At 42.0% G+C, this 72,089-nt stretch overlaps 1 protein-coding gene across 1 annotated transcript; it reads left to right on the top strand.

Annotated features, from left to right (window-relative positions):
* The first annotated feature begins 20,675 nt into the window (after positions 1 to 20,675).
* Positions 20,676 to 65,644, top strand: CRACD (capping protein inhibiting regulator of actin dynamics). The gene is made up of 13 exons (XM_032224457.1): positions 20,676 to 20,836; positions 23,961 to 24,096; positions 40,169 to 40,337; positions 43,243 to 43,307; positions 46,970 to 47,152; positions 49,510 to 50,097; positions 50,239 to 50,449; positions 50,531 to 50,809; positions 51,035 to 51,073; positions 51,209 to 53,557; positions 59,356 to 59,546; positions 62,369 to 62,537; positions 65,474 to 65,644. The coding sequence occupies exons 2-13, from the start codon at positions 23,977 to 23,979 to the stop codon at positions 65,632 to 65,634; spliced, it is 4,524 nt and encodes a 1,507-aa protein (XP_032080348.1). The 5' UTR covers positions 20,676 to 20,836; positions 23,961 to 23,976; the 3' UTR covers positions 65,635 to 65,644.
* Positions 65,645 to 72,089: the final 6,445 nt, after the last annotated feature.

The raw sequence follows: 72,089 nt of genomic DNA, 5'->3' as shown, positions 1-72,089 counted from the left end.
CCCTTACTAGTTCATAACTTGGCTGTCAGCATTCCAAGTATCATGTAGAATTAAATCAGAGTCCAAGGCAAAACAATCCTTAAAGTTCCAATTTAATAAAGCAGGCATCCTAGCATATTGCTGTGTAACCCCAATTCTGGAAATTACATCAGAATGCCACCCAGTTAAAAAATTCATGATCTTGTCCCCACACCCACAATCCATCACATGGTCCAATCTTCTTCTTTCACGCTGGTGTCTCCACCCAGCTGCTTCCGGTCAGGTGTAAAAGTGCGGAGACAAAAGATGACCTTGGCTTCTAGAAAAGAATGACAACAATACATTCCACAATCCTACTCCTGTCTATTTCCCCCTCCCATCAACTATACTAAAGAAACAGCATAATGAAATAAGAGAAAGTGTGGCAGGCCAAAATTCTAAAAGGAATATAATTGCAGGCTTGACACTGGTGTTGCCCAGGTATTTATTTATAGGGGGAAAATATCCGGACCAAACGTAATTTCTAATGATGGATTTTCCCACTTATCAGAGGGAGTCCCCTTGTGGAGTATTGTGAAGCTGTTACCATGGCAACTCCACTGCGCTGTACAGTAGAAGCCATTTTAAGGCACAATAGGCTGTATCTTAACAGAATACACATCCCGGGGGGTGTTAGGGGTGTCTTATCCCCACATTATTTTTTCCCCCCGAGAGTAAGTCATCTGTGTACCAAGTTTGGTTGAAATTGCTCGAGGCATTCCAGAACACACACACACACACACACACACACACACACACACACACACACACGGGGACAGACAGACAGACAGACAGACAGATGGACTTCAACTCCCAGGATTGCTGAGAGAGCCATGCTGATTCAGGAATTCTAGGAGTTGAGGTCCACAAGTCATAAAAAGGGCCCCCACCTCTGTTCTAGATCAATGTCTCTCAACCTTGGCATCTTTAAGATGGGTGGACTTCAACTTCAACCAAGGCTGTTCTGGGCAACTCTGGAAGTTGAAGTCCACCCATCTTAAAGATGCCAAGGTTGAAGAATACTGATCTCCATTTTCTTTTTGAGTGGCACACATATGTGGAGCACCCCTCTCTGCAGAAGTTAAAAGAAACTGGTCTCAGAGCATGCAAATGAGTTGCAAGCATCTTGCGGGAATGTCGGCCTTGCCATTTTTTATATTATGTAAGTTGTGGGCTGATAAAAGAACACCCATCCTCAGCTACCTTAATTTTGTAGCACGTCTCTTTGCTACTTTTTAAAACAATCTCTGGATAGATCATGGTCTGATTAAAAAGTGAAGGGGGAGACGGGTTATGGCTTGTATAAGCAATTAGCCCCCTCCTCCCATTTTCCCATCACACCCTGCCCATAATTTGAGCACATTTTTAACTGATATTTTTTTCCTGAACAAGAACAATATCTCCCAAGAAGCTTCTTTCTTTTTCAAAGGCATCTGTGGGTGGCTTTTTCTCTCCCATTCCCCCCCTCTCTTTTTTTTCTCCTCTTTCTAAACCCAAATATAGACCATGTATTTTCAACGAGATCCACCAGGCTCTGCCCACACGAACTTCATTTACTTTCAAATATTCCTTCCAGCAATTTGGAGATAAAATTTTCCATCCCTGATCTCATAGATTCAGTGATTCTTTTGAAGAGGGTCAAACGAAGAAATCCTTTTTCTGTCCCGGACTTTGCAATTTTCCAGAATGATCAATTTGCTTAAGAAACCTTGTAAGTAAAAAAAAAAAAAAAAAGCCTTATTCTTTGAATTGAGATCTCTGACTTGGAATTAGTATAATAATAATAGAGATTGGTGCTTGATTTTATTATCTCGAGCAAACAATGGATAAAAATATAATTTGCTGTGATTCTTATTTGTTCATCTTGGTTCCGGTTGGTTTTTAATTCTCTTCGGGTTTTTTTTTAAAGTATATGTCCAAATTAAACCTGTTTATAGATTCAATAAGATCAGTTTGTTTCCCATTTGTCAGTTGTTCGACCTTGCTTCCATTAAGAATAACTGCAGTTATTTGCACATTGATGATAGAATTTTGACACATCATTTCATTGGCAGTAAAACTGCAGCTGATGGACAACTGATATTTTCTGTTCTTTTCAATAATCCATTTGAATCTCCATGGCTGCAGCACATGGGTTGGAATCTCAACATTAGCAGTGATATTTGAAAGCTCTTCTACTAGCTGTTACTCAGCAACTAGAAGACCTATTTTGGAAATTTCTTGTGTCGGTGTTTTAAAATATGCCAGTTGTACCTTAATTCAAGTCTATTGTTTAATTCCGCTGTAAAGAGGCAATGTTATGTTTTTGCATCAATCCCTAACCATGGAACAGCAAACCCAAATGTTGTATGTAATTGTCGGACCCTACCTTTTTGTAACAATATTTGCATTACGCAGTATTGTTTTGCGACAGATAAAAGTTCTACAATGGTGGTACATGTTTAGCCAAAAGTAAGCCTTCTTACGTTTACTGAATCTTGTTTTTGAAGAAATAAAGGATTGCAGAAGAAGATACTTTCCAAATTGAGACAATGCTTCCATCATCATTCCCTATTTTGATTGTACTAATCCTTTGCCATTTTCTATTGCAATTATAATGCATCGATTGGATATTGAGATCCTACACTTGCAAAAGACAATAAATACCAAAGCACTTTTGCATCAAACCTTTTCTCAGAGAAATCCCAGGTGATATAAATGAATGGACATGGTGACCTCTTGAGCATGTGGTTCAACTTATTCTGGTGGACCATCTTAAAAGATGGAAGGTGTAATGTTAAGTTGCGTAAGTTGTTCATTTGTCAGTGTGCATGTTTGCTTAAGGAAGGAGATAGAGAAATCTACAAATAAACCATCACAAGGTGATCAAGGTATAGTAAGGCTTTGGAGGGGGATTCAGACAAACATGTTATAAATCCATACTGTTCATTGATCTAGACTTTGATTTCATTTTATTTTTAAAGTTGAGCAGCCATTCAGGTTATCCTTAGCTGTCCATAGGAGCCATGATCCTATATAGTCAGGTCTGCTTTTCTATTACATCTTCCTTTTATCAGGTATAAAAGGTTCCCTGATTGTGATGGTGCAAATAATAAATTCTTCAGGGGTGCCTATAAACCTTCACTACGAAACTATGTGATCAGACTTGATAAATTGACACTTAATGCTTGAAAATTAATCAGTAGTTAAAAAAGGCACTGTATTCTTTTGTTAGAGAAGATAAACTAAGTTTCTGTTACAGATTAAGATTATTGTACAGATTATTACAGATTATTGTAAATCTAACAACAATAAAATAGATGGGGTTAAGATCTTTAATCCCATCAGCACCCAGTTGCAACTGGCAGTTGAAATGGTTCTTTTCAGGTGGGGAGGGGGAGTAGAACTTCTTAGCATCAAAGAGTGTTAATTACTGTATAAGAAATACTAATGATCTGATGGTCATTTTGAAAAATCCTTTCTTAGCGAGCACCTAGAAGCCTAGAGGAACATATGTGCCAAATTTTAAAATCAACCATTAATTCACAAAATCCTTAATATCAATCAGTGGAAATAGGTAAAATGCATGCTGATTTGCAACGTTAAATCTTTCTTAGCCCTGTTACTTACGTCTAGTCTATCTGGACATATTTAGGTTTGAATCTTTTTTTCCCCCCAGAATTTTTTTTATTTTTTGTTCTCTTGTGTACCATTTTAAGTATACATTCACATAATTCTTCTTCTTCTTTACATTTGTCATTCTTGTACATTTATTCTTTCATTTAATAGGTTATAATATACAGTTTGGGTTGCTTTATTTACCATCCTTTCCTCCTGTTGTAACACCAACTTATTTTCCCTTTCTTTTCTCCCTCCCTCCCTTCTCTCCTTCTTTCCTTCCTCCTCTCCTTTCCTTTCCTTCTTCCCTTACCTCTCCCCTACTCCTACTCTTCCCCTTCCTACCCTCTCTCCTTCTCTTCCTCTCCCTTCCATCCACCTCTCCTTACTCTTTCTTCTTTCCTTTCATTCTCTCCTCCTCTCTCCCTTTCTTTTCTATTGTTTTAGGTGTCTCTTTCAGATCTTAGTTTATGTTTCCTTGGGATGGTATTTCAACAAACCCATGTTTAGGTTTGAAGCTGAGAATTTTGCATACAATTTGTGTTTTCATACTGGCCCCTCTTCTCTCCCACATCATTCCCTATTTAGAACATACAATAAAGGGGTAGGGAGGGACCTTGGATGTCTTCTAGTCAAACCCCTTGCACTTCCAAGATATCCTATACCATTCCAAAGAAATGGTTCTTCCGTCTTCTTGAAAAACCCCAGTGATAGAACTTCACAACTCCTGGAGGCAAGCCATTCCACTAATTAATATTTCTCACTCTCAGGAAATTTCTTCTTAGATCTAGGTTGGATCTCTCTTTAATGATCTTCCACCCGTTACATCTTGTTCTACCCTCAGATGCTTCGGTGAAGAAATTGATTCCCTCTTCTCTGCAGCAGCCCCTCAAAGACTGGAAGACTAATATCACGTCACCCTAATCCTTCTCTTCATTGGATTAGACATACCTAATTCTCTCAATTGTTCCTCATATGGTTTAGCCTCCAGTCCCCTAATCATCTTTGTGGCTCTTCTCTGCAGTCTTTCTAGGGTCTCAACATCTTTGCTGTATTGTGGTGACCAGAATTGGACACAGTATTCCATGTGTGGTCTCCCCAATTCAGTATAAAGCAGTACTCTCATTTCATATGCTCTTGAAACTATGCCTCTGTTGATGCAACTATTCCTCTGTTGATGCAACCCATGACTGCATTTGCTTGCTTATTGATTGATCAATTGCACAGCACTTGATTGGCAGATAACCCTGGCACATCGCAGTGCCTCTGATTTGCAATCCAGTTCTTTTTTGCTTGGTTCTCACTGAGTGCAGGTGACAGGTGGCTTCAGAACCTTGCTAGGACTGGCTGAATGAGTGTGAAACATGAGCAGGGAGACAGAAAGCACCCCTGGCAGGCAGGCAGGCAGGCAGTCTGTGTAAGGAGTGCAAGAGAAGCACTGCGTCATACATGTTTTATTAGACACGGAGTCACAATAGAGAGGAAAACTGGTTTCCTGGAGTGTAAGAACAGCAAGATCTGCTTCTTGCCTGGCAATCTGACTGTGCTGGCTTGCAACTTGTGCTGTGCAACTGACAGAATATGTTCAGTCACAAAATTCCTTTGTTGTTAGTTGAGAAGACGTTCGACACATCACGAAACCCATGGACAACGTTCCTCCAGGCCTTCCTGTCCTATACCATCCTCTGGCATCTATTTAAGTCACACCTACTGCTTCAGTGACTCCATCCAGCCACCTCATTCTCTGTCATCTCCTTCTTCTTTTGCCCTCAATCGTTCCCAGCATTAGGCTCTTCTCCAGGGAGTCCTTCCTTCTCATTAGGTGGCCGAAGTATTTGAGTTTCATCTTCAGGATCTGGCCTTCTAAAGAGCAGTCAGGGTTGATCTCCTCTAGGATTGACCGGTTTGATCGCCTTGCAGTCCAAGGGACTCGCTGGAGTCTTCTCCAGCATCAGAGTTCAAAGGCCTCAATTCTTTGACACTCAGCCTTTCTTATGGTCCAACCTTCACAGCCATCTATTGCAACTGGGAAAACATAGCCTTGACTTTACACACTTTTGTTGGCAGGGTGATGTCTCTGCTTTTTTCGTATGCTGTCTAGATTTGCCATAGCTTTCCTCCCCAGGATCAAGCGTCTTTTAATTTCTTGGCTACAGTCCACATCTGCGGTGATCTTGGAGCCCAGGGAAATAAAATCTGTCACTAAATCCCCAGCATTATTTTTAAAAGCTGTTTCCCCATCATATTAAAGCAAGTAACTCTAATCTATTTGCAAGTTCCATTCTGCTCTAGCATTGAAGTCAAAGTGTGGTTTTGCTCCTTTAAGGGTTGGTATCCTGTGGCCAGAAGGCTTATTACTGTTTACAAAAATTGACCAAAAGTCCTAATTCCAAGCAAATTTCGGCTGTGCCTAGTTTTATGATGGGGTCTTAAGCACTTGGTATCATTTCGAAGTCCAATGTTTTCTTTTCCTATCCCTCCTTACAGGGCTAATCCTGTAAGGAAGGCAGGAAGGAAACATTCTGGTGTTGTTTCTAGCCTAATCTTTATTGCCCTGCTTACAGAAACTGCCTCTTCGGTTAACCCTCATTACATTGTAACAGTTAAGGCGAAGCGCCCATTGACCTGAGTGACATTGAGTTGGCCACACCCACCCAGTCACAAGACCACCAAGCCACGCCTACCCAGCTGGTCATTAGGGCAGAGGACCGGTTGTTAAATTATTTGAATCCCACCACTGGATGGACGGTTGAGTCAACCTTGAGCCTGGTGCGATTCGATCTGCCAAATTGCAGGCAGCCAGCACTCAGCAGAAGTAGCCAGCAGTACTGCACTCTAAGCACTGTGCCATCACGGCTCTTGCAATTAAACATAAAAATGGGTACAATTAAAGTTGCACCCATTTTTATGTTTATGCCCCATCCATTTTTAAAAGTGTGATGCAAATAAAGATACAGAACTTTGCTTGCACCGTCGCAACTGCTTTTTGACCATGCCTTGTGTGACACTCTTTGCATCTGAAGCATTGTCAAGGCAAGGCATCCCTTCCATTTTGCATAGTCCTACTAATTATAATCCCCCTTCCAACATTGGAAGTTTTTAAGAAGAGAGTGGACAACCATTGGATGAAATGGTGTCAATTCGCAAAGCATCCCTGACCTGCTCTCGAGTTGCCATAGGCAAGAGGGATGGAGAGCTGGCGACGCAGCATGGCAGCCACAAACAGAAGCACATTCCATGCATATCTTTCTCAAGGCTGTCTCCCAGATTACCTGCAGCAGCTGGAGGGGCATGATCTCTACAGCCCGCGAAAGTGCTCCATTGGAGAATGTGATTTATGACACAATCTGGGGGGGAGGAGGGGGGAAATAGGGTCATAATTGGGTTGTAAATTACGTGGGCTCAGAGTTGGCCTCGCTTGGGTATGTGTCAACATGTTGCTCCTAATAAATAAGTGGATTTCTTTTGAAGCTTGGCTCAAGACTCATGGTTTAATTAGGGCCTCTGTTGAAACCCTGACAATAGGGTTTCCTGCCTAAGCAGGGGGTTGGACTAGAAGACCTCTAAGGTCCCTTCCAACTCTGTTATTCTCTTCTTTTCCAATATCAGTAGTTGTGTAGATTGTATATGACTTGTTCATATGTCTCCAAAAGGTTCCTAATCAATCCCCTCCCTCCAGTTTCTAGACTTTTGCTTTCAAAAATCTAGAGGAGCTTGCTTTCAAGGGCCAAACTATAAAATCTGCAAACTTTTAAGTATCTTAATGAAAGGCTGAGGAAAAAAATACTCGTGGATAGAATTTATTTATTCATTAGATTTATATCTTGCTGCTTATATGCCTGCCTAAGGTAGCAGTGCTCTTTAATGTTCTTCCTTCCCAGCAATAACCCTCAGACTCCATAGCTGATGGATCTCCTTATTGTTACTCCAATTAGGTGGACAAATGGTGTTTATTACACCATCTCCCTGATAAAGAAGTTTGTTCATTTGTTCACGGTGAACAGCTGTCATATTTTACAAGGAATATAATTTTGAATTTGTGATTTGTAAAAGAGGAATCTGTCTCTTAATTTTCCTCTTTCTGGATGGAAACATTCAGAGTATGTCCAGCTAAGTTTTAGTTTAAAAAAATTACCTGCTGGTTTAAACTGCTGCAGTTTGAAGCAATTGGTAGGTTGCTACATAAAATACACGTAGTCCTTGACTTATGACCATAACTGAACCCGATCCTAAGCAAGAGAGTTGTTAAGTGAATCTGTCCCATTTTTCGATCTTTCTTGCCACAGTTGTAAAGTGAGTCCCTGCAGTTGTTTAGTTAGTAACATAGTTCTGAAGGGAATTTGGCTTCTCCATTGACTTTTCTTGTCAAAAGATCCCAAATGCAACCGTCATAAATGCGAGCCCGTTGCCAAATGTCTGAATTTTGATCATAGGCTCATGGGCATGCTGCTAAAAACGCCAACATTTTTCAGTGATGTTGTAACTTTGAATCAGTGGTGGGTTTCAAAAATTGTTCGAACCTACTCTGTGGGTGTGGCCTCCTTTGTGGGAGTGGCTTGCCGGCCATCTGACCGGATATGAAGATGCCGACGACACTTGTCAGAACCACCTTAAATTACCTCACACACAGCACTGGCATGCATCAGAATAGGATGTAAACTTGTTTTTTAAAAGGCATCTTTGGTTTGCGTTAAAACAACTTCAACACACGCAATGTTCTGATTGTACCACAAACGCAGTAGTCATCCTTACCTTTCACAGAGGCACTGAGTTTTATAAATATGAGAATGATAGTGTAGAATAATCATATCCAAGGACCAGTGGTGGGTTTCAAAAATTTTTGGAACCTCTTCTGTAGGTGTGGCCTGCTTTCTGGGTCCACTGGTGGAACCTCTTCTAACCAATTCGGTAGATTTGATGAACCGGTTCTACCGAATAGGTGCGAACTGGTAGGAACCCACCTCTGCTTTGAATGGTCACTAAATGACCTGTTGTAAGTTGAGGACAACCTGTAGCAAAAAAAAGGGGGCTTTGACGGGAATTGAGAAAGCAAGACAGACAGATATCTTGTTGTTGATAAATAATTTTAATAAGGAAGTAATTAAAAATTGGTATATATATGAAGTGACTATTTAGAATACCTTGTTGAAAAATGGAGAAATAACATCTTTGTTTGAATGTATGATGTACAAGGACAATAATGAACATAAGCATACTCGATAGATGATCGAGGTGGGATTATACATAATTGAAAACAGTGATATACAAATATAAATAGGTGGTAAATCCTTTTTATATTGTAAAAATATTCAGAATGGGATAAGTGATTATATAAAAGTATATTGTTATTAAACAGACAATCCAGAATGTAAGGGAATTAAGTTTATTGAAGAGGAAAAAAATATTAATCGTAATTGAATATGGGTTGTACAATGAAAGTGAGGTATTTAGTTATATTAGATGGAAAATCTGTGATTGTAAATGTAATTGAGAATATGGATGCAAAAATACTGATAACCAAACCACATGCTGTATGTAATGGATGAGAATTTTTTTTATGTTGTTCTTTTATGTTTAAAAATAAAATAAAAAATTGGAAAAAACCCCACACTAAATAAATAAAATAAAAATAAAATAAAAATAAAAAACAGAAAACAAGACAGATGAAGGAAGAGAAGGATGTTCATCTATCTCTCACAAAGATGTGACTGTATGTCTGTAGATGGAGCAGTGGTGGGATTCAATTTTTTTTTACTACCGATTCTGTGGGTGTAGCTTGGTGGGCGTGGCAGGGGAAGGATACTGTAAAATCTCCATTCCCTCCCCACTCCCGGGGAAGGTTGCTGCAAAATCCCCATTTTCTCCCAATCAGCTGGGACTCGGGAGGGAGAGAATAGATGGGGGCGGGGCCAGCCAGAGGTGGTATTTACCGGTTCTCCAAACTCCTCAAAATTTCCGCTTCTGGTTCTCCAGAACTGGTCAGAACCTACTGAATACCACCTCTGATATGGAGGTCTCAGTTCAAACAGTAGACAGTTTAAACTGTCTACTGTTGACCTCACCCCAGAGGTGGGTTCCTACCAGTTCGCACCAGTTCGGTAGAACCGGTTTGTCAAATCTACCGAACCGGTTAGAAGAGGTTCCACCAGTGGACCCGGAAAGCAGGCCACACGTACAGAAGAGGTTCCAAAATTTTTTGAAACCCACCACTGCCTCACCCCATTCCTAAGAGGCCAGTAGAGGCGTGCATAAGCGCACCAGCATGCCTAACATCCCTGTCCTAATGTCCTCATTTATTTGTACCCATTTCCTGTGTTCTTATTCATGTTTATTCTTATTCCTGTTATCATGTACATGAGTTGCAAACTAAATAAATAAAAAAATAAAATAAAATAATGAGTTCTGAAGAGTCCCACCTCCTTTGTTTGGCTTCCTCTTTTTTAATCCTGCAAATATTAACCGAGTAGAGGTGTATAGTACAGGATTACATTATCAGCTTAGCTAAGCAGGTTACAATTATATGCAAAGCTAAAAATCCCAAATGCTGTTTTGATTTCAATTCCAAAAGCAACAGTGCCGGCAATATATTTGTCTGAAAACAGCCAAAATGTTGAATAATAACAAGTGAGATCCGCCATGTTTTTTCCGTTAAGTGGGAGGTTAAATTAAAAAAAATGAGAAACAAGCAGATAAACTGCTTTAATATTGATGGGACTCTTTCCTTTTCCTGTAAAACAAGACATGTGCAATGCATCAACAATTAACTCGTACTGTTATACCATTGGGGAAAGAAAGCATTGTGGAGACATTTTAGTAAGCTAGTTCATAGATAATGTGCAGCTTGCCTCTTATGCTACTATAGTTCAGAAATCAAAGCGAAGGTTTTGGCAACTGTTTTATAATAAACTAATGACATTTCCTTATTCGTGACTGGCTGGCTGCAAACTGCTTATCAATTTTTTTAAAGTTTTATGGAACCGGTTTTGCTTGAATTCCATCCCAAAAAATCCAACAGAGTGAAGAAGAAAATAAATAAATACAACAACGGAAGGAGGGAGAAAGCAGAAAGGGAAGAGGGAAAGGAGAAGTAGAAAGAAAGAAAGGGAAAAGGAGAAGAAGTAAGGGAGGAGTAGTAAGAGTAGGAGAGAGGGTAGGAAGGGGAAGAAGAGAGGAGGAGTGGGGGAGAGGGAGGGGAAGAAGGAAAGAGAAAGGAGAGGAGGAAAGAAGAAGGGAAAGAAGGGAGGTAGGGAGGACAGAAGAAGAAGTAGGGTTGTTGTAAAATAAGATGGATGTACAACAATGGTGGGATTCAACCAGTTTGCACCTATTTGGGAGAACAGGTTGTTAACTTTCTGAATAATTCGGAGAACCGATTGTTGGAAGAAATCTCCTTTTGTTTTTTTCCACTTTACAGGGCTAATCCTGTAAGGAAGGCAGGAAGGGAACATTCTGGTGTTGTTTCTAGCCTCATCTTTATTGCCCTGCTTATAGAAACTGCCTCTCCCGTTAACCCTTATTACATTGTAACAGCTAAGGCGAAGCGCCCATCGACCTGAGTGATGTTGAGTTGGCCATGCCCACATGGTCACATGACCACCGAGGCACATCTACCCAGCTGATCATTAGGGCAGAGAACCGGATGTTAAATTATTTGAATCCCAACACTGATGTAAGGGGTGGCGGGAAAGCGACCCTCATTATATTTTTTTAATTTTTAAAAGAATTGCTTATCAATTCTTGACGAGGCAACTGAACCTAGTTAAATTATTTTTGCAAATAATTTGATGCAATGATAAAAAGAATTTCTGATAGTGACAATAAAAAAAACCAGCTTTGTATGCCTTTAGAGATACTTATCTGATCGGTAACACAATCTCTAGTGAAGCTAATGAAAATGAGTCATTTGCCTTTTATGGAAACAGATAAACTGCTGCTTTTCCTTTCCGCCCTCTGCAGAGATGACAAATGGCTGGTAATACCTTTAAGAAGCATTTGGAAGATTGTTTTGTCTCCGGCATTTTTATTTTTAGATCTACAGAAAGATAGAGGTACACATAACTGCATGACACATACATCTCATGCATATATTATCCACAGCTTTAGTGGCAGAGATTTAATAATGACATTCCTTGCTGTATTAGAAAAATAGTTAAGTTGGTTTTAAGAAAAAAAATACAGGTCTGGAATATTAGCAGAAGGTTTTTAAATATACCTGTCCTCTTCACCAAATATATCTGAAATGTTATTTACAACGGACATGTTGTCAATTTTTATTGCAGTATATTGTGGAAAGGGATAGGGACACGATGGCTCAGTGGCTAAGACACTGAGCTTGTCGATCAGAAAGGTCGGCAGTTCTGCCGTTTGAATCCCTAATGCCGCGTAACGGAGTGAGCTCCCGTTACTTGTCCTAGCTTCTGCCAACCTAGCAGTTCGAAAGCATGTAAAAATGCAAGTAGAAAAATAGGTACCACCTTTGGTGGGAAGATAACAGTGTTCCATGCGCCTTTGGCATTGAGTCATGCCAGCCACATGACCATGGAGATGTCTTTGGACAGCGCTGGCTCTTCGGCTTTGAAATGGAGATGAGCACCACCCCTTAGAGTCAGGAACGACTAGCACATATGTGCGAGGGGTTCGGTACACCTCGGTACACCCACGTCACACCTATCCTCCATGAGCTGCACTGGTTACCGATTGATCTCCGGATACGCTTCAAGGTGCTAGTCGTCACTTATAAAGCCCTTCATGGTATTGGACCTGGGTACTTGAGAGACCGCCTGCTGCCAATTACCTCCCAAAGACCCATTAGATCACACAGGGCTGGCCTCCTCCGGGTTCCGTCTACCAGCCAATGCCATCTGGCTACTACCCGGGGGAGGGCCTTCTCTGTGGCAGCTCCGGCCCTTTGGAACGAACTCCCTGCAGAGATTCGGACCATCACCTCTCTCCTTCAGGCCTTCCGAAAAGCCGTTAAAACCTGGCTGTGTTGGCAGGCCTGGGGTTGATGAGTTCCCTTCCCCTCTCGATTTGTGTGGCTGTTGGTTATTTTTAAATGCTTGTATTGTAGTTTTTGTGTTTCCCTTTCCCTCCTTGGGTTTGTGCGCCGCCCTGAGTCCCGCTGGGAATAGGGCGGCATATAAATAAAACGAAACCTAAACCTAAACCAGTATGGAAGCATCTTTGCCAAGCCTTAGCAAACTCATATGGGCAACTCTGTACAAAGGGCTGACAATTTATCAGTGCTGTTTTGAATTTGCAGTAATTATTGTACCTATGACATCCTAAGTTTGCAATAGCTCAACAAAGCCAAAGCTAAGCTTCAGCTTTTCTTCACTTAGCGCTAAAAGGGGAAGCATATTATATAAATTTCTGGTTAATTGGTTTTAAATCTCAGCAAGTACCTTATTTTCCATTAGGCTGGCATATACTGTGTCTATTGATCTTACTCTTATCAAAACAAAGTGCAGATGCTCTAGCATGATTTTCCACAGTAATATGAAGATCAACAAAGATGGAAAGATTAATAGCTGGCATATATTTTGATTGTGCAGTAGACAACCCTAAGGCATTTTACAAGGTGTTCCAGGGGTGAAATCTTCCCAGTTCGGCCGAACCAGTAGGGACAATTGTCCTTGGTTCTGTGAACGGGGAGTAAAAAAAAAAAAGCTTCTGAAGATCGCGTGGCTCAGCTGTGAGGTGCGTGATCGTCAGAAGCTATTTTGAAAGCTTTTAAAAGCATTTTTTCCCTGCTGGTTCGCCCAAAACAGCAGGGAAAAATGCTTTAAAAAGCTAAAAAATTAGATGAAAGTGAAACAAAAAGTTGGCCATGCCCACCCAGTCACATGACCCCCCCCCCCAAAAAAAAGCCAGTGAGGGGGAAAATTAGATTTCAGCACTGAAAAGTTCCTACAAAATTCACCTCCATAGCTGTCACCTAGCATTATCCAGGACATTAATTGGCTATTAATTACTACATTTTTGATGGCGTACCTCTTGTGATACTTGCTGAAAAATACTCAGCCCAGTTCTTTCTGGGGACAATGTGTTTATAATGCTGTTAAGTAGTTTTAAGTAGTGCTCATAGTTATTTTGAGGGATCACTTTTTTGGATAGCAACTAACTTTACTTGTTTTTTTAGTTGTGAGAAGTTAGCCTTTTACCATTTAGAGCCGAACGATGGACCTGTATGACTGGTGGATTTCAGCTCCCAGAATTCCTGAGTCAGCCATGGTGGCTCAGGAATTCTGGGAGTTGAAGTCCACCAGTCATACAGGGGCCATCGTTGCCCACTTCTGATTGGTGAGGTTTTTCATTTCTGGCCTTAGCACAGTGGTGGGTTTCAAATTTTTTTAGAACCTCTTCTGTAGGTGTGGCCTGCTTTGTGGGAGTGGCTTGTCAGCCATGTGACGAGTGGGAGTGACTTGCTAGCCATGTTACTGGGTGGGAGTGATTTGCCAGTCATGTGACTGGGTGGGAGTGGCTTGCCAACCATGTGACTGGGTGGACGTGGCCAACTTCTAAAATGTGGTGAAACTCACTTAACAACGCTTTTGCTTAGCAACCAAAATGTTGGCTCAGAAACTCTGGCATTTGAAGCACGCAAGTCTTAAAGCTGTCAAGTTACAAGACACTTTTGCACCCCAAATCCTTAAGAAAAAAAAAAACCGTAGGGGTGTTCAAACTTAACAGCTTTAAGACTTGTGGACTTCAACTCCCAGAATTCCTCCTCTCGCACTTCTTCTTGATGATGCACAGACGGGCGGGGGGAGGAAGCTGGAACCGGTTCTAAACGGCACTGTAGATTTGTGGAACCTCTTCTATAGAAGAGGTTAGAACTGGTAGGAACCCACCCCTGGCTTAGCAGCATTACTGTTCCCAAAACTATTGCTTAAGAAGGCTCTGCCAGTACCGTTTGTCCTTTATTATAAAGGACAGTGCTTTATTTTAGAAAGCTGCCCTTTAACTTTATTTAAGAAAAAAAAACCCTCATTTTTGTCCTTTATTCTGGTCATTTAACATTAATCATACAAATGGTACCAGTTATTGCAGTCTTTCACACTCATGTGAAAATATGAAAATTGAATTGTCTTTTAAAAATAATTTTACATATCCTGTTTTATGTTTATACGCACTGCTTCCAGATATTTTTTATTTGAATATGCCTTTTTGCAAAGTTTTTCTTGGTTTTGCCCTCTCTTTTGTAAAGCAAAATCGAACACGGTTAAACTTGTAATTCTAATGAATCTCTTTTCAGATTTGTTCCTTTTTCAGATTTATCCTCTATTTTTCCTCAAGAAAACATGGTCACGATACTTATAACGCAGTGGTGGGGGTTCAAATTTTTTTTACTACCATTTCTGTGGCCGTGGTTTTGTGGATGTGGCGTGGCTTTGTTGGCGTGGCAGGAGAAGGATACTGCAAAATCTACATTCCCTCCCCACTCCACTAACCTACTTTCCAGCTCCGTTCTCCTGTTCAGGACAACAAAAGAAGATCAGCAGGAGAGGGGCCATCTTAGAGGTCTTCTAGTTCAACCCCTGCTCATGCAGGAGACCCTATACCAGGGGTGGGTTCCTGCCAGTTCTAACCTCTTCTATAGAAGAGGGTCCACAAATCTACAGTGCCGTTTAGAACCAGTTCCAGCTCCCTCCCCCTGCCCGTCCGCACATCATCAAGATGAAGAGCGAGAGGAGGAATTCTGGGAGTTGAAGTCCACAAGTCTTAAAGCTGTCAACTTTGAACACTCTTGGGGTTTTTTTCTCTAAAGGGTTAGGGGTGCAAGGGTCTTGTAATGTGACAGCTTTAAGACTTGCACCGATGCCAGAGTTCCTGAGCCAACATGACTGGAGGAGGAATTCTGGGAGTTGAAGTCCACAAGTCCACAAGCTGTCAAGTTTGAGCACCCCTGGGAGTTTTTTTTCTAAAGGGTTATGGGTGCGAGGGTTTTGTAACTTGACAGATTTAAGACTTGCGTGCTTCAAATGCCAGAGTTTCTGAGCCAACATTTTGGTTGCTAAGCAAGAACGTTGTTAAGTGAGTTTCACCACATTTTAGAAGTTGGCCATGCCCACCCAGTCACATGACTGCCAAGCCACTCCCACTCAGTCACGTGACTGCCAAGCCACTCCCACTCGGTCACATGGCTGGCAAGCCACTCCCACAAAGCAGGCCACACCTACAGAAGAGGTTCTAAATTTTTTTGAAACCCACCACTGCCCTATACCATTCCAGACAATGACTGTCCAATCTCTTCTTACAAACCTCCAGTAATGGAGCACTCAGAACTTCTGAAGGCAAATTGTTCCACTGGTTGATGATTCTCACTATCAGGAAATTTCTATTTAGTTTGAGGTTGGATCTCCGTTTCACAAGTTTTTGACCATTACTTCTTATCCTGCCCTCAGGTGTTTTGGAGAATAGGTTGACCCCCTTTTTTCTGTGCCAGCTCCTCAAATATTGGAAACCTGCTATCACGACTCGAGGTGAAAGGAATATATTTACCTGAAATAAGACTTTATAGATAGTAACCAGAACTTTGACTTGGGCTTGGGAGTTTACTGATAACCCTTGCAAAGATTTTTAGAAACACACTACCTTTAAATAACAGAATTTATATTTGTTATGTTTGAGCTCAAACTTGGTCCCAGATGGTCATGCAACCATCTGGGCTAACAACCTTGCTAATCATCAAATTATCAAGAAGGATGTGTGAACTAGTCTTTCTTCTGAGAGCTGGTCTCTCTCTGATCTCTTTTCCTGTCTAGCACAAATTATAATATGTAAAGTTACTGTAGTTTGAAAAGCTTTTTTAATAGTGAGATGAATCAAGGAGAGTCGTACGGACAAGAGGCTGTAATTAAGTCTTTATGTAACTTGAAATGTTAACCTGGAATTGTATAAAAGCTTGAAGATATTTACATTAGATACGTTAAGTCTTTTTTCCTTGTTTTTTTTAATTAAAATGTTTTTAGAATAAAAATTGGCATTTGCATTTTAGACTTTAAAATGATAAGAAAGAGATATGATTGAAAAATGGTCAGGAATAAAAGAGGAACAACTCATGTGGTTTAAAATATTTTTAGAGGGAAATATTTTAAAATATAAACAAATTGTAGTAGGATTGTATTTAAAATAAAACTATGAAAACTGGCAAACAAAGTTAAATGAAGGGTAAATATATAGAGATAACATTTGGTTTGCTTTGGCATTTACTAATTCTGTATATTAACAGAAATACAATTAGTATCCTAAGATTTCTGCTTTTCTGAGTATTGAATAACAGTTCAAACATCCATAAATTATAAGGAAATTTATGATGTGCATAAAATAAAATTCATTGCAATAGGCAAACATTTATAAAATGGATACAATAGAAAACAGCACAAAATGCATATCTCAAAGGAATGGAATAAAAAAGTTCTTTGAAGGAGAACACATAATACATGCAGGCACATTTGAGATAGATTTTAAAAAGTAAAGACATAGAAATGGATTAAAATAAATTTAGTGTAGCGGGGGGGGGGAGTAATTAAATTAAAATGGATGGATTTAGTTCATAAGGGGCCTCTTAACTTTTATCATTTCTATCTGAAAATCAACAAAAATATTAAATTAAGAAATCAGAGCTATTACAGTGACAATTCATTTATATAAATCCTGAAATTGTGTTTTCTAAATTGATCTCATGTGAAAAATAAATGTACTGATACATGGAATGGAAATGTGCTTTTAGCTATTATATCATTAATTGGCTCAGCTTGTTTGGGTAATATAGTATTAGCAACATATGAAGTGCAATTTGTCTTGAAATTAGATGCCTCACTTGCAATTTAGTTTTAGTGAGGTAATTATGGGTTAGACAAAAAAGAAAAATGGTTTGCAATATCCATTTCCAGCTTGAATTTCATTAAAGGTCTCCTTAAATGACAATGTATTAAACACCATTTGCATTGTGGTATTTTTTTTTTCAAAATTGAAATTTATCTTAGTTTATTTGTTTTGGCTTTAACCAGGGGTAAAATGCTACCAGTTGGGGCCGTTTCGCTTGAACCTGTAGTTTAAAAATGCTGAAAAAAGTTTTTAAAACTTGATCAGTTGTGCTACAATCAACTGTGGTGTGCGATTGTTGGGACTATTTTTTTACTTTTTAAAGCATTTTTAACTACTGGTTCTCCTGAATCGGTAGTTTAAAAATGCTTTAAAAAGTTTTTAAAAAGTTGGCCATGCCCACAGAGCCACATGACCCCCCACAAACCACGCCCACCAAACCACACCCATAAAACCACACCCATAGGGAAAAAATTGAATTTCACCATTGGCTTTAACGAAATCTTGGATCAATATTTTCTGTGTTGCAGTTATAAAACTAAAGCTGTTAATTAGCTGATATACTGTATGTTCTTTTTAAGTGTAATTCTTCCCAGAGTGGTTCATAGTCTGATCTGCTGTTTTTTTCTTCTCTCTTTAGAGCAGAGTTTTTATTGGCTTTTGGGGTAAAAAAAAAACCATTTACCAAATTTGTAAGCCACTAAGATTTATTAAAGTCTTTGATGTCCTAGCTGTAGTAAGCAAGATACTCTTATATACTGTATTTCCTGTGTTTGTGGGTTATCAAAAATATCTTCCGTATGGCAGATAATGAATAAGGACTTACAAGGGCAACTTGAAAAATCACCACTTGGTAAATAGTCATCTGTATCAAAATTGGGAAACATATCTGATGAACTTTTGGGTTCTTTTTACATTTTACAAAATAATAAAGCGAATTAGAATGGATTAACTAGCATAATCAGAGGACTCATGCTTTTTTCATACAGAAACTCAAATGCAGACATGTTTACAAATGGCTTCCTATTCTGTATTTGGCAGTCCAATGGTGAATGCAGTTTTTAAAGTAATGAATCATTTTTTTTGTCTTTTAATGACCCTGTAATCCCTTACATCAGTGTGGAGTTGGGGACACTGGATGGAGCTGAGTTTTACTGGCTGGTTGCTCTACCTGTCGCCAATGCAGAGTTGGCAGCTGATATCTACTCACTGTGCCCACAGAGAGAAATACCTGCCACTACTTAGGATTGAACTCACAGCCTCCTGTGAGAGCTGGCAAGAGCTCTGCCTCTAGGCCACTACACCACTATGCCCATCATGTATACAGTCAGTATAAGCCTATATGGACCCTGGTCATTCCAGCTGGCCTTTCAAAGAGCAGAAGAAAAGACTACTATTAGTTAAAATCCTTTGCCTAGCCATTACATCACTTGAACCAGGCATGAAATCCTCTTACCTTCACTACTGGTTCAGAATTGGAAGTGTGGGCATGCGCAGAGTGTCCATGATGATGTCTGGGTTGGTGGGCGGAGCCTAGGTGGGTGGGCGGAGCCTCCTGCCGCCATCACTACTGGTTCGCCTGAACCGGGCAAACTGGCAGACTTCAACTAACCAATGACTGAGAACTGAGTCAATACTTTAATGCACCGTAAATACTAAATGCTATACTGTGGCATGGACACAGTCTATAGTGAGATACTGCTGACTAGGTGCTGATAAAGACAAGGCATAATGTTGATACAGAAAAATAAGACCTGAATTACCATTTGCCATCAGTTCTCACTCTCTGCAGTTTAAATGCAGTTTTATGTCACTACATTGTAAGGCTAACTTCTATCATTCTTGCCATTCCTTTAGGAAGGTGAGCAAAAATCATGCCTAATGCCACAAAAATCTAAATAAAGCATTTCTTCTTTCAGGTTTATACCACTGAGGCATTCTTATTGTTGAATGTAGTCTTCTACCATTTCTCTAAAGAAGTATCTTGATCATGTCAACCAGTAATGGTATCCTATTATCTTCACTACGGGAGTGCATGGACATCTGGGCATGTGCAGAACATCGGTGGGCGGAGCCTTGCACCGCGGCCACTACTGATTCGCCCGAATACCACCTCTGATCTAAATACTACAGGATGAACATTTTTTAAAATATATATTTATTATGTTTTATCAATGGGAATAAAATACAAAACAGGAAAAAAAAACAGAAAAAACCATACAGTACATCCAAAAATAACAACACACACACACACACACACAAAAAGAAAAACAATTGTGTACAAAAAAGGCAGGGGTGAGTTCCTGCCAGTTCTAACCTCTTCTATAGAAGACGTTCCACAAATCTACAGTGCTGTTTAGGACCGGTTGCAGCTCCCCCCCACCCGTCCATCCCAAAATCATCAAGATGAAGAGCGAGAGAAGGAATTCTGGGAGTTGAAGTCCACAAGTCTTAAAGCTGTTAAGTTTGAACACCCCTGGGGTTTTTTTCTAAAGGGTTAGGGATGCAAGGGTCTTGTAACTGGACAGCTTTAAGACTTGCGTGCTTCAAACGCCAGAGTTTCTGAGCCAACATTTTAGTTGCTAAGCAAGAGCGTTGTTAAGTGAGTTTCACCACATTTTAGAAGTTGGCCACGCCCACCCAGTCACATGGCTGACAAGCCACTCCCACCCATTCACATGGCTAGCAAGCCACTCCCACAAAGCAGCCACACCTATGGAAGAGGTTCTAAAATTTTTTGAAACCCACCACTGAAAAAAGGGAGAAAAAAGATCCAAACATCCAACATTAAGCATAAAAAAAAATCCACTCTGGCTGGATGCTGAATTATTTTTTTTAAAGTCCTGATAAATTATCTTCCCTTTACAAATAGTTATAAATGTTCTCATCCTTATTTAACAAGAAAAATATAGAAACAAATATTTCAGATGAGGAAGTCTCTATCTAATAATCAAACCAACCTAACATCCACTATTTATAGAAAAAAATGTAGGGGAGGGGAAAAAACACTGCAGCATGCACATTTTTTTAGGAATTTTGTTTTGTTTTTGCAAGTTAGGGTTTTCAACTGCAATAGACAGATGTGCTTTTTTTCCATAGACTCGCAACTGGTTTGGACTTCCATCTTTTGGGCTGGCTTCTTAACTAAGTTTTTGTTTCCCAGAATGTTTGCTGATGAAATGACGATGAGCCTTTTATGTGTATTTGCCTCGTTATCTGCAGATAAGAAAAAGGGCAGTAAATTTCAGCCCTTCAAAAAGTTGTTTGGAAGGAGAAAAAAACGGGAGACCACGCCGGATCGTGAGACCTCCAAGTTGAAGGCAAGCAGTTCCATCGGAGATGTCTGTAATGGGGCGCTGTCTTCGGATGAAGAGACCAACAATGGCTTGAGGTAATGAAATTTTGGCATGCTGCCATTGCTGAATCTAATCCATTGCCTTGAGGCTAAGCCAGGAGAGGTGAATCTAGGGAAGGTTCTCAGTCGTCCAGGTCATGGTTGACCCAAAGGTGCTTTTTCAAAAGGCAGCTGGACACTTTGTTTTTCCTTGAAGAAGTTTCACTTCTCATCCGAGAATCTTCCGAGACCAGGAGAAGAGTAATAGCTAAAGTTCTGAAAATCTCATCGGAATGAACTCTAACCCTTGGTGTTTATTAAGGTATAATACAGAAGTGGTGTGTTGTCGAGACATTTCTGATACACATATATAATATGATTACTTCAAAACACTTATTTTGAAGGAACTGATTCCGTAAGTCCTAGTGGACAACCATTTAAATATGAGCCAGCTGTGTTCAGCAGCTGCCAAAAAAGCCACGGTTCTAGGCTGCATAAACAGAGGGATAGAATCAAGACCATGTGAAGTGTTAATACCACTTTATAAGGCCCTGGAAAGGCCGCACTTGGAATACTGCATTCAGTTTTGGTCGCCACAATGTAGAAAAGATGTGGAGACTCTAGAAAGAGTGCAGAGAAGAACAAGGAAGATTATTAGGGGACTGGAGGCTAAATCATATGAAGAACGGTAGCAGGAACTGGGTATGTCTAATTTAATGAAAAAATGGACTAGGGGAGACATGATAGCAGTCTTCCAATATCTCAGGGGTTGCCACAAAGAAGAGGGAGTCAAACTATTCTTCAAGGTACCTGAGGGTAGAACAAGAAGCAATGGGTGGAAACTAATCAAGGAGAGAAGCAACTTAGAACTGAGGAGAAATTTCCTGACAGTTAGAACAATTAATCAGTGGAACAGCTTGCCTCCAGAAGTTGTGAATGCCCCAACACTGGAAGTCTTTAAGAAGATATTGTATAGCCATTTGTCTGAAACGGTATAAGGTTTCCTGCATAGGCAGGAGGTTGGACTAGAAGACCTCCAAGGTCCCTTCCAACTCTGCTATTGTATTGTATTGTAATTTGTTCACCAAAGGAAATAATTTCAAGATGACAGTTTCAGTATCTTTATCTATCAGGCTGTGCCATGCTCAGGACCAGGGGTGGGCTGTTAGGGGTTTAGCTGGGTTCGGAAGAACCCATAGCTAACATTATGGCCAAATCCCACCCCTGGCTGACCCCTCCCTCCCCTCCCCGGAGTCTCCACTCGGCCCATTTTTGATGCGAGATAAATGCAGGGCTCGTGCGGAGACTTGGAGAGGGAGTAAAATGGGCCTCCTGGAAGTTCCAGAAGGCCGGAAATGTTTCCGGCCTCCGGAGGCTGAGGAGGCAGTTGTTGGCTGGGGCATTCGCTGGCTGGGGAATTCTGGGAGTTGAAGTCCAGACATCTTCAAGTGGCCAAGGTTGAGAAACACTGGCATAGAGGCAGTTATTTAATAAAATATAGAAATACCAACCAAAGGACTAAACAAATCTGATTTACGAGACACAATTCTATCTTAAATTTTGAATAACTGTCTACTGTTAATTTGTCCTTGAATGTGATCATCGCTGTGGTCTAAGGAATCTCTCACGTGTATCCTGGCAACAGTTGTCATAGCATTGCCATGCCATTTAAGGGCGATTGAGCACACAGTGGGAGCTTGCTCTAAGCATATATATTTGTTCAATCTTGCTGCTTCTTCTTCTTCTTTTTTTTTTGATGGTTCCTCTATGATAGGACAGGATACCAATAACCACAACATCTTCTTGTTTTTGAATAGCAATCTTCAGAAGAGCATCAATATCAAGGCATGCGCGGACCCAAGGGAGTTATCTAAGCAGGGCCACCCATGACATTATTCATCTTTTTCCATTTTTCTCATTTCTATTTGTGCGTGCTTCAATATGGGAGTGGGAGGCAGATTCCTGCACTCTAAAAATAGGTGATAACAACTTGATCTTTTTGGAACGATTCGTGTTCTTAGAATTGTGCAAAGCACAGTAGGACCACAGCACAGTTATATTGCCATATTTGGAATCCTGTTTCTAATGTAGATTCAATTCAAGTCAGGATAGAGCTGGAAGGGACCTTGGAGGTCTTCTACTCCTCAATCAGGAGACCCGATATCATGACGGACTGTGGCTGTTCAGTCTCTTTTTAAAAACCTCCAGTGATGAAGCACAGCAACATCTAAAGGCAAGCCATCCCACTGGTGCATATCATGAATAAGTCCAGGGGTGGGCGTGGCCATGGTGGGCTTCCCCAGGCTTCAGAGGCTTTCCCCGAGCCTCAGGGAGGATGAAAACTGCCTCCCCCAGGCTCTGGAGGCCCTCCAGAGGCCAGAACTGGGCTCGTTTCTGACCTTCCGGAACTTCCAGGAAGCCTGTTTTTCTCCCTCCCTGAGCCTCTGCACGCGCCTGCACTTACCTCACATCCAAAATGGGCCGCGTGGAGATTCCTGGGAGGGTCATGTTGGGGTGGGAGAAGCAAGGTGGGCAGGGCCAGCCAGGGGTGGGATTTGGAGGTTCTCCCAACCGGCCATAACATTAGCTACGGGTTCTTCTATGGGACTCTCCTAAGCAATCACAAATGATGAGGAAGCTATAGTCTAGAATAGGGCACACTCTGCCTCTAACGCCAGACAATGAGATTTTTCAATAACCTGGTTCTACAGAGCTGTTCCTTTTCGTATTCACTCGGCGTCCTTGTGGCAAATGTTCAAGCCAAAGATGTCTTTTTCAAGTCAAGAACCCTATTTGTCTTCTAGGTCGCACATGGACAGCTGCAGTTGCAAGCATGGAAGTGACAGCAGCAACAAAACGGGCAGGGAGAAGGCAAAATTAAAAATGGGATTGAACATAATTGCTTTGAAACACAATTTAAACTGAATGAAATTCATGGCATACGGTCATCAGAATTGGTCCCCGTGTACCAGGACATTTTCCTTTCATAATGCCAATTATAATTTGGCAGCAACGTGTATAGGAACTCTGGAATTAGGTACAAATGCACACCCATTATTTAAGCAGTGAAAGTAAATCAGTGCTGGGTTGCAGACGGTACGCCCCAGTTGCAGACGGTGTATTGGTGCCTGCCGGGAGCACCAATCCTAAAATCCTAATATGTATCCGAATTGTCTTTCAGGTCTCCAAGTTATAGCATGGGAACACGGGCCTTTTCCCATGAGAGTATTTTTATGCCTGATGGGCGAGCAGAGAGCGAAGAGTCGATTCAAGCAATGTCACAAGATAATCTCGTTGGCAAAGTCAAAACTCTTCAGGTAACAATGAGCAAACTTTGCGCTTCCGTGCAAGAGTTTAAATTCTTCCGTTTTTCTGATTATATCCTATGATTCTATATGATCATAGAGTCATAATAAAGACTCTGGAGCCGGTGTGTGTGTGTCTCCAAACATTCCCCACCATAGCTAGCTGGGGAATTTTGGGAGTTGAAGTCCACAAGTCTTAAAATTGCCCAGTTTGGAGACCAGTACTCTATAGCAGTAGTCACCAGGTTCAGGTTCAGGTTCAGGTTCATTTTATTTATATGCCGCCCTATTCCCGGCGGGACTCAGGGCGGCACACAAACCCAAGGAAGGAAAGGGAACACAAAAACTACCACAAAAAGTACAGGGCATTTAAAACAACCAACAGCCACACGATTCGAGAGGGGAAGGGACCTCATCAACCCCAGGCCTGCCGACACAGCCAGGTTTTAACGGCTTTTTGGAAGGCCTGGAGAGAGGTGAGGGTCCGAATCTCTGTGGGGAGCTCATTCCAAAGGGCCAGAGCCGCCACAGAGAAGGCCCTCCCCCGGGTAGTAGCCAGATGACATTGGCCAGTAGACGGAACCCGGAGGAGGCCTAATCTGTGTGATCTAATGGGTCTTTGGGAGGTAATTGGCAGCAGGCGGTCTCTCAAGTACCCAGGTCGCCAACTGGTGATCCGTGAACCACTGGTGGCCCATGAGAAAAGTTTGGTGATCTGCAGAAAAATTATTTGCATTTTTATATTGCACTAAATCAGGGGCCCTCAAACTACGACCCCTGGGCTGGATACGTGCAATGAACGTTTGTGTTGCTGCAGAGAGTTTCCCCCTGCGGGGTCCATTTGTGCAGGTCAGAGGGGGGCAGAAATTGGGCGAAGGCTGGAGGGAAGTGCCGCTGGTGGAGAAGAGTCGGAGGGCCATGTTCCGGTGGGACTACATCATGGCCTGGAACTGGCTGACCAACTCAGCCTGCTGAGCTTCTAGGCGCCGGGACCTGGCCTTGCACTCTCACAAGTCTTTCTTCTGCTTGTCGTCCTCAATGAGGTCCTTCCGCTGAGCCTCCTTCTTGGTCAGATCCAATTTGAACTGAGCCAGCTGCTTTGCCCATCCTTTCTCATGGTGGCTGCTTAGCTCCTGCTTCCTGTTGGGGCCCTAAGGAGCTCGGTGGGCAGGCATGGAGGGGCTGGGAGGGGAGGGGTGAGTAGAGCCTGGCAAGGCGCCCTTGTTGTGAGCGACATTGAGTTGGCCACGCCCACCCAGTCACATGAACATCTAGCCACGCCCACCTAGCAGGTTATTAGGCAGATCATATTAGTGTTCCGCAGGATTTAAAATTATGAATTTAGTGGTCCCTGAGGTTCGAAAGGCTGGTGACTCTGCTCTAGAGGTCAGTTGGAAAGGAGGAAGGAAATGAAACCATATCCACAGTGTGTCCTGCCAACAGAAGGAAATACTTGTAGCCCAGGGTTGAACTCTGGGGTCCTTAGTGCTCTCTTGAGCTTGGTTGTGTAGTTGTATGCTCTAAGTCTTTGAGCACTTTCTGTTCTTTCTTCATGTGATTCGACTCTAAGCCAGTTTTTTAAAAGCCTGTCTGGACAGAGACACTTGAGCACACCTCACAAAGTATTAATTCCAAAGAGCTGGCTACCATGTCTTCCGTAAGATGGTTTTTTCCTCCGCCGTGCCTTTCCTTTCCAGGAAAGCAAGAGCTAATTGTTTTCTTTTTTGTGGGTAGAGCTTTCTGTGTATTTATGGGTATACATACTTACCCACAAATGCACGCATGTATTTTTTATTGCATACATCCAGTCCGTCAGACTTGTCAACGCTTAAACCTCTAAATAGAAATGATGCTTGGTTCCATTTGTTGAGAAAGGTTTTCCCTTGCACATATGTGCTAGTCGTTCCTGACTCTAGGGGGCGGTGCTCATCTCTGTTTCAAAGCCGAAGAGCCAGCATTGTCCGAAGACATCTCCGTGGTCATGTGGCCGGCATGACTCAATGCCGAAGGCCTACAGAACGCTGTTCCCTTCCCACCAAAGGTGGTTCCTATTTTTTCTACTAGCTTTTTTACATGCTTTTGAACTGCTAGGTTGGCAGAAGCTGGGACAAGTAATGGGAGCTCACTCCTTTACTAGGGATTCAAACTTCCGAACTGCCGACCTTTCTGATCGACAAACTCAGTGTCTTAGACACTGAGCCACCACTATATTGAGAAAGGTATAATTTTATTAGAAGTCAAATGTATCGCAGTAATGCATAGCCAGAACCGAGAATCACTCACTCAAATCCCTAAGTTCAACTTTTCCCACCCTTAACTGCCTCCCATCGCTGACCACCCCCCACCCCCCCCATGATCAATCAAGTTCAAGCAAGATGTTTTCAGAACAGACCCCTCAAGCATGTCGGTCCGGGGCTGTTTTCTTCTCCCAGCTGGGTGACCTTGAAACAGTGTCTTGGGGAGATACAGAAGTTACTTTCGTTTTCCCCCAAGCATTCCCAAAGCAGTAAAAAGATAATATTTATTTTAAAGTTGGTTGTTGTCCTTCCACATACATACAGTTAGATGTTTTAACTTGGTGAATGATATGGCTGGCTGGGTGGCTGACTGTGTCAGCTGCCACCTGATATTGGCTTTGCTCACTATCATACGGTGGCTGTCTTCCATGAACTCTGGCAAGAGTGGATGGGAAGATGAATGCTTGGGGGAAAGCGAAAGTAACTTCTGTATCTCCCCAAGACACTGTTATTATTTTTTACTGCTTTGCTGGACTCTATTATATTTTAGAGCCATCTTTGTTAGATGACAATATAGCACTAACATTCTAGTAAGAGGCTGCCAGTTTGAAACTCTGCAGAAACTTTCTATTATTATTAATTTTCTTCCTCTGAACTATCTATTTATTTATGGGCTTCTTTTTAAATAAGAACATGCCATCCTTTCTCCAGGCACTTAGAGGAAAATTCAAGAGCCGAGGTGGCGCAGTGGTTAGGGTGCAGTACTGCAGGCCACTTCAGCTGACTGTTATCTGCAGTTCAGCGGTTCTAATCTCACCGGCTCAAGGTTGACTCAGCCTTCCATCCTTCCGAGGTGGGTGAAATGAGGACCCAGACTGCGGAGGCAATTTGCTGACTCTGTAAACCGCTTAGAGAGGGCTGAAAGCCCTATGAAACGGTATATAATAAGTCTAACTGCTATTGCTATTGCTATTTTCTGAGCAAGATTAAACTTTTTTAACCCAAGTGACTGGAGACTCCAGAGACTGGACAAAAGATAAATAGTGTGCCTCTGACTTTCTAAAGAAAATAAGTTGTTAAAAAAAGTTTATGCCAGGTTTGAAGCCAGCAGCTTTCTGTTTAACAAATCAACGTTTAACAATCATTGTGCTACTTTAGTACTACAATAACCCCTGGGATTAATCTGTAATTAAATAAAATATACCAGCTAAAATGGACAGTGGTTAAAAAAAGTTTACGCCAGGTTTGAAGCCAGCAGCTTTCTGTTTAACAAATGAACAGTTAACAATCATTGTGCTTCTTTAGTACTACAATAACTGCTGGGATTAGTCTGTAATTAAATAAAGTATGCCAGCTAAAATGGACAAGACCAATAACAGAACAGCATAAGGAATAAAAGGGTAGTTTAAAACCACAACAGGAAAACATGCTTGAAGCTCGTCTTTGCAATGGAAAAGTGATGAATACAAAACTATCTTGTCTGTTCCTACCCTGAAAAAGTGGTTGCTGGCCAATTCTGGAAGTGAAACAACTGGACAAGATGGATAAGTCCTGAGTTGGTTTGTTGGTTTTGTTGGCCTCCAACCAACAGCTACCATTCCCCTGCTTCTTTTTCCAACATAGAATGTCTTGGGGGAGGTCCCTCCCAGCTTTAGGGGCTAGGTTCTCTACCAAAATAACAGGGAAAAATTAGAAGGATCAAGAAGACATATTGTTCCATTTTTGACCCACAGTTCATCCGGAATACAATACCTATGCAGGACAGATGGGGAGGAAGATAACCACCAGATTGCAAGTGGTCAGACAAAGAGACTCAAGCTCATTGGTAGCCTCACATTGCAATAAACAAGGACATACATTTAATTCTGCAGCTACTAAGTTTGTTGGATGAGCAGATACAAAAACAGCCAGGGAAGTGATTGAAGCCTAGGAAACTGGCCCCTCATCAATAACAGGAGTGCTGATTTACCCCCAGCTTATCAAGTACTTAGGAGGCAAGGGCTTGGCAGCACAAGGAAACAACAGGCAATGACTTAATAGTCAGCAACACCCCAAACTACATCTAAAAAGCCACATACAACAGGCACCATATAAACACCATACTCAGAATACCCCAAAGCACACACTCTGCTAGAGAGAAGTTCCCCGAGGATGGGCTCCAGAACGAGACCGAAAAGACAAAAACTTTGGTCCCGGTGATTGACCCAGATTGGATCTTGCAGAATATATACTCTCCCTACATAGTTCATCAAGAATACATACCTTACATGGATGTGGAACTTCTGAGAGAATATGAATGAGTGGAGGAAGGTGAAAGACAAACTAAGAATAAGGTAAAGGTTCCCCTCGCACATATGTGCTAGTCATTCCTGACTCTAGGGGGCGGTGCTCATCTCCGTTATAAAGCCGAAGAGCCAGCGCTGTCGGAAGACGTCTCCGTGGTTATGTGGCCGGCATGACTAAACATTGAAGGCACACGGAACGCTGTTACCTTCCCACCAAAGGTGGTTCTTATTTTTTGTTCTTGCATTTTTTACATGCTTTCCAACTGTTAGGTTGGCAGAAGCTGGGACAAATAACAGAGCTCACTCCGTTAGGCGGCACTAGGGATTCGAACCACTGAACTGCCGACCTTTCTGACCGACAAACTCAGCGTCTTAGCCACTGAGCCACCGCGTCCCACAGAATAACACAATCTAAGAATAACACAATAGTAAATCATCTCATCTCAGTCCTCCACAATGGTGCTGTTCGGTAGAAAGAGAGAAATGTTGGTTGAAGAGTGAATAGGCAGAGTTAAGGAGTAAATAATGAAATAACGAAACACAAATAACATGTCTCACCAGGTCTGTATCGTTTCTGGGTATGTGCTAGACATTTGGTGCCCAACAGAACAGAACAGAACAACATAGTTGGAAGGGACTTTGGAGGTCTCCAGAGATTGAAAAAGAATTTCATCTTCCGAATACTCTTCATTTCTCAGGTCCCTCCTGTAATTTTACGCTTCAGTACCTTAAAAAAAACATGACTTTTGTGGGGAAATAAATCTGCCAGCCATATGGAAGTTTGTTCTGCCTGAGTAAACTCCTAATTCCACCCGCCCGCTCCCGCTGACAGAAACATTTCTTCCCGTTGCTGTCCAGAGGGTTTCTAAATGGTTCTCTCCTTTTCAATCAGAGGTTTCAGTTAAGCAAAACATATGGCTGCTATAAGGACTAAGAGACGATCGGGAGGATTTAAATCTTCATTAGATCAGGTTTGAATAATTAACCACTCAATGAAGCAAAGAAAAAAACAAGTTTCAATAATACGCTTGAAAGACTGCATTGCACTATGATAGTGCATGAAGGGCATCTGGATGGAACACAGAAAGCATGTGTGTCAGCCTGGATTATTTGAGGTATTTATTTATACTGTAATGACATTGGGGGAAATTATAGGTATTTTAAAGTGAAGTTTTAATTTATTCATGATTTTAAAAGGTTATAGGCCCCCAGCGTTCTTAAAGAGTTCTGCTCGGCTCTGGTAAGTTATAAAAATGTCTCCCAAAAGACTCTAAACTGGCAGAATTTGAGAAGGTAAATATTTAACAGAAACATATTCAGGTAGTCCTCGGCTTAGTGGCCATTCAAAGTTACAATGGCACCGAAAAGAGAGACTTATGACCTTTTTTCACATTTATGACCATTGCGGCATTCCCATAGTCACTTGATCAAAATTCAGACGCTTGGCAACTGACTCATATTTATGACGGTTGCAGTGTCCCGGGGTCATGGGATCATCTTTTGTGAGCTTCTGACAAGCAAAGTCAATGAGGAAGCCAGATCCACTTAACAACGGTGTTGCTAATTTAACCACGGCACTGATTCACTTAAGAACTGTGGCAAGAGTCGTAAAACGGGACCAAACTCAGTGAACAGATTTCTCACTTAGCAACAGAGACCTTGGGCTCATTTGTGGTCGTAAGTTGAGAACTACCTGTAATATAGTTACGATTTGATCGACATTGAATCACAAAATGCAAGCGTTCAATTCCTAATTGTAGGGTTTGATATAAGGAGGAAAAGAAATAAGCTAAATCTACCCACCGTCCTTTAAAACTATTCATACTGTTCTATCCTTGCAAACCATCAATGCCCATTAGATGTTTTTAGGGAGATCTTAAAAAAATCAAGATGGCATTTGGGGGAGTGCAAACTCTTGATGCCTTTGAAGTTTAGGTACCTATTCTACATTGCTTTTTCTCCTTTAAAGTTTTCTCTTTTTTTAAGGGTTTCATCCTGCTTTTTCGAGGGTCGACTCCATCCAGCCACACTTCCTTGTTTCTCCCCCTCATTCTTCTTTCATATACTTGTTTTTTTAAATTCTCAATTCATATTTTTTTCTGAATGTCTGCATCACTTCAATGTACTTGTTTCACGCCGATCACTCCTTTGGTCATTCAATCTATGTGCCAGCATTCCAAATAATGCACCCATAGAAAGCAGAACTCCGAGGTAGATAGATTCCTCAAAGAACAATTTATTGGCTACATCATATTGACACAACTGGTGAAAACCAACTCTGAAAGTTCCTACGGTTTTCACCTAATTAAAAAAATGAAAGTTTCCCCTTCCTTTCAGGTCGTTGGTCACATTGTCCAATAGAGGTGCTGGCAGGTTGCTTGGTTACTCCACTCCTCCTCTTCTCAGCCACCTGTTAGAATGACCTTGGTTCCCACAAGAAAACTTTTTATTTTGACTGCAAAGCCGAGCTCTCATTCCCTTGTCTCCTCCTCTGCTTTGTGGCAACTCTGAAGCCTCAAAGATGGCCTCACTTCAGATTTGACACTGTGTGTGTTCAGCATCCATACATTCTTTTCTTGTTCTACAATCACACTTTTCAAACAGCCATTCCCATTGCAGTCAACTTGCTGTATTGTCTAGCAGATTATTGGCTTGCTGTATTTTCACAGATTATAATGATTCCATCCACTTTCCCATCTTAATATTGCACCAACCTACACAATGTGCTTCCAATAAATCCACCTCCTTATATTCCAGAGCAGGCCTGTAAATAAAACTAATCCAATCTTATTTCAGCCTCTGATGTCAATCGCAGATGTGCATTAACAAATAACTCAATAGGGTGTCTGACATTTGCTGTCTACCATTAGAGAATTAATGTTTACATCACAATTACAAGAAAACCCAACCAGAAATGTCACTGCCTTTCATGGACACATGAACAGACTCTTGTATTACATTAATATTTAGAATGTGTTATTCCTATTAAAAGAATAGCTCACCATAAACAAATGGGAGAACAGAAATAAAAAGATTCTTTAAATTATCCCACCTCTCAGAGCAGTGGTGGGATTCAATTTTTTTACTACCAGTTCTGTGGGCATGGCTTGGTGGGCGTGGCATGGCTTGGTGGGCGTGGCAGGGGAAGGATGCTGCAAAATCCCCATTTCCTCCCCACTCCAGGGGAAGGATACTGCAAAATCCCCATTTCCTCCCCACTCCAGGGGAAGGATACTGCAAATTCCCCATTTCCTCCCCACTCCAGGGGAAGGATACTGCAAATTCCCCATTTCCTCCAGATCAGCTGGGACTCGGGAGGCAGAGAATAGATAGGGACGGAGCCAATCAGAGGTGATATTTACCGGTTCTTTGAACTACTTAAAATTTCCACTACTGGTTCTCTAGAACAGGTCAGAACCTGCTGAATACCATCTCTGACTCAGAGATAGGGAAAGAAAACGGAAATTGTTTTTAATGAAACTTTTAGAACTAAAATGTTGAGGAAAGGAAGAAATGAGACGCTGAACTTGCACTTGAAATAGCCCTAAAAATTTCATACATTACCTCAGTGGTGGGATTCAAATAATTTAACAACCGGTTCTCTGCCCTAATGACCATCTGGGTAGGTGGGGCTCGGTGGTCATGTGACTGAGTGGGTGTGGCCAACTCAAGGTCGATGGGCACTTCGCCTTAGCTGTTACAATAAGAGTTAACCGGAGAGGCAGTTTCTCTAAGCATGTCAATAAAGATTAGGCTAGAAACAACACCAGAATGTTTCCTTCCTGCCTTCCTTACAGGATTAGCCCTGTAAAGTGGAAAAAAAACAAAAGGAGATTTCTTCCAACAATCGGTTCTCTGAACTACTTAGAAAGTTACCAACCGGTTCTCCCGAATAGGTGTGAACTGGCTGAATTCCACCACTGCTTTACATGTTTATGCTGACATCCCTAATAGATAGCTATGGCAAATATTCTATTGTAAGGAAATCTCAATAAAGCCAGATAAAAACATAGTGTATTCCAGCTGGCTTGTTTATTTCCTTAGTGGCTTTATGCCGTTCAAACTCCTGCAGATTACAATACGTTTCTTTAATAGAGAGGAATGCATTGAACAATTTCCTTTGAAAAGCCCATACTGTTCACAACAATAAATCCATTCAGAAGCCTTTTTCAATATTCAGAATTCTTGAGCAGGCAACACTATAACATACATAAAGTAGGAGGCCCACTGTTGATATCTATCTGAAGGTTAACCTCCCCCAAAGATTTCGGTGGAATAAAAACACCACGATAGAGCTGAAGATGGCAGAGAAATGGCAGAACCTGAAGATGCTCGAAAAACAGGGCTCAAAATCAACCTTTCCGAATCTGTCCCTTGGCAACGCTTGAAAATGAATGAAAGTGGTGATCCAGGATTTTTGGAAAGATTATTATTATATCTTTGCAAATTTAAACATTCAAATTCAAATAAAAAATCAACTTTTATGAAAGAACAAGGAATATCTCCCAAAAAATGTTGTCTTCAAAAAAAGGATGAGCAGAGTGATGCACTACCTTTCTCTGACCAAAAGAAAAGGAGAAGAAACACTGAGATTCTTTTAGATGGCAGTATACTTATTTTACATGTTAAGAAAACAAAAAACAGAAAAAATCCTACCCTAGGTTTTTTTTTTAAATCCATTTGAAAATTATTTTGTGAAACTACGGCATCCAACTGCAGAAGTACTTCACTACCTTTTTCCTTAATCCTTCATACTGGACTCTCTCAAAGTGTCATTTTGCATTCTGGAGGCCTATTAATGTATTATTTTATTTCTTCTTAACCAATATAAAATGCCAATTGTCACAGGTTTTGAATGTGGAAAAAAGAAGTAATGTCAAAATAGCAGGGACAGATGTGGTTTTACCATTTCACGTGAATCTTTTTTTTTCTTTTCTTTTTTTAATGGAAAAGTTTTAATGAATTTTACAAATATTTCCCCTTCCCTCCCCCCACTCCAACCCTCCCTCCCTCCAACCCTCCCTCTCCCCAACTTCCCAGAGCAAAATACAGGGTATAAACATTTAACATATCATGCACTAACATAAGCTAACTAACTATAGCATCCTACCTCCCTCTTGTACTTTAACCTTTAACTCCCCTTTTATTAAACTAAATTTAGATAAGTTATAACATTCCTTGTTCATTCATAAGCTAATTGAAATTTCTTAGTCTGATATTTATTTTGAATGTAATCAATCCATCTTCTCCATCATTTCATGTGAATCTTAAATACCGGTACATACTTACATACATACGTACGTATGTACGTACGTACGTACGTACGTACGTACGTACACACACACACACACACACACTATATTGCCAAAAGTATTTGCTCACCCATCAAAATAATCAGAATCAGGTGTTCCAATCACTTCCATAGCAACAGGTGTATAAAATCAAGTACCTAGGCATGCAGACTGTTTTTACAAACATTTGTGAAAGAATGGGTCGCTCTCAGGAGCTCAGTGACTTCCAGCGTGGAACTGTGCAACAAATCCAGTCGTGAAATTTCCTCGCTCCTAAATATTCCACAGTCAACTGTCAGCTGTATTATAAGAACGTGGAAGAGTTTGGGAACGACAGCAACTCAACGAAGTGGTAGGCCACGTAAACTCGTCCAACATCAGTGTGTGACCTCACAAATGCGCTTCCGGAAGAATGGTCAAAAATTCCCATAAACACCCTCCTGAACCTTGTGGACAGCCTTCCCAGAAGAGTTGAAGCTGTTATAACTGCAAAGGGTGGACCGACATCATTTTGAACTCTATGGATTAGGAATGGTATGTCACTTACAGTAAGTTCATATGCGAGTAAAGGCAGGTGAGCGAATACTTTTGGCAATATAGTGTGTGTGTATGTATGTATGTATGTATGTATGTATGTATGTATGTATGTATGTATGTATAGATAAATAGATAGATAGATATAGATAGATATAGATATAGATATAGATATAGATATAGATATAGATATAGATATAGATATAGATATAGATATAGATATAGATATAGATATAGATATAGATATAGATATAGATATATAGAGTTGTGTGTATGTGTATCTTCCAGCATAACTCTGGAACGCCTTGAGTAATTTCAACCAAACTTGGTATACAGATAACTTACTCTCTGGAAACAAATACTGTGGGGGTAAGACACCCCCAACACCCCTTGGGGTATGTGTTCTGTTAAGATACAGCCTGTTGTGCCTTAAAATGGCTTCTACCGTACTGCCATAAAATGGCTTCTACTGTACAGTGCCATGGTAACGGCTTCACAGTACTCCAGAAGGGGGCTCCCTCTGATAGGGGGAAAAATCCAACATTAGAAAGTATGTTTGGTCTGGGATTATTTTTGAAGACAAATGTATGGATTAGAATAAATAAATACCCGGGCAATGCTGGGTTATCAGCTAGTCTAAGATAAAATCTGAAAGTACTCTAAATATCAAAGAGTTTTTGTAAGGCCCAAAATGGAGCTGCTTGAAGTGTCTTGCAATTAGATAATGCTACTGTTTTCCTCCTCTGGTTCTTGGCAACCTTGACTGATCCCAAAACCCAGCAGAGTTATTCCTGAGTATTGCTCGGATTGAGGAGTTATTGAATAAGTGTAAAAATAAAAAAAAGATAACATTTTGGGAGAAGAAAATGTCACATCAATTATGCAGCTCTGTTGGGAAGAGTTCATGGATGGCGTCATCAGAGATCAACCCAACACGCATGCATATACACACAATTAAATCTGCTTTGTTATTTTTCACGCCGTGCTTGAGGGTTAAATCTAGCAGGAAGCATTTTGAAACCTTGACATAATAGAAGACATTGTTCTAATTTTGTATAATTTTTCATTGTGCGTCTTGTTTTCTTCTGCTTAGAGGAATACTTCTGTTTTGAAAAAAACCCAGGAGATTATTTACCCTGCCATTTGAGCATTCATTTCCTATGCGTTGTCACACATCCAATGACAGACAGCAAGATGAGACCTTACGGAAAATTTCCCTGTAATTTAGAAAATAAAAATAATTGGCAGTGTCTCTTCTCCCAGCTGAGCTTGATTCAACTAGTAATTTGAAGATAGGAATACTAAAGTACCCACTTGCCCACTCAATATATTCTAAGACAGTTTAATTCTTAGAAAAAATGTGTGTTCACCTGTTCATTCCTTTTGGTACCACTTCAGGGGTGGGTTTCAGGCGGTTCGCAGCAGTCCCCGCGAACCGGTTGGTCGGCGAACCTGGAAGGAAGTAAGTAACTTCCGGGAATGCCGAAGGATCCACCCGCCCGCTTGTGTTTCTTACCCGGTTTTGACAAGTTCTGCGCTTCCACGCATGCGCAGAACGCATACAGCGCCTGTGCGATCCTCCAGGAGCAGCTGGAGCGTCGCACAGGTGCTAGTACGCATGCGTGCACTGCGCACGTGCACAAGGATGCCGCCGGCCCCGTTCCAACCGAACCGGTTGGAACGGGGCGAGAAACCCACCCCTGTACCACTTATAAAAATAATGGATAGGGAAGGGATTCCTCTTAAGTACTGAAACTCACTGCTAAATTAAAAGATAACTGAAGACATCTACGAACAGTGCAATGCCTCTGGTATAATATGAGATGAGTAAACATCTACACACATTTGTAGACAAGATCCATTAGGCTCAATCTTAGATTAAATACCATGAAGTGCAAGTCATATATCTACCCATATCCCCCCAATTATGGGAACATTGTCAATTAGTTCTTAGATACAAGAGGTAGTTTTCTAGAGCACAACAAGAAGGAGAAAATGTAGGGACAATATCCATGAATAGGTCAAGTAGCAGAGAAAGAAGGAAAATATGCTTTCAGGGAAGAACGCAGGGATTGGATGCTACGGGTTTGCCCGGGTTCGGGAGAACCTGTAGCTAACGTTATGACTGGTTCAGAGAACCTCCAAATCCCATCCCTGGCTGGCCCTGCTTACCCTGCCCCTCCACCCTACCCGTTTTGGATGTGAGGTAAGTACAGGGCCCGGGTGGAGGCTTGGGGAGGGGGGAAATGGGCCTCTTGGAAGTTCCAGAAGGCTGGAAATGGGCCCATTTCCGGCCTCCAGAGCCTGGGGAAAACAGTTTTTGCCCTGCCCAAGGCTCAAGGAAAGACTCCGGAGCCTGGGGAAGGCGAAAAGCCCCCACCCACCCTGTGACCCGACAATTGCGCGATAGACATATGCACGCTGACAAAATAGCGCCGATTAGAACGCGACATCAAAATCACAACAAATTCGCGACGACAAATTCGCGATGACAAAAGCGCGATGACAAAAGCGCGATGAGAAGCACAATAAAATTGGAAAATTTTTAGGGTTAGGGTTTTGTCGCGATTTGGTCGGCACGCATTTGTCGGCGCGCTATTGTCGAAAATCAATTAGCAATTTTGACAGTGCTCACTTGTCCGTCACGGTTTTGTCAGCGCGCATATGTCTATTGCGCATTTGTCGGTGAACCCGCCCACCCACCGTGGTGCAGGAAGCCAACTAGGCCACGCCCATCCAGCAACCGGACAGAGAACCCGTTGCTGAAATTTTTGAAGCCCACCCCTGGAAGCAGGATATAGGTATTCAGCTACCTGAAGAGATGTCCTCTTATTCTTGAGATGCTGAGAGTTAAATGCCAATGTATCAGTATCAGGTATGGGTACCACATTAGGAAGTCTGGACAAAGAGTGAAAGAGTGGACATTGCTTGAAGAACATAGAATGACAGTCCAATTCTTATCAGCTGAACTGCAATTTGTGAGTCAGGCTTAGCTGCCTTTCTGTATCCTCAAACTCTAGCTCAGACACCAAAAAGAAAAAGAAAAAAATGCATGTCCCAAATTGCTAAAAACCACTAATCTCATAAGATTTTTGCATTGTCCTTTTGTGAAGGTTCGGGAAAGTTGAAACCTAACCTGATCAATCAAGATTTTCCCATTCTTGCGAGATCCTCTTAAGATTCTGGTATTTTCGAATGAAATCTCAAGATAATTGGATTTTTTTTTTAAAAAAAATAGAAGTTTATTTTAACTGACAGGGAGGGAGTTGACAATTATGCACTGAAGGCGGCGGTGGTGAGACCCCTCCTGAAGAAGCCATCCCTAGATCCAGCTGTCCTTAACAACTACCGCCCGGTCTCCAACCTCCCCTTTCTGGGGAAGGTTGTTGAGAAGGTGGTGGCCTTCCAGCTCCAACGGTCCTTGGAGGAAGCAGACTACCTAGACCCCTTCCAGTCAGGCTTCAGACCCGGTTACAGCACTGAAACCGCCTTGGTCGCATTGATGGATGATCTTTGGAGAGCCAGAGATGAAGGACACCCCTCCATCCTGGTCCTCCTTGACCTTTCAGCGGCTTTCGATACCATCGACCATGGTATCCTTCTGCGAAGACTGCGGGAGGTGGGAGTGGGAGGCACCGTGTTACGGTGGTTCTCCTCCTACCTCTCGGACAGGTCGCAGTCGGTGTTAGTGGGAGGGCAGAGATCGTCCCCAAGGCCCCTGAAATATGGGGTGCCGCAGGGTTCGGTCTTATCCCCCCTACTATTTAACATTTACATGAAACCGCTGGGAGAGATCATCCGTAGGCACGGGATTAGATACCATCAATACGCGGACGATACTCAATTGTATCTGTCCGCCCCGTGCCAAATCAATGAAGCGGTTGACGTAATGGACCGGGGGCTTGAAGCCGTCATGGACTGGATGAGGATTAACAAGCTTGTGCTCAACCCAGAAAAGACCGAGTGGCTGTTGTGTTTTCCTCCCAAAAATTTGGCCATTAATCCAACACTCAGGCTGGGGGGTCAAATTTTACACCCCTCAGAGAGGGTTCGCAACTTGGGAGTCCTCCTGGACTCACAGCTGTCATTCGACCATCATATAGCGGCTGTGACCAGGGGGGCATTCGCCCAGGTACGCCTGGTGCGCCAGTTGCGACCCTACCTGAACCGGGAGGCCCTCACAACAGTCACTCGGGCCCTCGTGATTTCTAGGCTGGAATACTGCAACGTGCTCTACATGGGGCTGCCCTTGAGGAGCATCCGGCGACTTCAGCTAGTGCAGAACGCAGCCGCGCGAGTGATCGCGGGTGCACCCCGATTCACCCGCATTACACCTATCCTCCGCGAGCTGCGCTGGCTACCTGTCGATCTCCGGATGCGCTTCAAGGTGCTATTGATCACCCATAAAGCCCTACATGGCAGTGGATCTGGATACTTGAGAGACCGCCTTCTGCCAATTACCTCCCTACGACCTATAAGATCTCATAGGTTAGGCCTCCTCCGCATTCCATCGGCCAGCCAATGTCGGCTGGCAACCACAAGGAGGAGGGCCTTCTCAGCAGCGGCCCCGACCCTTTGGAACGAGCTCCCCGTAGAGATTCGTACCCTCTCCACCGTCCAGGCCTTCCGCACAGCCTTGAAGAACTGGCTCACCCGTCAGGCCTGGGGATAAGGACCATTACCCCGCCCGAATGTTGTATGCATGTTGCTTATTATTTTATTATGTGTTGTCGTCTTAGTGCTGTATTCCCCCCTCCCTGGTTTTCTGTGAGCCGCCCTGAGTCCCCTCAGGGAAAAGGGCGGCCTACAAATAAAATCAATTCAATTCAATTCAATTCAATTCAATACATTGTAACCAGAAAAATCCTTTCAAAACTAGGCTAGCCCCTTGAAACTGATAAGGCTGTATGGATGGTTGAGCCCCACATTATATTACTTCTTGTGGAAATTACTTTCTCTTTCACCTAATATTTTAATATTGATATCTCATTATACCTAATAATGCCTCCAGGATTCACTGGAGAAGAGCCTAATGCTGAGAAAGACTGAGGGCAAAAGAAGAAGGGGACAGCAGAGAATGAGGGGGCTGGATGGAGTCACCGAAGCAGTAGGCATGAGCTTAAATGGACTCTGGGGGTGGTAGAGGACAGGAAGGCCTGGAGGAATGTTGTCCATGGGGTCACAATGGGGCGGATATGACTTTGCAACTAACAACAACAATCTCATTGTTCCTAATAGAGATGTTTATGTGTATAGGCGTGGTGTGTTAAAAAGTCAACATGATTGTGTATCTCAAGCTGTAGTTGCCTTTTACATATGTGATACATACAAAACTTCCTTAAAAAAGGGATGGGCTTTTATCACCTAGTTATAGCACTAGCAATAATACTTAGACTTATATGCCACTTCACAGTGCTTTATAACCCTCTCTAAGCGGTTTACAGCCAATTGTCCCAACAATCTGGGCCCTCATTTTACGGACCTTGGAAGGATGGAAGGCTGAGTCAACCTTAAGCCAGTTCAAAATCGAACTGCTGGCAGTCGGCAGAATTAGCCTGCAATACTGTATTCTAACCACTGCACCACTGAGGCTCAGTGCCATCTTGACATTCTTCATGTCAGGATGGCACAAATTCTTCATGAATGTCCTTGATGGCTAAACCCAAGCTATCTAATTAAGAACAGCACTACTTTCCCTGCTCTCTTTTCTGATACACAACTGTATTTTGATTTTCAGCAACAGTTGGCCAAGAATATTAAATTTGGCCAACCTCCACAAATGACAGTCTCTGTGAAAACACCTGGGGAAGCTAGTGGAAGTTTGGAAGCAGATGTGTTGCTGAATAACCCCATGGAGACGGTGATGCCACCAGATGTGGTCCTTCCAGAGAACCACCACAAAGTAAGTCTAATTGATATTGAGGAGCCAATTACCAATCTTCAAAATGAACGAACACATATGTTTGTAGAAAACGTTAGTTGACATTAGCTGGGTGATGAATTAGGTATTGCAAAGAAATCCAGCATTTGGGAGAATTTCAAATGTGGTAGTCCTAAAGCAGTGACGGTGAACCTTTTTGCCACCAAATGGCAATAAGGTCGCACGGAAATGTCCCGTGTGCACACGCTCGTCAAGGCCGCACTTTGGAAAAGCCAAACTTCTGGGTTCTAGCATCCATGTGCGCCTGACAATCAGCTGGTCGGCGTGCTTGTACACACCGGTTTTCGCCACTGCTGCGCGTGCAAAGGACAGCTGATAGTTGCATGCACAAACCCGCCAGAAACCTGGAAGACAAACAGGCAAGGCCGCATGTGCAGGGGCGCGACCTGGCTTCATGTGCCACTTTGGGCATGCGTGCCATAGCTTGGCCCTCATGGTCCTAGAGTTTTTAGGCCCTTGGGTGAGAATATCATTCAGAATTCCATATATGAATGATTTTTGTTTCCCATCGGACTGGGGTATCTGATTTTATTCTATGATTTCTCAACTCATGACATAGCCATGAAAGTACAGTAATGAAACGTCATCAATAAAAGCAAACGATCAAAACTCCGATTGGGTTCTTTACTTATATCTTTGTTATGAGACATTACCATATCGTCAAAGCCATCTCTTTCTGATCGACTGAAATCACACCAACATTAGAAACGATCTGATGTGTAGAACCTTGGACAACTTTCTTGATTTCCACACTTCTAAAGTCTCCTCTGTTTACGGATCATGTGTACTATCAGCACGGGGGCAAAATGAACCCTCAGCTGATCAAATGAGGTGGGTTCTTACATTCAAATATTTTATCTTTGAACTGGAAATGCCATTTGAACCCAGCGATTCAAAGTTGGGGGTCTTTGATGGAGACCCTTGCATTCTAGTAATGTCCACAGACAATTGTAAAAGAGACACAAATACAGAACTCCTGTTATACCAGGGAAGGGGTCTGGAGATTCCTGCTATGAATATGAATGTAATGTTTTCAGTGTTTTGCCTTTATGTTTTAACATAGATTTCCCTCTCATATTCTCCTTTAAATGGCTTCTTGATTTTCATGTAAAGAAGCCACAATTTGTCTCCAATACATAGTCAGAAGAACATGGCACATAAAGGTAAAAGTTCCCTTCACACATATGTGCTAGTCATTCCTGATTCTAGGGGGCGGTGCTCATCTCCCTTTCAAAGCCAAAGAGCCAGCGCTGTCTGAAGACGTCTCCGTGGTCATGTGGCTGGCATGACTAACTTTCCCAACAAAAGTGGTCCCTATTTTTCTACTTGCATTTTTACGTGCTTTCGAACTGCTAGGTTGATAGAAGCTGGGACAAGTAATAGGAGCTCACTCCGTTATTTGGCTCTAGGGATTCAAACCACCGAACTGCCGACCTTTCTGATCAACAAGCTCAGCGTCTTAGTCATTGTGCCACCGCGTGGGTCAAGAGGGGAATCCTGTTAATCACTTGTCTTCTTTCTATTTTCTCAGGGAGGGAAGCAATGCTTGTTTAGGCACAAATCTGATAAAGTCTAGCAGTGTGATAAGGAACTCAGCAATTGCCTAGCTTGAAATTATACAAAGAAAATGATTACTGTATTTTTTGGAGTATAAGACGCACCCTTTTCCCTCAAAAAAGAGACTGAAAATCTGGGTGCGTCTTATACACTGAATACAGCCTTTTTTGCCTCCCGAAACTCCTCCCCCTTCACCAAAATGACCATGCATAGCTTTTAGAAGGCTTTCAGAGAGCTCCTGGGGGCTCGACAGGGTAGAAATGAGCGAAAAACGGCCTGTTTTTTGCCCTCCCCATGTCCTTTTTTGGATAAAAAACCGACCCATTTTTTCTCATTTTTGTTCCCCCCCCACCTCTACAAGCCTTCTAAGGATATTCATGCCCTTTTTTTCAAAAAAAAAAGGGCACATTTTCATGAAAAACAGGCCATTTTTGGAAGGTTTGCCAAAGTGCGAAACCTTTTTTTTAAATTTTTTAAATCCTGTTTAAAACCTTGCTGCATCTTATAGTCCGGTGCATCTTATACTCCAAAAATACGGTAGTTGACAACATTCTCCCTCCAGAGGTCACATGGGCTCTGGATACTGCTAAAGACCTGTGTCCCAAAGCTGCTTTTTCAGGAGGCAACTGGACCTTCTTGTTTTTCTTTGAAGGCATTTTGCTTCTCACCCAAGAAGCTTCTTCAGTTCTTAACAGCACCCAAAACAGGAAGAGGCTTTTAATGAAGGAGACCAAGTGAATACATGTTTGCCTCTAGCTTGAGTTTTTTTAGTAGGACTGGATACTTTTTAAAAAACGAAAGAAAGATGAGAACATTTGGATTACAGTGCACATTCAACTGACCCAATCCATTTTTTTTAAAAAAATAGAATATTTGAATTTATAATGCACAATTGACCCACTCCCTTAGATAAGTAGTGCATGCATTTATAAGTAACCTTCATTAAAATCTTGCTAAATTCGTAAGGTTTTTTTTTATAAGCCTTACTTTACTGTGGTTTTTTTTTTCCATAGCTGTATGGAAAGGTAAAAGGAGGTAAAATAGAAACACATCCATCCTTTTAGGCTTGCAATCCAGCTTCCTCTTTCACAATTTAAAATAGATGAAAAAGAAGGGAACAAATCTGTTTATTCAGTCGATTTATCCGACAAATTGAAATGGAATTAGATTAGGTATTACAACAACACTGTAATGGGATCTTATTCTGACTGTGATGTAAAAGCATTTGGTGCTTCTACAAAATATGAGTCTACGCAATGTATCTGAAGTTGCAATAGTTTTGTATGATTTTCATATATATTTTTTCTAGTCAGCTGGGATGCCAGATTCCTTAAGTCCCACAAGTGTGGGTGAAACAAGTCGTGACAGAGCTGAGAAGGTAATAGAAATAATAACACTAATGGCACTTATTTCTTAAGGGCCACTTCAAAAATTGCCACAAATTACAATTATAAATGTCTAATCACATTTCTTAGTGGGCAACTCAGGCTGAGGTAAACCTCTAGCTTTGAACCTGGAGTTGTAGGCTGCTGAGATAGAACCAAGTTATGGCTTTAAATTTTATGACGTTTATCGCTTGTGCCTGTTGACCTTCTATTGGTTCCAGTCAGTTTCTCTGTACCAACTGGCATTTTAGTTTTTCAGTTAATTTTGAGTTATTTTAACCCTCCTCCCATCCAAATTGAAAAGTTGGCATGCCACAAAGCAAAGTGCTATCTTTTAGCATCTTTTATTTCTAGGATAGGCTCAGCATTATATTAAAAAAAAATACAATTGGCTGCCTGGAGCCCATATTTTACTTGAAAGTATCGCTACCTACTTAGCTATAAAGAGAACCTCGATTGACTATTGTGGGGAGCTATCAAAAGTAGTCTTTCTGGTCTGGTCATCCTCACAATGGCTGCCATTTTGTGACTAGATGATTTATTTACTCATAGCATTTCTTTGGTGAGGCATATCTGACATCAATCAGAATAGAACTGGAAGGGACCTTGGAGGTCTTCTAGTCCAACCCGCCTGCTCAAGCAGGAGACCTTATACCATTTTAGACAGGTGGCTTTCCAATCTTTTCTTAAAAGCCTCCAGTAATGAAGCACCTACAATGTCTGAAGGTAAACTATTCCACTGGTTGATTGTTCTCATTTAGTATTATACAGTTATTCTCAAAATTCCAAATGTCCCAGGGATCAGAATTATTGGAGGATGACAGTATTACTGCAAGCTGCAATAAAAAGGATAACTGGGAGTTTAGCATGAAACTCTGCCTCAGCTTCAGCTTCTGATCCATAGCCATACCAAGACATACTCATTCGTTTGCTTCCATACTACTACAATAGAGCAGATAATGGCTATACTTCCTGGATTATTAAGATGTAAACTTTTGTTCAGGTAGTAGTCCAGAAATTTTGGGGAAAACAACCTTGATAATAGACTATGTCTGCATAGAGATTCTCCACAGCTTAGTTCAGAATTTCACACACACACACACACACACACACACACACACACACACACACACTATCTATCTATCTATCTATCTATCTATCTATCCATCTATCATCTATCTATGTATCTATCTATCTATCCATCTATCATCTATCTATCTATCTATCTATCCATCCATCCATCCATCCATCCATCCATCCATCCATCCATCCATCCATCCATCCATCCATCCATCCATCCATCCATCCATCCATCCATCCATCCATCCATCCATCTATCTATCTATCTATCTATCTATCTATCTATCTATCTATCTATCCACTAAGCCACAGGCTCTCCTCCTTTATCAGCTAAACCAGGGAAATAGGTATGTATTGTGTGTGTCACAACCCCTGGTATGCCCACATATGGGAGGGAGCATACTGCTTCCCTTTTCAGTCTATCGGCTCACTCTGGGAGCAATCCAGGCAGAAAGCCATTTTTTTTATGTTGCCTTGTTATATTTGTGTTGCATTTGTGCTGATAAATAAATTCATATAACGCATCGAGCATTTTCAACCAAACTTGGTACACAGATAACTTATTCTCTGGAAACAAATACTGGGGAGGGGGGGTAAGATACCCCTAACACCCTTTGGGGTGGGGGAAGATACAGCCTGTTGTGCCTTCAAATGGTTTCTACCGTACTGCTCTAAAATGGCTTCTACTGTACAGCACAGTGGAGTTGCCATGGTAATGGCTTCAAAATACTCCACAAGGGGGCTCCCTCTGGTAAGGGGGAAAATCCAACATTAGAAATTACGTTTGGTCTGGACATTTTCAACAATGCTTTGATTATTGTTGAGGACAAATGTGTGGTTTCTGTGGGCACAGGGGAAACATTTGCAACTGATTTAATTGTTGCCGAAATCAGGGCTTTTCCTGTCTAATACAGGATTAGGATAAATAAATACCCAGGCAACGCCGGATTATTAGCTACTAGTAAAATTATAAAGTGGCTGCAATCCTATATAGAAGTTCCTGTCCCTTTTATGCTACTGCTATGTTCAACCTGTAATGCATAAAATGTAATGCAATGCTTAAGGCATATTAAGGCATAAATATGGGGACATCGTTCATAGGGATGTCACATGATTTTGTTAACAGTGGGAATGTTGAAGGGGTGCAATTTGTCATACATTTGCTGTTCTTAAAGCCAAAGAAATATGTGCCTGGTACTAGCTCTTACGTGTGCAGTGGCAGGGGTAGGGGTTTATGATGGGAAAGGTCTCCAATCAACTCCCTGTGCTGTGCTTTCAGTGGGCGGAAGATCACTGAAGAAGGTGTTTAGAAGAAGCTAACTGACGATGACAAAGCAATCAGTTTGTATCCAAGGAACTTCTCTTGAAAGTTTGTTCAGCTAAAATGAGTTTGGTGCCAATGCATTTTTAGTTGCAGTGAGTCTTGAACGAGAGAGCTCAGTAAAAAAACAATCATATTGTGTGGTGCTGAGAGGTGGGAGAAGGTGCCCTCTGTAAAATTATGGAGTTAGTGTCTCTGGAGATTCTCAGTCATCCAAACCATGGTTGTCCCATTTCAAAAGGCAACTGGACTATCTTCGTCTTTTCTGTGAAGGCGTTTTGCTTCTCATCCAAGGAGCTTCTTTAGTTCTGAATGGTGAGGGATGGAAGGGTTTACCGTATTTTCAGACTATAAGACGCACCAGAGTATAAGATGCACTTTAGTATTTGAGGAGGAAAATAAGAAAAAATATTCTGCCTACCAGTGTCCATGGTATTCATCTGGCTAGCGTCCTGTCAGTGTGTGAGAGAGTTGAGGGCTGTTTGGAAACAAACACTATTTGCTGTGTGAGCAACAAGGAAGGAGACAGCAAGGAGCCTGGGCATGGCTTGTTCTGTACTAAAGCTGCATGCTGTGCTGATATCTGAAACTAAAACTGAAAGTGAAACTTCTCTGCTGAACTACCACGTTGGAAAACCTGCTTTTGGTATTGTATATTTACTTAATGTGTTATATTATATCTAAAGAGAAGTTATTGAATCCTGCTGAATCAGTTACTTGTGTGTGCTTTCTGAATGTGATGGCTGCTGCAAACTCTGACACCTCCTTGCAGCAAATAGCGAACAGCCAGGTCAGCTTCAGCACATTATTGCAGCCTGATTCAGCATCAGCAGCTGATTGGCGGGTGGATCAGCTTCCCAGAATGCACCCAATCAGCTGTTCCAGGCTGCAGGGATTGCCACAGACTATCGCCTCCTCCATGCCTCCCGTTTTTGGCTAGATTTGGTATATAAGACGCACCCAAATTTTTATCCTCATTTAAAGGGGGGGGGGAAGAGTACGTCTTATACTCCGAAAAATATGGTATATTCCTTGCAGTCATCTGGTTATTAGCACTGTTTCTGAGAGTTGTTGAAGCCCCTTGGGGGCACAGAAAGCTATAAAAATAAAGAAGGAAAGTTGCAAAAGCAACTCCCGAATCTGGCTTTGAATTCATTTCTAGAGCGGTTACTGGATTTGGAATTTGTTTTGTTTTAAATACAGGATCTCATTTCTTTCCATAATTTTTTTTCCTTTTTCTTGGGGTTTCTCTAGGGGACGCCTGTCAAAGTGTCATCTCGGCCAAAAAGACACCATTCCCCTTCTGGAACCATCGAAACTGTCAACCTTGATGCCATCCCTTTAGCCATTTCTTGTCTGGACAACAGTGCGGCAAAGCACAAACTCTCAGTCAGGCCAAAGAATCAGAGGCTTTCCAAAAAGCACAGATTGTCAAAGGTATTGAACGGATTCCTTACGGAGGTCAGAATTTTAGCTGCTGATTGTAAGACACAGAGCTCCTCTAAGAATATTAGGTTACCTTCGAATCTTTCAATGTTACACTTCAGCTGGTATTTATGGATGTGAACCAGCCTCACACAATTTGGGAGATTCACTGCCCTGCTATATATGATGATCATTTCTCAGAAATAAAATCATACCTGCCAGGTTCCACTATTTTATTGGCAGGCCGGCATTCAACATGTATCTTTCCCCCCCTATTCATCTGTAAAAGAAATGTACTTAGACTTCAAAAACGTACATACCAAAGAGATAAATGATATTTACACACCATTTAAAAGAGACAATAAAAAGCTAAAGAGGAAACAAAAAGGTATCCTCCATAGCAACCACCACTCAGATAAGCAGGGATTAACACCAGACAAAACAATCTTAACAGAAAATAATGTCCTAATCAAGAAGCTACCAAAGAGAAAAGCACATGCCTCCACTTTCCCTCCTATACTGATAGGGCAAGCTACTACAGAGCATTCCCATTTGCTTATACTAAGTAATACTAATATTTGGTAGTACTAAAGATTTACCTAGCCTGATAATGAAATGACTACAAGCAAAACCACCAAGCTTAGAGAACACCAAGGACTCCACAGTTCACCCCTGAGCTACAAATGTTCTACTGGAGCGGAAACTTTTATAAATCTGTTGGGGAAAATCTCAAAGAATCATGAGCAATTTGCCAGCCATGTGACTGGATGGGCGTGGCCAACTTGTAAAATGTGGTGAAACTCACTTAACAACGCTCTTGCTTAGCAACCAAAATGTTGGCTCAGAAACTCTGGCATTTGAAGCACACAAAGCTATCAAGTGACAAGACCCTTGCACCCCTAACCCTTTAGGAAAAAAACCCCCAGGGGTGTTCAAAGTTGACAGCTTTAAGACTTGTGGACTTCAACTCCCAGAATTCCTCCTCTCGCTCTTCATCTTGATGATGTGCGGACGGTCGGGGGGGAGGGAGCTGGAACCGGTTCTAAACGGCACTGTAGATTTGTGGAACCTCTTCTATAGAAGAGGTTAGAACTGGCAGGAACCCACTCCTGAGAGTACATTAATATTGTTGTAATGTACGACTAAGATTGATAAAACCAAATACAGATAGTCCTCGACCTATGACCACAATCGAGCCCACAATTTCTGCTGCTGAGCGAGACAGTTGTTGAGATAATTTTGCCCCATTTTACAACCTTTCTGGCCACCGTTGTTAAGTGAGCCACTGCAGTTGCTAAGATAGTAACACGGTTGTTATAATAAGTGACAGCTTACTATAAGCTTCCCTATTGAGTTTGCTTGTCAGAAGGTCCCCAAAGAGGATCCCATGGATGATGCAACTGTGCTAGATATGAACCAGTTGCCAAGCATCCAAATTTTGATCACATGGCCATGGGAATGTTGTGACAGATGTATAGTGTGAAAAACAGTCATAAATCACTTTTTTTCAGTGCTGTTGTAACTTTGAATGGTCACTAAATGAACTGTTGCAAATTGAGGACTACTGTAATTCATCCCAAATATTAAGATTTATATAAATTGAGCTTAGATTTAAAGAAGTTGTTAATTTTCTACTTTCTCTTTAAGTATATTTTAAACTGTTTTTGTTAAAGATTTATACCTTGGATTGGTTCTGGGAAGTCAGAGGGGGGAGGTTGGGGGGGAGGGAGGGAGGGAGCAGAGTTTACTAGGTTGGAAGAGGGGTGTTGGATTTTAAGGTATGATTGTACATGTATACTGCTATTTTTTTCTTTTTTATGTATATTGAAATGGAATTATAAATACCATCAAGACAAAAGGGAGTTTGCTCAGAAGCTGAAATACACCAAGTGAATTAGAGGAAGAGTGGGAAGCAGAGGAGAGAAGAAAGATAGGAAGAGAGGGATAGGAGAGAGGGTGAGGGGGGAAGATGAGGTGTATAAGGAGGAGTGGTAAGGGGACAGAGGAGAAGGAGAAAGGAAGGGGAAGTAGAGTAGAAAATGATGGAGAGAAGAAAGGATGTAGAGAGGGGGAGGAGAGAGAGTGAAGAAAGTGTCGGATAAGGTATAAATATGGTGTATGGAGAGCAGAAAAGGCAATAACTGGGGTTTTTTGGGGTTTTTTTGGTAGTTGATGGTAAGATGAATTGATGTAATTACTTAATAATACAACATGATATTGACTATGTAATAGTATACATGTGATTATATACTATGAAAATGGAAAATAAAAATTTTCTATGCAAAAAAAAAGATTTATATAAAATAGGAATTGGATTCTAATAGCCTTCTACCGCATTAAGTAAATCTATTTTTATTTCCCAATTCCAGGAGGTACAAAGTTTAATAGAGGCTGACTTTGGACAAGACTTCCTAGAATCACAGGGCACTGAAGATAAAGTGACAAAAGATGATAGCTATTACAAACCAGAGAAGTTAACCCAGCATGGAGAAGTCCAGGAACTGAAAACTGAAGGAAAACGAAAACAAGACTACTGGATAAACCTTGAGGCATGGAAGAAGGAACAAATGGCTGAAACAAAATTCAAAATCCCTATGGAACACAAAAGACTTCAAGAATTTGAGGGAAGCCATGGAGAACAAGTGGGGAAGAAACTGAAACTTCAGGAAGAACATCTTTATCAAATGGAGGAGAAAAAAGACCAAGATCATCAGGCAAAAGGGCTACAAGAACAAGAAAATCAGGGAAGGCATGGAGAAGGGCCTGAAAAATTACAGGCACAAATCCCCCAAAAATCTCAGGATCTTGAGGAACAAAAACACAGGGATCAAGAACAGGCACAACATGAACCAGAGGCACAAAGACAGCAGGAAGAGTGGAAACCACGTGAAATGGACACACAATGGCAGAAGGAGAAAAAGAAGAAGCAACAAGAACCAGAGGCACAAAGGCAGCAGGTAGAAGCAAAAAGACAGGGTGAACTGGAGGTCCAAAGACGACAGCAGGAAGAACAAAAGAGACAATGTGAAATGGGACTACAAAGACAGCCGGAAGAAGCAAGGAGACAACGTGAACGCGAATTACAAAAAAAGCAGGAGGAAGAACAAAAGAGACAATGCGAACTGCAGTTCCAAAGGCAGCAACAGGAAGAAGCAGAGAGACAACTCGAGCTGGAGGTCCAAAGACAGCATGAGGAAGAACAGAAAAGACAATGCGAATTGGAGGTCCAAAGGCAACATCAGGAAGAAGCAAGGAAACAACATGAACTGGAGATTCAAAGACAGCGGGAAGCAGAGCAAAAGAGACAACGTGAGCTAGAACTACAGAGACAGCGGGGGGAAGAACAAAAGAGACAGCGTGAACTAGAACTCCAAAGACAATGGGAGGAAGAACAAAAGAGACAACGTGAACTAGAACTACAGAGACAGCGGGAGGAAGAACAAAAGAGACAACGTGAACTAGAACTACAGAGACAGTGGGAGGAAGAACAAAAGAGACAACGTGAATTAGAACTACAGAGACAGCGGGAGGAAGAACAAAAGAGACAGCGTGAACTAGAACTCCAAAGACAATGGGAGGAAGAACAAAAGAGACAACGTGAACTAGAACTACAGAGACAGTGGGAGGAAGAACAAAAGAGACAACGTGAATTAGAACTACAGAGACAACGTGAGGAAGAACAAAAGAGACAACGTGAACTAGAACTACAGAGACAGCGGGAGGAAGAACAAAAGAGACAGCGTGAACTAGAACTACAGAGACAACAGGAGGAAGAACAAAAGAGACAACGTGAGCTAGAACTACAGAGACAGCGGGAGGAAGAACAAAAGAGACAACGTGAACTAGAACTACAGAGACAGCGGGAGGAAGAACAAAAGAGACAGCATGAATTAGAGGTACAGAGACAGAGGAAGGAGGAAGCAAAGAAACAAAGTGAACTGGAGACCCAAAGGCAACAGCAGGAAAAGAAGAGACAATATGAACAAGAACAAAAGCATAAAGATTGTACGATACAGAAAGAGCAGAAAGTCAAAGATCCAAAAGAAGAAAAGAGACAACAAGAAACAGAACTTAATGACAATCTGATCCAGCAGGGATGGAAGGATAAAAAGGAAGAACCAGAAAAGCAAAAGGCTCAGGAAGAAAATATAAGCCATCAGTATTTGGAAAAGCTGAAGGTGAAAGAACTTAAAACAGTTCAATCTGAAAAGCTCTCTGAACTGAACCAACAATTACTTCCAGAGCAAAAAAGAGAAATAAGACAGGGAAAGAAAGAACAAGAAAGCAGCAAAAATTTACATGATAGAAACCAACAGCAAGAGAAGGGAACAGCTGCGAAACTGAAGGGACAAGAAGAGCAACAGCGAAATCTGAATGAAAAACAATGGAGTACAAATGAAGAAAAGCAGCAGAAATTGGCAAAATCGGTTGGATCAACAGAACCCAGTAAAACAGCACCAGCAGAAATAGGGCATATGCGGGCTGAAAAGGAGGTGCAGCAGGAGGAATGTATACAAAGGACAGAGGGCCAACAATTGGAAAGAGACAAAATCCTCTCTTTAGAAGATCAGCTGTCACTGGAAAAGCCAAAAGAAGAGACGAAATCCCACCAGTTACACATGAAGAAGCATCCAGAAGATGAACGTTTGGGAACTGTTGAGAAAGAGCTACAACGTAAGGAAGAACCAGGACAGCAACAAAGAGCTCAGGCAGGCCAAGAACGGAAGGAAGAAGGGAGCCTAAGAGTTTATCAGGCAATGAACGTTGACGTTGAGGAGCAGGAAAGAGTTCTGGGCGAAGAATTACGTTGGCAGGAAGTTGACACCCGGCAAACCATGTCCAGGGGCTTCACCTTTCAAGTGTCTTCTGGAGAGAAAGAAATTATATTTCCCAAAGTGAATTTAAGTCCAGTTACACCCGTGAAAGAGGCGCCACTTCCTTCTGCCACAAAAGAAGTTAAGGACCCTAAGTCTAGTAGAGGTTCTACAACTCTTCCAACTTCTTCATGTGTTCCCCACACAGCAATCTTGGTCACTGGAGCACAACTCTGTGGCACTGCAGTAAACCTCAACCAGATAAAAGATACGGCTTGCAAATCTTTACTTGGTTTAACAGAAGAAAAGAAAGCGGTGGAGGCGCCTGAGGCCGAAAGCATCCAGAAACCTGTTGACGGCAGGCCGAACAGCGCTAAGGCGAAGCATGTCCAAGATTCAGTGGACAACCAAGCCATCCTGGATGAATGGGCTTCAATTCGTTCCAAAATCTTAAAAGGTGCGGAAAACGAGAAATTCAGTGAGAAAGACAGTGGAAGTCTTAATAGGCACAGTGATGATTGGACAGCTAAAGGGCGAAGTCCTTCCCATGGTAACTTACGAAAGACTTTGTCTGCAAATGCGAAGTTTTCTATCACTCCCGCATGGCAGAAATTTTCAGAAATGTCCAAAACTGCTGCAGAGAATAAAACTGTTCCTGAAGCAGAAAATGCAGCGATGCAACCGACTCCGTCCATTCTGCATTCAGACAACGAGGCCCTCCAAGCAGAGTCCCCGGTCGGTACAAAGAACGTAGGAACTTCCCCTGGGAAAATCAGAGGGCGTCAGGAAGTAGCGGGTAATACCGAGGGATGTAAGTTTGCCAAAGATCTCCCATCTTTCCTTGTCCCAAGTCTCCCGTATTCTCCAAATAAAGAACTCTCCCCCACCATTGAAACTTCGCCAGCAACGGAAACCCAACACAACCTTGGCTCCAAAAAACCGGACCGGGCTTCACCGGGCGGAGAAGAAAACGTCTCCCCATTTGGAGTGAAATTAAGGAGGACCAACTACTCCTTGCGTTTTCACTATGACCAGCAAGCAGAGCAAAAGAAGAAGAAAAGATACAGTGCAGGAGATAGCTTTGACGGGTTGCCAACTCCGCTCACCCCAGACAGAGAACAAGACGCGAAACCTTTATTTTTAAAAGATAGCAAATCTCCGAGCCAAGACAGAAAAGATGCCAGGCTTAATTCTGACAATACCACGCTAACGATTATTAGTCGCAGTTACACCATAGTTGCGCCTGTATCTTCTCCGACTGGTCCTCTGCCTGTGCCTAGTCAAGAAAAATCTGCTTCTAAATCACCCCTACCACCAAAACCTGCACTGGCTCCGAAGCCCATCAGCCAAACACCGCCTACATCTCCTCTCACAAAACCCCGTCGGTCTCACGTCACTGAACCCATCGGGAAAAGGGTCTCCAAAGTGGAACCTGATACCAGCTGGAGAAAAAGCGAAGGGAAAGGGAGTCCTCACCACTCCCAAGCACCAGGCGAAAGCAAGAGCGAGGAGGAAGAATCTAGAGAGAAGAAATCGTTTTTTCCATCCATCACCATGCCCTGGAGAGAGAAAGTGGAGAAAAAGCCAGAAGCATTGAAAAGGGGTAAGTAAAAGGCAACTCTGAAATACAACGTTCTTTCTTTCTTTATTCATTCGTTCATTTGTTTGTACAGGGAAAAAAGTATGAAAAGACATGAAAAATGGCACAAACAATTGGATATAAATAAGCAAAACATAGCCATAAATACATAAAAAGAGAACATGTAAATGGGACAGTAGGACAGGGATGGTAGGCACGCTGGTGAGCTTATGCACGGCCCCTTAGGGACCTCTTAAGAAACCCGTAAGGTCCACGGAAGACAGCTTAAGATAAAAGGTATGGGGGTTAGAGGAACTAACTACAGGATCAGATAGGGTGTTCCACACATTTACTACTCTATTGCTGAAATCATTTTTCCTGCAATCAAGATTAGAACGGATTGCATTTAGTTCCTCATGAAAAAGCTGCCCTTGAGTAGGAAGGTTCATAAGGAAGGTGGACAAAGTAACTGTTCTGACCTTGGCTTCCCTAAACCACGAAGCAGACTCCTTGTCCCAACAAAAGCCCTTTTTATGAAGTTACTGGGAATTCCTCTCGTTCACATCCAGCAAAGTCTTCCAAAGGCGAATTTACAGCCACAGACCTTATCTGGCTTGGAGAGCTGCCAGCAGGCCGGATTTTCCTATAGGCTAACTAGGCTTCAGCCTAGGGCCTCAAGATCAAGAGGGGCCTACATTCAAATTGTTAGCAAAATTAAAATTACACTATTCTAAAAAAAGTGAACACTAAAACACTGAACCGAAAATAAGGAGAAATTCTACGCATATGACTAATAAACAAACATAAAAATGTATTGGTTAAGATCGTTCCAGCGCCGCGGCAGTTGGGGAGCCTGCCCATGTTCCCGGCACCAGCGGTCGGGCGAGAGGCGCGGCCGCTCCCAGTAGCCACCCCGTCAACGCGGAGCCCACCAGCGGCCAAGCAGCTGAGCGCAGCAGGGGAGGCGGCTGGCCTCGCTGCCTTTGCCGCAGAGCAGAGCCGCCCTCCGTCGGGAGGCCAGCTATATATATTGATATATATCACAGTAATGATGTATTTTATTGTCTCTCATGTAATTTACAAACTTAAAAATGAGAGGTGAAAGGGCCTCATAAGTGGAATAGCCTAGGGCCTCTTTTCATCTAAATCTGGCCCTGGCTGCCAGGCTGATATCTTCAAACCCCAATTGCTGTACTTGGCAAGGAGTCTTTGAGAGTCACAAACCAATTAAGCGAACTCATTGTCTCCTGCAAACTCCACTCCTCTTTTGCTTCTCTTTATTCCCTATGGGAGGGGCCATTCACCGTCCACCTGTGCCTTTACTCCCGCGTCGGTCCTTATTTCTTAGCTGTTCCCTTCTCCCGACAGCTCTGCGCATGCGCACATCAGGAACAGGCTCCAGCTGTTCTTTTGCCCCCCCCCCATGATATCTGACTCCAAAGGCAGCTGATAATTGTCCAAGGTTAGCATATGAACTGAAATAGACTTATACTTGGCTGACTTGCAATCGACTGCAATCTTTCTTGAATACTGAAAACACCGTGGTACTCCACATCATTTTACATAAAGACTGATGTGCCCTTTTCAATCAGAATGGAACAATTTGCTGTGGACAACTCGCTGTGGCTATCTTGCCATGGCCACCTCATCGCAACCATCTTGCTGCAGCCAGGCCAACTAGCAATGGCCAACGTGCTGTATGACAATTCTACATGGGATAACTCAATGTGCTCAATATTATCTGCCACTGTTTCTTTGTCCTTATTTCTGTTGACAAAAATTGGAATAATGTAGAAGAAACAGTTGTGGATAATATTTATTGTGTTATCTCATGTAAGTTGGCCATGGCGAGTTCTCCTAAATCCCTTTTCAATAGGTATTGATGTTTACATGTAGGCAATTTGAGACCAATGTGATGTCTGTCAAGCAACTCTTAGAGTCCAGGAGACTTCACCAACAAAAAGATGGATCAAACATGAACAAAGTGGGTGCCTCTGAAAAATGGAGATTACATAAATTCCATCTGTACCCATCTGTGATGTCATAGACTTTTATTTAGTCCTGGGGGAAAAAAACCTACCAAAATTGGCAGATACTTAAAATAAGCCATGCTTTTTTTTCGGAAGTATCATATCATTTTTATGTGGTACTTTAGGAAGTTAAGACCCACCCCTCTCCTAGAAAAATGAAATATTCTAGGAAATATTAAAAAGGCAGAATATTATATTTCACTGGATGAGAAATGGAGAAAAAATGTTTTTATGCAGGAAACAGACTCACTCTTAATAGCCCCCATCATTCTCAATAGCCTCCCCAGCAGATGTCCACACTTAAGAGATGAAGAGATAGCTAAGTCTATTCATAGGCAAATGCCAAGATGCAGAAAAGGTAGCATTAGCCCTCTACCCATCTCACCACATGGCACCTGTACCCATCTGTGATGTCATAGACTCAACCAGCAAGGCTCAACCAAGCATGGGACTCAAGACAGCCTACAGAGTTGCCCCTGCATGGCCCCATGGGAGTCTGACAACCAATCAGAATACAAGCTCAAATTCAAAAGCCCAGAGAGGGTATAAAATTCAGGCACTCTCAGCATCTCTTCCCTTTTTTTCTTCTTCACCCAACATCCTCAAGGCATGGGATCCTCTCCACCATTAAAACCATCTTTCCAAGCAGCCACCCTGTTTCCAGTGTCTTTCTCCCCACTTGGAACTGAACCCAAAAGATCATTTCTTCCAACAGTACATATGCAGAGCTGCTACACATGGGAAATTTTCCCCCTTAACTTACCTGTCTTTATCCCTTTGTTTATATACAACATCTTGTTCCTCTGAAAAAGTCCTTGCTAGTGGAACTGTTCTGATATTACAGACATTGCATTGCTTCTTCCTGCATTCGAGTGTAAGACTTTTCTGCAGATATTCTGCAATTAGAAGTCTATATTCCATCTTCTATGTGCCCCCTACAAGCTTAAAAATTTGCTCAGATAACCCAGAATAGCATATTAAATGTATCCCAAATTAAACACCCACACTTTCTAGAAATAGATAGAAGTGTTGGTACTCACAGATTGCTTACAGTTAAAACTAGTTCTGACATTTTTAGGGCAGCCAACATTGGAATTGAGGGATGCAAAACTTGTTAATAAAGCTTTGAGAAAGTTGGCAACACGGAAGTATTTTCCAGATGTTTTCCAGAGGTCTATTAAGTTCCCACCAAAAATATGGGATTTTAAAGTGCTCCATTGGTGCTCCAACTAACAAATATTTGCATTTGGGGGAAGAAACACTGTGCTATAAGAGATTCTCCCTTTTCTGCCTTTTTAAAGAAGAAAAATGCATCCTTTCATGGCCTGAGAGAAAGATAATGAATTTTTAGAACTTAGCAGGAAAGGAAATGTTTGATGAAACACACAAGGAGTGCTATGGGAGAAAATGTGTCTAGCAGATTTGTTTTATAGATTTAGAACAATGTGCTAGAACGATGGTAAACCTATGCAGACTTTGAAAACAGACCATTTTGAAATTGTCTAAACCAGGGGTGTCAAACTCAAGGATCTGGCCTGCGGGGTTGCCCTGGAAACACGCGAAGGACTGGCCTGCGGTGCCTCTGCCAGCAAAAACGAAGCTTGAGCTCCGTTTTCAGCTCCGTTTTCAGCTGCGACCACCTCCTGCAGCCCTTGGCCAGCAAAAACACATGCAGCCCTCCTGGGCTCCGTTTTTTCTGGCAGAGGTCTGCAGGACACCGAGCTGGCCATGCTCACCCCAGCCACGCCCACTTGCCCCCAGGTCAAGCACAACCCTGATGCGGCCCTCAATGAAATCGAGTTTGACACCCCTGGTCTACACCATAGGTCAGTGTTGGTGAACCTTTTCGGCACTGAGTGCTGAAATGGAAATGCGTGTGCGTATGCCAGAAACTGGAAGAGCAGCTGCCTGGCATGCATGCGCCCAACAGGAAGATGATTTTCCAGTACTTCCGCACATGTGAAGACCAGCGGGCCAGCACTCCGGAACCCAGAAGAGCAACGGGCGATGGCTGGAGTGCCTGGAGAGATGGCTCTGTGTGCCACTTTTCTCGCCCTGAGAAATGGGCACACTTTAAAAATATAAAAACATATTGATTGTACATAGGCAGAATGAAATAAATTAGGCACATAAAATGACCATCAAGGCCAGATGACCATCAAAAATGTCTGAAAATATACACGTGTAGTGCAGTGGTGGGATTCAGCCAGTTCGCACCTATTCGGGAGAACCGGTTGGTAACTGTCTAAGTAGTTTAGAGAACCGATTGTTGGAAGAAACGGCTTCCAACCGTTCGACGGCACGGGATAAAATACCACCAGTATGCGGACGACAAACAGCTGTATCTGTCCGCCCCGTGCCAACTCAATGAAGCGATGGACGTGATGTGCCAGGGCCTCGAGGCTGTTAGGGACTGGATGGGGGTTAACAAGCTTGTACTCAATCCAGATAAGACCGAGTGGCTGCTGTGCTTCCCTCCTACTAATTGGCCAAGTGTTCCACCTCTCAGGCTGGGGGGTCAAACAGTACGCCCCTCAGACAGGGTCCGCAACTTGGGAGTCCTCCTGGACCCACAGCTGACTTTCGAACACCATTTGTCAACTGTGACCAGGGGGGCATTTGCCCAGGTTCGCCTGGTGCACCAGTTGCGTCCCTACCTGAACCGGGAGGCTCTCACAACAGTCACCCGTGCCCTTGTGACCTCTAGGCTGGATTACTGCAACGTGCTCTACATGGGGCTGCCCTTGAAGAGTATTCGGCGACTTCAGCTTGTCCAGAATGCAGCTGCGCGAGCGATCGTGGGTGCGCCTCGGTTCACCCACGTAACACCTATCCTCCGCGAGCTGCACTGGCTGCCTGTTGGTCTCCGGGTACGCTTCAAGGTGCTAGTCGTCACCTACAAAGCCCTTCATGGTATTGGATCTGGGTACTTGAGAGACCGCCTACTGCCAATTACCTCTACTAGACCAATTAGATCCCACAGACTAGGCCTCCTCCGAAGTCCAGCAGCCGGCCAGTGTCGACTGGCGACTACCCGGAGGAGGGCCTTCTCTGTGGCTGCTCCGACCCTCTGGAACGAACTCCCCGTGGAGATTCGTACCCTCACCACCCTCCAGGCCTTCCGCACAGCCCTTAAAACCTGGCTGTTCCGACAGGCCTGGGGCTAAAGACTCGCTGCCCCACTTCGACTTCGAATGGTATGACTGCTGTGTGTTTTAACTATGTATGGTTTTATGTCTCTGTAAGTCTGTTTGTATCTCCCCTCCCTTTTTCGAGTTGTGAGCCGCCCTGAGTCCCTTTAGGGAAAAGGGCGGCATACAAATAAATTAAAAAAAAATCTCCTTTTGTTTTTTTCCACTCTACAGGGCTAATCCTGTAAGGAAGGCAGGAAGGAAACATTCTGGTATTGTTTCTAGCCTAATCCTTATTGCCCTTCTTACAGAAACTGCCTCTCCAGTTAACCCTCATTACATTGTAACAGCTAAGGCGAAGCACCCATCAATATGAGTGACGTTGAGTTGGCCACGCCCAGTCAGTCACATGACCACTGAGCCCCACTTACCCAGATGGTCATTAGGGCAGAGAACCGGTTGTTAAATTATTTGAATCCCACCACTGGTGCACTGGCTTATTTGAGATGAATTTGTAGCGGTAGCTAGGAGAAGTTTCAAGCAGGAGGTTGGACATCACAGATACAAGGTCTCTTGGATGTCCTCTTTTGGACTGCTTCCATTTCCATCAGCACCAACATCATAACCATGGACTTTTCTTGCATTCTGTTCCCTCTTCCAGAACGGCCAGTTCTTCAGAGCAGACATTCCATCGATGGTTCAAAAGTGATGGAGAAAGGGGAAACCGCACAGCCTCTCTGGATCACTTTGGCGTTGCAAAAACAGAAGGGCTTTCGGGAGCAGCAAGCAACCCGCGAGGAAAGGAGGCAAGCCAGAGAAGCCAAGCAGGCCGAGAAATTGGCTAAAGAAAATGTAAGCATCTCAACGGAGAAAAAAATAAGGGAGGGGAGGGAAAAGTATATTGTTTGGGGCACCTGGTATCTTCTGCTAGCAGGGGCAATAAAACTGGTCAGGATAAACAAAGTATTATAACTTTTCATTATAGTACACCAGAGATAGGCAAATATGGTCATTTTATGACGTGTGGACTTCAATTCCAAAGAATTCCTAAGCCAGCTATTCCTGGCTCAGGAATTCTGGGAGTTGAAGTCCATAGGTCAATAAAATGACCATATTTGCCCACCCTGGTAATAAATGATTAAACTCAAGTAAAGCTCTGAATCTAGAAACAGAAAAAGCCAACATTACTACTTTGAGAGGATGATGGCTTAAAACGGGGCAGCAATATGTGGCTCCGGAGCCACATGCGGCTCTTTGGGCCCTCTGCTATGGCTCTCTGTTGGGTGTTCCGACCACTGGCTGGCCCCACCTCTTGCCCTCTTCTCCCAGTCACTCTCACCTGGCTTGAGAAGGTAAGGCCGATGGCAGGGCATAGAGAAGCGACTGAGAAGCGACTGGAGCTGAATCTCTGGCGCCTCATTTTTGCTGCAGCTTTTTCCAGCCGTGGCTGGTGCCAGGTGTGCCTCAGTCACTTGGGGAGTGCTCTCCACCCCAAGACACTGTCCCAACCCAGCCACTACCAGTACCTGCCTCGCTAACACGAGGGCTGGCGAGGTGAGAATGGGATCTAGGAGGACGGGACAGAGGAAAGGGGGATGGATCCGAAGCACCCAGCCGCGACTTTAAAACGTCATGGGAGATGTTGAGTTGGCCACACCCACCCAGGTTTTGTGGCTCTGTGTGTTTTCTTTTCTGTGGGAAATGGGTCCAAATGGCTCTTTGAGTGTTTAAGGTTGCAAGTCCTCAGCTTAGATGGAGGCAACCCTCTTCACCTCACATTTACCTCTTTAAAAATTGTTTTATCAAATGCGGCTCCTGCCAAAGCTTCTAGGCCTGTGATGGCAAGTCTATAGCACGCATGCCACAGGTGACACGCACTGCCCTCTCTGTGGGCACGCGACCCATCACCTGAGCTCAGCTCCACTGCACATGCGCATGCGCCTCCCCCCAGCCACCAGATTCTCAGGTCTCTGCTGCACATGTGCAGGGGGCGGGGTGCATATGGGAGATCCGTGTGCATGAGTGGGAAGGTCACATGTACATGCATAGGGGTGTGGGGGAGTGGGGGAAGGTGTGGCATCCCCCCCCCGTGCCATTTTGGGTCCCAGGAAGCTTCAGGGAGGCTGCTAGACCCAAAACGGACCACAGGGGGAGTGCAGTGCACCCCTCACATGCCCTGTTTTTGGTTCCAGGCTTCAGGGAAGCCATCTAGGCCCAAAATGGGGGGCGGGGTAGGTCACGTGTGCATGCGCAGGGGGGTGAGGCACATGCGGGGGCACACACATTGGGCATGCAAGGACAAAAAGGTTAGCCATCACTGTTCTAGGCTCATTGCAGCTTACAACACAAATAGAAAAAGCTCCCACAATATAACAAAAAGCAAAGAAACAACATAAGAAAAATAAAACACATTCCTTATAAACACTCAAGATAGAAAATCAAAGTCAAAACCACTGCATTGTACTTGGGAAGCCTAGGAAACGGCCTTGGCTGAGGTATTTTGAAGCTGCCAGGGAAACGAAAAGCCTCCAAGCAGGCCTTGAACCCTGGGAGAGGAGAAAGCATGAGGAAGATACTCAGACTGGCTCCCTTTGTTTCTCTGGGACAATAAGAGGGAGAGAGAAGGGAAAAACACACAAGATTCTGTTATTGTCTATTTTGTGAAGCTGACAATCAATGCAGAATCTGCCAGATAGATGCAATTTGCTTCTAGCCATTAAGGTTACTCAGCAAGCAAATTGCACATGGGACTAAATGCAGTTTTTCCCCCTGTGGTCTTCAAAGGCATAATTATTATTAATAATAATTTATTCAATTGGCTATGGCCATTCTCTTCAGACCAGATACTGGACTCATTAAATGAATATATTGATGAAGATGTTCCATTGGAAGAGCAAGAAGCCCTTACACACACACATTGCACATAAACATTCTCTGTATTTTCTCGCCATAAACGTGTGTTGTTTCTCTGTGTCATATAATACATGCTGGTATATACATAATTATGTATGTCTATGTATGTATGTATGTATTTATCTTGTCATGTTTATGTAGTGTAAAATTGGAGTTGGTGACCCTTTAAGCCAATTTATTGACCCTTCAATAAAATTTCATTTTTAATGAATGCCAATTAGTGTACATTCAAAATGACAATAGTTATTCTATTCTATTCCTATTCCTATTCTGCATTCTATTCTGTTCTGTTCTCTGTTCTATTCTCTATTCTATTCTATTTATTCAATTCAATTCTATTCTTGTTCTGTTCTCTATTCTGTGTTCTGTTCTATTCTATTCTCTATTCTATTCTATTCCTGTTCTGTTCTCTATTCTGTATTCTGTTCTGTATTCTATTCTATTCTATTATCTATTCTATTCCTGTTCTGTTCTCTATTCTGTATTCTGTTCTATTCTGTTCTGTATTCTCTATTCTATTCTATTATCTATTCTATTCTATTCCTGTTCTGTTCTCTATTCTGTATTCTGTTCTATATTCTCTATTCTATTCTATTCTATTCTTGCCATGTGATTTATAGCACCTGGAAGGTTGCAGGCATTTACAAATGCTTTCTAACTAGTCCTTTGTCCTTACTTTGTACATTTGAGTCAACCGATATGAGTATGCACTATAAACATATTAATATTTAGCACTTGTTTATACTGTTGTTTGATATTAGGCCAGCATGAACAACCAGGCAGATAATAAAAGCAATAATGTGAGCAGGTCAAACATACTGCAAAAGTCCACCGGCCCAGAAGAGGAGAAAAAAATGGAGACGGCTACATCAAGATTTGAACGTAGAGAACAGCTCAAAAAATCGAATACCCTCCCTTCGTCCGTCACAGGTATGGTTTAAATTTTGGGTCACGAATGTAGCTGCAATTCTATTTCTGAGACAGTTGAGTACGTAAGACCTTGTTGGTTCACCTTGCCTTGTGTGCAGGCAGTCCTCGACTTACGACCACAGCCGAGCCCAAAGCCTATGCTGCTAAGTGAGAAATTTGTTAAATGAGTCTTGTCCCCTATTTTACAACTTTTCTGGCCTCACTTGCTAAGTGAATCACCACAGTTGTTAAATTAGCAGCACCGTTGTTAAGTGAATCTGTTTCCCCCCCATCGACTTTGCTTGTCAGAAGGTCGCAAAGGCTGATCACATGACCCTGGGACACTGCAACCGTCGTAAATATGAATCAGTTGAATCAGACTCAATTCTGGTTGTATAACTATTGGCATGCTGCAATGGTCACAAGTGTGAAAAGTCACTTTTTTCACCGCCCCATAGATGCTTTCTTTCAAACGGAAATTAGCCTTTCCTGTCTTGCTTGAAGACGTTTCGCTACTCATTCAAGAAACATCCTCAGTTCTGACTGAATGGTGGAGGATGGAAGGATTTATATTCCTTGCAGTCCTCTGGTCGTTAGCAATCTTCCTGAGAGTCGCTGAGGACACTTGGAGGTTTGTCCACACCCTCAGAGTCACCTGAATCCCGTCGTCTGCCATTTTTTCTCCTAGAAATCCATTCATACTCCCGCACCATTCGAAAGATATTCATCCCAAAATGCATAGCTAAATGTCTACGGAAACTCTCAATAATCATTTAGGTCAGATGGAAGCCAGTTCCAAACCCAAACTTGCTTTTCTCAATTTATAACCGTGGATACAGATGGTTAAGGCGTTAATCGATGATAAGCTACGATAGCAAGCAATGGAGGTGGTGATGTAATAAATAGGTTGTTCCATGAAGCTTATGGAAGAAATCATCTCCAGATTACTCCGTTTCCTAATTATGGCTTCGTTTATATAGTCCTTAAATGCTGCCATTCAGGCTTAAAAGCTGATTCGTTGATTAAAAAAAACAAGCAATAGCTTTGGAGGATAAAACCAAGAGGGAATGAACTAATTTTATTTCATGGAAAGGCAGCACACAATAGGGAGGCCTCTGCAAAATTGTATGCACTTCATATAATTTATTGTTGCTTTGCTAGTAACATAACATAAAATAACATTAAATGATGGAGCTAGTTCGCATAAAAGAGCCATAACCATCAGAATAAGTTATTGTGGAGGATATAAATTAAGCACCCTAATCTATTCTTATTCTATAAACGTTCAGGCTGACTTCTCTTTTGAAAGGCAATCTTCCAAATATCAAATTCAAAAATACTTTGGATTGCATCCAGAGAGAGGCAATATTGGACCAATTAAGATCCTCTACATACAACTTATGTAGTATAAACCTAAAATAGCACCATTGATTTCATTTACTTCTCTCCAAATCGGATGAACAGAATACAGGTAGTCCTCAAATTATGGCCACAAGTGAGGCCAACATTCCTGTTGCTAAGTGAGATATTTGTTAAGTGCATTTTGCGAGATAGTTGTTAAGTGAATCATTGGCGTTATTAAGTTAGTAACATGGTTCTTAAATTAACCTGGCTCCCCCCCCATTGACTTTGCTTGTCAAAAGGTCCCAAGAGGCTTCACATGACCCTGGGATACAGCAATCGTCATAAATATGAGTTAGCTGCCAAGAGTCTGAATTTTGATTATGTGACTATAAGGATGCTGTAATGGTTGATTCAGCCAGTTTGCATCACTTCGGGAAAACCGGTTGTTAACTTTCTGAGCAGTTTGGTGAACTGATTGTTGGAAGAAATCATTAGAGAAGCAGTTGTTAAATTATTTGAATCCCATCACTGCCTAGGAGTATCCATCTCAAACGATCTAAGCCCCAGAGCCCACTGTAACAGCATTCCCAAAAAAGCAATGAGTTGTTAACCTAATTTTGCAAAGCTTCTTCTCCGGTAACACTGTATACCGTGACCAGACAAATGCGCGAACGTCAAAAGCGCGCCGACAAAACCGTGGCGCTAAAACCGCGATGTCAAAAGCACGCCGACAAAAGCGCGCCAACAGAAGCGCGATTTAAGTTAAGGTAAGGTTTAGGGTTAGGTTTAGGGTTAGGGTTAGGTTTAGGGTTTGGTTTAGAGTTAGGGTTACAGCGCACTTCTGTCGGCGCGCTGTTGTCGGCGCGCTTCAGCGCTCATTCGTCGGCGCGGTTTTGTCACCGCAGTTTAGTCAGGCACGCTTTTATCGTTCGCGCATTTGTGGTGGAACCACTGTATACAGCAAACTAGGGCATATAAAATTTTTGCCAGACCAATTCTCGAATACAGCTTATCTGTCTGGAATCCACACTGTATATCGGACATTGACACAATTGAGTGAGTCCAGAGGTATTTCACGAGAAGAGTCCTCCACTCCTCTGCTCACGACAGAATCCCTTTTGCCACCAGACTCGAAGTTTTGGGCCTGGACAATCTGGAACTACGCCGCCTACAGTCCAACCTAAGCGTAGTACACGAAATTGTCTGCTACAATGTCCTACCTGTCAATGACTACTTCAGCTTCATCCTCAATAATATACGGGCAAACAATAGATACAAACTCAAGGCAAACCGCTCCAAACTCGATTGCAGAAAATACGACTTCAGCAACGCCTGGAATGCTCTACCTGACTCTGTTGTTACATCCTCAAACCCTCACAGCTTCAACCTTAAACTGTCCACCGTGGACCTCACCCCATTCCTAAGAGGTCCTTAAAGGGGGCGTGCATAAGTGCACCAGCGTGCTTCCCATCCCTGTCCTACTGTCTCCATTTATTTGTCCTCATTTCCTTTGTTCATGTCCATGTTTCTACATACCTGTTATCTAGTACATGTTGGACAAATTAATCAAATAAATAAGTTTAACCCTTTCCCTTTTCCATGTTCTCTCACAGTGGAGATCACCGATTCCCTTTCGTCGTCGCCTTTGGCTAAAGAAGTCACCAAGAGATTCTCTACACCGGATGCTAACCCCGTCTCCACCGAACCTGCTTGGCTGGCCTTGGCCAAGAGAAAAGCGAAAGCGTGGAGCGACTGTCCTCAGATCATCAAGTAAATAGATCCTAGCTTTTGTGTTTTACTGTGGTTGGAGAGCCATTTCCTTTTTTTTATTCATATTCTCACCTGGCAAATGCTCCCAAACTCATTTACAGGTGAACTCCGACCGATGAGAGACATTGAACTGTTGATCATGAATGTTTTCAAGCTAGTATATTTTGAGTTTCAAGGCCACTTTAAGAATCACTGCTTCAGTGTTGTTGAATGTCAGCTTCCCGTAAAACTTATTATTTTTACTTGGACGTTTTTACAAATGCCACTCAGGTACAGGAATAAGAAAGGTGTGCTTCTGCCATAGTTACGAGATAACTTTGAATAATTTGCCTCGGATCGGGCAAGGACAACTCCAGAAATAATGAAATGTAATTTGGGGATAATGAAAGCACCATATTTTGTTTTTATTCTAAAGAGTTTTTCCTGAGGTTTTTTTTTAGTTTTGAACATCAGTCACACTTCTGGAATGTATTTAATGATTTATTAATTAACACACTCAAGTTATGTTACATCAAAGATTTCCTTCTTGTATTGCTCTAAATGATTCTCCGAGCCATTCACAGCCTGCGTGCAAACTGCATTATTACATTTGCATTTCCCTCATATCCAAAAATATATTCATGCAACAATAATGTTTTTATTTATTTACTTATGTATATATATATATATATATATATATATATATATATATATATATATATATATATATATATATATATATATACACGTATATGTATATATCTCCTCCTCTCTGTAGAAACTCAAGATATCTGGTCTCTCCTCCATTTTATCCTCACCCCCCTGTACAATAAGAACACACTGAATAAGTAACTCATTTGTATTTGGAGAGAACTGTATCATGATTTTCAGTCTTATCATAAAAGGCAGAATAGAATACAGAACAAAACAAAAACATACCCCCAGCACTAATAACAAAAGGGGGGGGGGGAGAGAATGGTGTACAAGGAGAAAAAATATAGTTTAAAAAAAGGATTTCCAGTCTTAAATCTATTGTTCATGTCATGCAAGGAATAATGATATACAATATCTTTAAGTGACCGAAAGCAAAATTATCCCCAGATGTACCTGGTGTGGTTTAAAAAAATGTCCAGATGGCACCTACAATTGTCACCCAGAAACAATGGGTGGAGCTTGAATGACACCATCTTGGCTTTTTCACCATACTATTCCTTTTATCTAAAGGAGGGTCATCCAACCTCCTTCAGTTGGTTATCTTTTAGATGTGTTGAGTTTCAACATCTGGAGGACAGCAGACAAATCGGGTGGAAAATCTAGCCCCTTTACCCTTCATTCCAGGAGGCCATCATCCTGTTCACCAAGCTTCATTAGCAGTTTCCTCTTCAACATCTGTGCCCTGCTATTGCATATTACCTTTGCAAACTATGAGCCGAGTGCTTCTGTTAATGACACTCGGTGTAAATGTAGCTATTGTGTTAATACATATTACTTTTTGTCCTGGAATTAGATCTGATTCAAGATGATGGAATTGGTTTAACGAGGGGAACTGAATTGGGACTGCCAAATTCCAGCCAGCTGGACAGCAAGAAAGATAAAGACGCTTCCTAAATCTTTGCTGTTTTATAGACTTGCAGCTGAGCTACGAAAGCCTTTGGTTTGAAAAGCTAATCATAAGGAAAATGTGACCTCTTTACCCCCTGAGTATTGCTGCCCTTTAAAACTGGTATTCTTAAATTATCAATCAGTTATATTTTCTAGTTAGACATGTAAATATGCAAAAAAAAAATAGCGTTGTATTGTACTAAACATCGGGTAAAAAATGGTTGGAACAAAATTTGAATTCAGTATTTCTATTTCTCTTCATTGCAACATCAGTTTGGAATGAAAACACTTTGAAGACAGAGAAGTGCAGCCTACCAAATTACATTCTCATTCGAAAATCCCACACAACAAAACAACAACAACAAAAACCAACCCACACACTATGCCTCTGGAATCAGGGAAAACATTAATTCAAGGATCAGTGTAAAAATGGCAATTTTGGTCCAAGACAAACCACAATAAAAGCAGTTACCGAACAGATATAAAAGGAGAAAATGTTTATTGTGTTTATGGAGAAGCGCAAAGATGCTAAGTTTGACAGCTGAGTATAACTGTCCTAAAGAAAGTTATTCTTGTAGCCATGGTCACTTTGATCTTTTGAGTGAATTCAGGACTTCTTCAAGACTCATCTTAAATGAGATCAGGAAAGCCTGTTAGAAATACAACTTAGCGGATGAAGTTAGGACCTCCTAATAACTCAGTATATAGAAAAAAAATGACCCTTTTTTTTGCCATTCACAAAAAGTGTGAAGATTTCATCCAGTGTAAGAGTGAGTTAATTCTTATTAACTCTTATAGCAGCTAAACTATCTTCAGGGACATTAAAAAGATGTCATGACTTGGATCTTCAGTTCAAGTTTGAGTTTCCTCTGGACCAGTGTTTCTCAACCTTGGCTACTTGAAGATGTCTGGACTTCAACTCCCAGAATTCCCCAGCCAGCATTCGCTGGCTGGGGAATTCTGGGCGTTGAAATCCAGACATCTTCAAGTGGCCAAGGTTGAGAAACACTGCTCTGGACGGTCAGACTTTTTGCTCACCCACAATTCACTGCTTTCATTATCGTAGATAATGCAATGTTTTAACTAGGTGACCCCCAGACATAGCTCCTACGGAATACGTTGCAAACAACGTATAGTAGAAGTGGATGCAAATTTAGTAAAGTTGTGTTGTGACTAAGGGTAACACAATTCCCTAACCCGAAGGTGGCCTATAATATATTTACAAGCATTTTAACGTGCATATAACTTGGGTCAACATGCTGTTGCAAAGAAAGTAATAATTTCCTCCAGCTCAATGAGACTTCTAGATTGGGAGAACAGAGTTGGAGTAAAAGAGGACCCGGGGTGGGGGTGGGGGGGGATGAATATTGGTGAAGTGGACAAGGCAAACCAAAAGAAGTAATTTTGCGGGGAAAGTAGGTGTCCTTTGCATGAGAAATAAGGGGAACAAAATAAGTCTAGGGATGGTTAATGCAGAGCTTATAGTCTTGTAAATAGTTCTAAAGCAGTCTTTTCAAGCATGAGGATTCACAGTGGATTAAAACTGTAGTTCAATTCAGGGAAGCCAGACAAGAGTAAAGGGCCATCGGACCTTTGCTTCTTTGTTCTCCCAATTTTACTCTGGTCTTTCAGGATCAGCCACCATCACAATCCCTATTTATTATCAACACTTACAGCCCTAATTATCCTTCAGCATTAAAAGACTCCTGGACAGCGATGGAGCATCTATTCCGTTCAGGGGTGTGAGATCCTAGCGGTTTAACAACCGGTTCGCTGAGTGTGCTTCGCTTGCGCATGCGCCAGGACGCACGCTATGCATGCGTAGTTCAGAGAATAGTTGCCTCCCGGATTGCTGCTTGGGAAGGAAAGCAGCGGAGGCGGGGCAATCCACTCTGCCGCGTGACTCAGCTGAGAAGATAAAAGTTGGTAAAGCACAGGGGCGGGCGGTTCGCTCCCAGCTGATCTTGGAGGTTCGCCCGAAGCGATCTGAACTGGTAGAATCCCACCCCTGATTCCCTTTGCTCTACTTCACAGGTGACGCGAGACAACAGGTGAATCACATTCTCTGCTCTTCCGCGAGTACAGAGACATTCCTGCAGGCCAAATTGTTGGCTCTCCGTGCAACGGAGTTTTGTATTCACGGTCTCGATTTCTGCACCAGTGATTGGGTCAAAGCTGGGCTACATAAAAATATTTCCTTTGTAAACATTTCCAGAAGCCTGTTTTAAACATTGTCATTTCACATAGGGTCAACTTGAACTTTTGCACTAAATACCAATGAAGTGTTACTTTACTTAAGCTTTGTTGAAGCCTTTCTTAATAAACAAATAAACCTGGAATAACTTCCAACACTTTAAAACTGATCAAACCACTTTGCACAATTGTGGTCTCAATTTTATTTTTTTATTTTTTTGTAACATACACTTGGTCCTTACCCAGAGACAGTTAATCATATCCAAGCCTTATTGGCATGAATGGAACTTATTATCAGCAGTGACTGAATTATCCTATACACTAACAGGTATTGGGGCATAACTTTTTCTAGATAAAGGCAAAATATTATTTGAGGTTATGAATTATTAGCCTCGATTAAAGTGGTGTATAAAATTACAGACATGTATAATTGTGGATTTCGTTTTGTGTACTTTTTTAATTTTTCAAATGTTTTAAAGTGCAATTGTTTCTTACACTAATATCATTTTAATTCCAATTAAACTATAATATGCTGAAAGTTGGTAGGTTTATTTATTCATTATCTTTTGTTAAATGTGTCTGGTGACCTTAAAGCAAGAGCCTGAATTAATATATGACTATAACTGTTTTCAGAATATATTATAACCAGGGCAAAATTAACAATGATTAAGGGTTATGTTAGTAGAATTTCTATTTTCAGTTTTTGATCGTCACAATTTTAATGTAAATGGTCTATGACTGAAAACTTGTTCTATATAAATAAAATAGCTGTGTTTCTATAGAAAATACTTTTTATTTATTTACTGATTCATTTCAGAAAAACCATAAAAATGTGAAAGACATAAACTTTTAGTAAAGCAAATCATTGATAATTAGTAATGGGAGGAAACATATTATACTGCAACTATATGTGGCATTATTAAGCGCTGTTTAAAAATATAGGTAGCCCTCAACTTACAACAATTTGTTGACCTTTCAAAATTAAATGGCACTGAAAAACGTGACATGACCATTTTTCACACTTATGACCATTGAAGCATCCCCCAATGGTCACGTGATCAAAATTCAGACCTTTGGCAATTGACTCTTGTTTATGAGTCATATGAATACTTTTTGTGACCTTTTGACAAAAAAGTCAATGGGAAAGGCAGGTTCCCTTAACGACGAGGTTACTAACTTAACCACTGCAGTTAACAAGTGTGGCAAGAAAGGTTGTAAAATGGGACAAAATTCACTTAACAGATATCTCGCCTATGACAGAAATTTTGGGCCCCATTGTGGTCGTAAGTTGAGGACTACCTATAGAAAAGAAGGAGAAAAAAGACCGAGCAATGCTCTTCCCTCAAAAGTTTGGCTGAAATGTCTTGAGACAAGAGAAAACACTAGTTCAAGATGGGTAATCAATGCTTCAATATCACACTAACATGTAGGGTGGCTGGCTTATTTTTGGTTTAAAGTGGTAAATAAATACCATATTTTTCAGAGTATAAGATGCACCTTTTCCCCTCAAAAAAGAGGCTGAAAATCTGGTGCGTCTTATACACTGAATACAGCATTGCTGTATTTTGATGCCCGAAACCCCGTCCCTTCACCAAAATGGCCGTGCATAGCCTTTAGGAGGCTTATAGAATGCTCCTGGGGGCTGGGGAGGGCAAAACAATGAGTGAAAAACAGGCCGACTTTTGCTCAATTTTGTGTCCCCCTCGCCCAGCCCCCAGGAGTACTCTATAAGCCTCCTTAAGGCTATGCGTGCAATCTTTTTGACAAAAACGGGCCTGTTTTCACGAAAAACTGGCCATTTTTTGCTTTTGGGGGGGGCTACCCCCCAGGAGCACTGTGCAAGCCCCCTCATGCCTTTTTTTTGGGGGGGGAGTGCCCGTTTTCGTGACAAATGGGCCGTTTTTGGGAGGTTTGCAGAGTGCAAAAACTTATTTTTAAAATTTGCCTCTTCAAAACCTTGGTGCATCTTATACTCTGAAAAATACGGTAAGTCATAATTTTGGAAATCCTGTTTTGCGGTATTTGGACATCGTGTTAAGATGTGCAGTGATTCAATTAGAAACTATATTGCAAAAGGTTCCTACGTACAATTATTCTTTGTAGGATATTGCTCTTCCGCACCATATAACACTATCATTATATAATGATAATCTCATAATTATACAGTATATTATAATACCTTGTTATAGCACCCCAAATAAAAAGGGCAGCCATAATGAAAGAAAATCACAGTGTTGGTTAGAAATCTTCCATCTTATTTGAAATCAATATTAAATTGATGTCATAAACTCTGGCTATTCTTTTGACAATGTCTTTCCAACCTTCATAATTAGAATTTTAGTACCCAGCAAGTTTTATTATGTACCAAAATCTCCTGAACTGAACATATAATTTCTTTAGATATTTGCAACATCCAATAATCTTTTCCACATAGCCTAATCTTTGGCCTTTAGCCTGCACCATGGTCACAACCCCAAATAATTTCTGCCAAAATAGGTTATCATTTTTTATTTTCTATTTAAATTTGTAAATAAATAAATATTCATCAGTCTGGTTTCTAGAAGCATCACATTCCATTTTGCATATAATACTCAATACAGAGCACTAACTCCCAGATTTATAGAGGTCTTGACTCAGTACTTTAAAATGCTTTAAATCAAATGTAAAATTAGCTTTCCTCCCCTA

Source organism: Thamnophis elegans, chromosome 9, assembly GCF_009769535.1.
Source record: "Thamnophis elegans isolate rThaEle1 chromosome 9, rThaEle1.pri, whole genome shotgun sequence".
NCBI classification, from domain to species: domain Eukaryota; kingdom Metazoa; phylum Chordata; class Lepidosauria; order Squamata; family Colubridae; genus Thamnophis; species Thamnophis elegans.
The sequence above is the reverse complement of the archived record's forward strand: the minus strand, read 5'-3'. Positions and strand labels throughout refer to the sequence as shown.

Bases quoted from the DNA above. Each gene is read 5' to 3' on its own strand.
- CRACD (XM_032224457.1), top strand. From the start codon at position 23,977: ATGGGAACACGGGCCTTTTCCCATGAGAGTATTTTTATGCCTGATGGG. The intron at 47,153-49,509 runs GTATTGAACGGA...TCCCAATTCCAG, and splicing joins AAAAGCACAGATTGTCAAAG to GAGGTACAAAGTTTAATAGA. The intron at 50,810-51,034 runs GTGAGGAAGAAC...AGCATGAATTAG, and splicing joins ATTAGAACTACAGAGACAAC to AGGTACAGAGACAGAGGAAG.